A 72,089-nucleotide genomic window follows, 5' to 3' on the forward strand; every position below is an offset into this window, starting at 1 on the left:
CCGCTGTTTCCCATTGTTCTAAATGGGAAGGAGCGGTGAAGGAGCTGTATACATACCACTCCTCTCACCGCTCCAAAGATGCTGTTTGCATGAGATTGTTTTCTCTTCTGCCAGCGCATCGCCTCAGTGTGAAAGCCCTCGGGCTTTCACATTGAGAAGGCTGGGCAGGAGTTTTTCAGGTGGTATTTTTAGCGCTGTACTGCCTGAAAAGCTCCTCAGTGTGAAAGGGGTCTTAGTTGCAGTAGTGGAGTATGGGCTGAGGTAACCTTTTATAACAAGACTCTCCACTGAAGGTTTTCGAAAAGGTAATTTGCACCCCAAGAAGCCGATGCTAATGAGAGTTGCAAAACCAAAGACCTACATCTACAATGTGCTTCATTCTATCATACCTATGCCTCCAATTCAGCCCCCCCCCCCCCATCTATCATACCATATTTCTTTTTGTAACTCGATTCTGTATAAAACATTTAACAGTGTAATTTCATGAGTTAATTTACAAGGCCGTGATTAGGGGCGGAGCAGGGTATGGTTTGGGTGGGGCAACAGGTGGCGAGTAACTCTTAAAGCGGAGGTTCACCCTAAAAACAAATATATAGCATTCAATCCAGCATACTGCCGACATGTACAGTATGCTGTTTTTTTGTTTTTTTTTTCGTTTACATACCGTAGTATAGGTATTCCCCCCCGGCATCCGGGTAGTGAATCCCGCAGGGGTGGGCGTTCCTATTCAGAGACTAAGTGATTGACGTATGACAAAAGCTTCCCCCCCGGCGCTTAATGCGCGTCACCAGTTTCCGAAAGAAGCCGAATCGGCTCTATACGGTGCCTGCGCACCGACGTTCGGCTTTTTTCGGAAACTGGTGACGCGCCTTTTGCGCCGGGAGGGAAGCTTTTGTCATATGTCAATCACTTAGTCTCTGAATAGGAGCGCCCACTCCCGCAGGATTCACAACCCGGAAGCCGGGGAGGGGTTACCTATACTACGGCATGTAAACCGAGAAAAAAAAACAGCATACTGTACATGTCGGCAGTATGCTGGATTGAATGGTATATACTTGTTTTTAGGGCGAACCTCCGCTTTAAGGCCTGGCTAGTAGCTCAGGACTTTAAGTTTTAAGCCCTGATATGCATGATAAATGGGTTCAGAATGGCCACCAACATTTTGACAAAAATACTTAACTGGACCTTGGCCCATATTCTCAGTGAAGTTACAATGGAGTAACTCAGCATACTCCATCGTAACTCCCTTTTTTGGCCCGTGTATCTATGCTCCTGATTCTTAGAATCATTTTGCATAGATACACTTAAGATCCGCCATCTGTAAGTCACTTACACTGGCGGATCTTAAATGCAATGACGCCGGCCGCCGCTAGATGGCATTTACGTGAAGGAGTCATTTGCGTATGCAAATGATCCTTCTACGCCGATTCCCGAACGAGTTTGCGTTGCGTAACCGTCGCTAACGTCGTTTGCGTAAGAGGAAACTTACTCCTGCTATATGAGGGGTACGTTTCCGCAAGTCTCGCGTAGGCCATGTTACGGATGGCGTCGGGTCCCCGTCGTGTTTTTTTGTCGGGTACGTCGTTTACGTAAGTCGTTCTTGAATACAACTTTACGTCAATGACGCACACGTCGGCGTCATTGACGTTTTCCGCCGAGAACTGGAGCATGAGCACCTGCTCCAGTAAGTTGGGACAGCGGAGTGTAAGTGCCTTAAGCGCAGCAGGCGGATATTTAGAGAGAATATGGGCCCTTGACTTTACAGAAAACAATTGATTATCACGCTAGCTGACCACCATTGCACACAGCAGCTACACAGGCATGGTTTAAGAACAATGTATTCATCACTACAAAAGTACACAAACCACAAAACAATGTTTTATTTTGAAAAAAGATTAACACTTTTAGTTGAAGTTAAACTTCTACATTGTTTATCCATCCATTATACATTTTACCAAAGTGTTCTTCACATTGCAAAGTGCTTTTCTTGGTGCATAATGTACAACGTATATAATCATGGAAATCAAATACCTCGCTTTGCTTTTTCATCATGGCTGATGAGGAATATGATTAATATTGGAAACTTTAGGCACCTGTCCAACTTTTATGACATTTGGAATTACAATGAAGCTGGTTTATGGCAGGGAACATCTTTCCCAATTGGTCTACAAGTGAGGTAGTCTTTAGATACAGTAAGAGTAATAGTTAAAGATTAAAATTTCTGTAAAATAACAGATGCAGAGTATATGACATAAAACGATACTTACATTGCATAGAGGTGTTAGGGCGAGATAAGGGGTTTCTTGATTTAAAGCAGTAATGCAGATTCTTACAGTGGTCTTTTGACAAAGTGGTAACCAAGAACAGTTTACTACTGGCAACATAAACTACATCTAACAGTTACAAATCACACGGCCTTCCTTGGCAACATTTCTGATTTCAACCCTTAAAAAGATAAGTAGCCTGGATCTCACTCACATCAGCAGCATTGATTGTAAGCTCTTAAGCCAAGACTAGGTTGGTTTATGTCATAGCCATAACTGATGCCTATGGTGGACATTCTCATAAATGAGAATCCCTTTAGACTGAAGACCTAGGGAGAAATGCTTCAATTTTTACCAGTTTACCTTGCAACTAGCGTATTGGCATCATGTTTCCGTAAATTAGAGTTATACTTTCCAATTAGAACTGAAACCACGTGGGCACATATCACCACCTTTGCATGAGATATGTTGTCATTTATGCTATGTATGTCTTTTATACAAAGTTCTATAGAAACCCTGGTGTGAACATACATAAGAAAAAGGCACAGAATTCAATCCGTGTCATTAATCATTTTAGAAAAACCGTGTAAACATAGAAACAGATTTCTATTTAAACATTCAAAATGACTTATTAAAGAGAAGATTTATGGAACAATCTGCAGAGGTTTCTCAGCGTAGAACAAGCCCCAGCGCTGATCTCCTAAACTACAGCGATGAAGTTTTTCCTTCCAACCATCAATGATGTAGTTGTAATCCTCTTCAGAAAAACTCTGTAAAAGAATAAAAGAGAAATAAAAATATTCAGGCGCTTTGGATTGTCTGCGAAATAGCGAATACATTTATTTCTAGGGTTTTAGTCCATTTTATAATACCTCTATGAATTCCTGCTTGATTTCCTGAGTCCTTGTAAGTTCTTTATTCAGAACTTGTACAAACTGTTCAGTCCGGTCCTGAGCTTGAACATTTACAAATCCAACCTTCTCTAGGAACTGTAGGGAGAAAAAGAATTTCAAATGTAAAGATCTTGATTTATCTGTGCCATACTGTTACTTTAAAGCAAACCCCTTAATTAGCGACCTGGCGCGGAACAGCTGGGATATCCTGTCATCTCCGTGCGCAACCAGACCCCCCCACGCCGGCCGGTAATTGAGGCTGGGCTTTGCGCCCTTCTGCAGTCTTATGCTTCCTTCTGGAATCTGGAGCCCTCTTGTGGTGGCTGTTGGTATGACAAGACAACCAGCAATGCTAATGGAGCTTCCCCTGCCTCTTTTCACTGCCCACCCATCTCCTTCCCTTTACTTAGAACCCCCAAACATTATATATATTTTTTATTCTAACACCCTAGAGAATAAAATGGCGGTTGTTGCAATACTTTTTGTCACACCGGTCTTACAAGCACACTTTTTTTATTGAAAAATAAGACAACAGTAACGCTAGCCCATTTTTTTTTTTTTTTGTGAAAGATAATGTTATGCTGAGTAAATTGATACCTAACATGTCACGCTTCAAAATTGTGTCCGCTCGTGGAATGGCGACAAACTTTTACCCTTTAAAATCTCCATAAAATTCTACAGGTTGCATGTTTTGAGTTACAGAGAAGGTCTAGGGCTAGAATTATTGCTCTCGCTCTACCAATCGTGACGATACCTCACATGTGTGGTTTGAACACTGCTTTCATATGCGGGCGCTACTCATGTATGCGTTCGCTTCTGCACGCGATCTCGGTGGGACGGGGTGCGTTCCTGGCTCCTAACTTTTTTAGCTGGCTCCTAGATTCCAAGCAAATTTGTCAAGTTCTGCTTTAGAGCATTACCAACTTGCCAAAAGCAGAACTGTTATCATGAAAAATCATCTGTTATCATGCTGTTTTTATGTTTTGCGCTATAAACAAATAATCGCAATAAGCGAATATTGATTGGTTTGCGCAAAAGTTATAGCATCTACAAAATAGGGGATAGATCTATGCCACTTTTATTATTTATTTTGTTTACTAGTAATGTCATCGAACACTTTTGACACCACTGACATTTATACAGCGATCAGAGCTAAAAATAGCCACCGATTATTGTATAAATGTCACTGGCAGAGAAGGGGTTAACACTAGGGGGTGATCAAGGGGTTAAATGTGTTCCTTCAAGTGTGTTTCTAACTGTGGGGGGATGGGACTGACTGAGGGAGGAGACCGATCGCTGTTCCTAAGCATTAGGAACAACAGATCTGTCTCCTTACTCCTGACATAACGGAGATCTGTCTGTTTACATTGACAGACGTCTGTTCTGTCTCTGTCAAGAGCGATCGCGGGTGCCCGGCGGACATCGTGGCCACCGGGCAGGCACGCGCAGTAGCTCCTAAAGCCTTGTACACATGATCGGATTTTCCGGACAAATCGTAGGACTTTTGTCCGAAGGGCGTTTGCTGTGAACTTGTATTGCATACAAACGGCAAAGGAACTGTCGGCCAACAAACACAAAACTACATGATTTTTCAGCTCTTTAGAGCAACTTCTGCTAATGTTGTGTTATGGTGAGCAATGCTTTTGAGCATGCGTGTTTGTACTTTGGCGTTTTGTTCGAAGGACTTGTGTACACATGATCGGAAAATCCAACAACACACAATTGTTGTCAGAAAATTTTAAAGCATGCTATCCAACATTTGTCTGTGGAAAATCCGACAATTGTCCGATGGAGCATACAAATGGTTGGATTTTCTAACAACGGCCTGCCGTCACACTTTTCCCATCGGAAAATCCAAGCGTGTGCACGAAGCTTAAGTCACACGGCAGACGCGCCTGCCCCCTATGTCCCTTAAAGCGCCCGTTGTACAGCTGCAGTGTTTTGCGCAGGGGAGCCAACCAGCTGTCGTCAAATGAAGCAAGTGGTTAAGTCTTTGTTACCCCAACATTTCATATTCCTGATATGTCCCTGCTGTACCATGTACTTATCTGAGAAAGTATCCTGTTCTCTTTGTATTGGTTCCTTTGTGTGAAATCCCTGGTGTTCCTGCCAGTCCCTCTGCTTTCCAAATTAAAAACTGACCACACTAAGCAGGAGAACACATCGTGGTCGGTTCTCTAGCTGTGCTGGGAACTCAGCTTGCTCTCCTCCAATGATCAGACTTGGAGAATACAGTGATTATTGCTAGCAACTACAGTGCTTTGAAAAAGTATTCATACCCCTTGACATTTTCCACATTTTGTCATGTGACAACCAAAAACGTAATTTATTTTATTGGGATTGTATGTGATAGACCCACACAAAGTGGCACATAATTGTGAAGTGGAAGGAAAATAATAAAGGGTTTGCATTTTTTTTTACAAATAAATAAGTGAAAAGTATGGCAAGCATTGGTATTCAGCCCCCCTGAGTGTATACTTTGTAGAACCTCCTTTCACTGCAATTAGAGCTGCAAGTCTTTTTGGGGATGTCTCTACCAGCTTTGCACATCTAGAGAGTGATATTTTTGCCCATTCTTCTTTGCAAAATAGTTCAAGCTCTGTCAGACTGGATGGAGAGTGTCTGAACAGCAATTTCCAAGTCTTGCCACAGATTCAATTGGATTTAGGTCTGGACTTTGACTGGCCCATTCTAACACATGAATATGCTTTGATATAAACCATTCCATTGTAGCTCTGGCTGTATGTTTGGGGTCGTTGTCCTGCTGGAAGGTGAACCTCCGCCCCAGTCTCAAGTCTTTTGCAGACTCTGACAGGTTTTCTTCTAAGATTGCCCTGTACAGTATTTGGCTCCATCCATCTTCCTATCAACTCTGACCAGCTTTCCTGTCCCTGCTGAAGAAAAGTATACCCACAACATGATTCAGACACCACCATGTTTCACAGTGGGGATGGGTGTTCAGGGTGAAGTGCAGTGTTAGTTTTCCGCCACACATAGCGTTTTGCTTTTAGGCCAAAAAAGTCAAAAACTTGACCAGAGCACCTTCTTCATGTTTGCTGTTTCCCCCACATGGCTTCTCGCAAACTGCAAACAGGACTTCTTATGGCTTTCTTCTTGCCACTCTTCCATAAAGGGCAGATTTGTGGAGTGCACAACTAATATTTGTCCTGTGGACAGATTCTCCCACCTGATTTGTGGATCTCTGCAGCTCCTCCAGAGTTACCATCGGCCTCTTGGCTGCTTCTCTGATTAATGCTCTCCTAGCCCGGCCTGTCAGTTTAGGAGGACGGCCATATCTTGGTAAGTTTGCAGTTGTGCCATACTCTTTCATTTTGGGATGATGAACAGTGTTCCCTGAGATGTTCAAAGCTTGGGATATTTTTTTATAACCTAACCCTGCTTTAAACTTCTCCATAACTTTATCCCTGACCTCTCTGGTGTGTTCCTTGGCCTTCGTGATGCTATTTGTTCTATAGGGTTCTCTAACAAACCTCTGAGGGCTTCACAGAACAGCTGTATTTATACTGAGCATAAATTGGTTTCAATAGATTTTAGTTAGGGGTATCAGAGTAAAGGAGGTCAAATACAAATGCACGCCACACTTTTCACATATTTATTTGTAAAAAAAAAATTGAAAACCATTTATCATTTTCCTTCCACTTCACAATTATGTACCACTTTGTGTTGGTCTATCACATAAAATCCCAATAAAAATACAAGTTGGTTGTAACATGACAAAATTTGGAAAATTTCAAGGGGTATGAATACTTTTTCGAGGCACTTGTATAGCTGCTGGCAATAATGGCATGCTGAAAATCTGACATGCCGGTTGTACCCAACTCGATAGATGGATCCAAATGGGTACATTCAGCCTGCCCATAGATGATTGAAATAGATTTGAAATATGACTTAAAGAGAGATTCCACCTGCGATTTTTTTTTTTAAAGTCAGCAGCTAGAAACACTGTAGCTACTGACTTTTAATAAGGACACGTACCTGTCCTAGGCGCCCGTGATAATGCCCCCCCCCCCCCCCCGATGCCGATCCAGATCATTGCAGGTCCCGCGCCGCCATCCTCAGTAAGGGAATGGAAACTGCCGTTTCCTATTGCACATCCACTTTGTGAATGGGCAGCTGCTCTCTGGGAGGAAGAAGACCCACCGCGGATAAGGAAGAGGCAGATTAGGAACATCCGCATAGCAACAGGTATTTCGGGGGGGGGGGGGTTTCCTGCAATTTTTTTTTCAGGGTGGAACTCCACTTTAAGAAGCCTTGGCGTTAATGAGGCAACAAACTACAATACCTGTCCATACTCTTCAGGTGTGTACAGAACATATCCTCTCTGCTTCACATACTCCTGAAATACAGGGGACCAGGGCTGTTCTCCACAACAATAATCTGTGATCAGGAGTTTTCCTCCAGGTTTTAGCCAGGACTGGAAGAGAAAGGACAGAATAACTGATTAAAGTGTAAGTCTTAAAGCGAAAAAAAACACACAAAAAACACACAAAGCATTTTCTTATACCTTTTTTACATGCTGTAAGCACAGAAAAATGACAGCTCACGAGCCAGAAGTATATTGTGCTCTTACCTTCCTCTTTAAAGACTTTGAAGAGACACCACGTGGTGTCAGCCCTGCCTACTTAATTTCTGATAAATTTAACCACTTGCTCGCCATATAGCAAAATGACGGTGGCAAAGTGGTTCTTTTTTCCTGATCGGACGTCATAGGACATGATCAGGATAAAACTAGCCGCCGCACGCCTGTGGGGGGCGCGCAGCGTGGTGATTGTTGGTGCAGCGTGTCAGTCTGACACAACACAACGCAACTTCAAACTAGGTAAGGAGTCTCTGACGGAGGCTCTTTACCACGTGATCAGCCGTGTTCAATCACAGCTGATCACAGTGTAAACAGGAAAAGATGTTTATCGGCTTTTCCTCACTCACTTTTGGACGTGAGTATAGAAGAGCCAATCGGCTGCTCCTCTGACAGAGGGGGGGGGGGGTCTGTGCTGATTATCAGCGCAGCCCCCCGAGGATGCCCACACTGGACCACCAGGGATGCCCACCACTATGCCACCCATGGCCTCCAGGGATGCCAATCAGTGCCCACAATGGATGCCAATCAGTGCCAAATACACGCCTGTATAACCTTTTCTTAACAGAGAGGTCCATCCCCTTTGGTAAGCACAATTGTGTCTGTGGTGGGAGGATTCTGTCTCACGCTTATCATTAGAGGATTTATATTCTTTTTTCCTTCACGAGGGATCTTCTTTGCTCATTATTGGGACTTTTTGAAGGCTCCTTATTTGCTGAACAGACATTTATTCTTTTTATTTCTGTTTTTGCACTGCACTTACCCATTGTTTTGCATATTGATTTTTAGGCTAGTGCCAAATAATGCCTGTCAATCAGTGATGCCCATCAGTACCATTCATCACTGTACATCAGTGCCACCTATCAGTGCCCATCCATGCCGCCTATCAGTGCCCATCCGTGCTGCCTATCAGTGCCCATCCGTGCCACCTTTCAGTGCCCATCAGTGCCACCTTTCAGTGCCCATCAGTGCCACCTTTCAGTGCCCATCAGTGCTGCATATCAGTGCCACCTATCAATGCCCATCAGTGAAGGAGAAAACGTAGTTATTTACAACGTTTTGTAACAGAAACAACAAAAAAACTGTCTTTTTTTTATTTGTTTAGCAGAAAATAAAAATCCCAGAGGTGATCGAATACCACCAAAAGAAAGCTCTATTTGTGGGAACAAAATGATAAAAAATTAGTTTGGGTACAGTGTAGCATGACCGCGCAATTGTCATTCAAAGTGCGACAGCGCTGAAAGCTTAAAATTGGTCCGGGCAGGAAGGTGTATAAGTGCCCGGTATTGAGGTGGATAAGAAAAGAAGACAAATGCTGCAATCTCCAGAGAGAAAATCACCATTGTATCTTTAGGCACTATCTAAGGCCTCGTACACACGACCGGACATGTCCGCTGAAACTGGTCCACGGACCAGTTTCAGCGGACAGATCCGATCGTGTGTACAGGCTAGCGGACAGATTTCCAGTGGACAAATGTTTCTTAGCATGCCAAGATACATGTCCGCTGGAAAGCTGTCCGTCAGACATGTCTGCTGGTTAGTACGTCTAACCAGCAGACCGAAATCCCGCGCATGCGTCGAATTGATTTGACGCATGCGTGGAAGCATTGAACTTGCGCGATAGAGAATGTCGGTGTCGTCTACGTCACCGCGTTCTCTGTCCGCGGGGATTTCGGTTTGATGGTGTGTACAGCCATCAGACCGAAATCTCCCAGCGGACATGTCCGGTGGTGTGTACGAGGCCTAATAGTCCAAACATTGAAGAGTGCCTGCTTAGGGCAACCACTATAGTTTTGTTCCGATTATTCCTTCGGAGTTTCATGAATTAGCCTGTAATTGCGGAATATACAGTAGAATCAGTAAACTGACTTACATAGAATCTTTTGAAGAGGGCTTTCTTGTCATTGATATGCAGGATGGTGTCTCTGCTGTACACCACATCGAATGTTCCATCTGGAAAGATCCGACGTGTGGCATCTCCAATTTCAAACTGTACCTATTGATGGAAAAACAAATGACATTTAATTAACCAACAAAAAAAGACAGCAAAATCATGTGAGGAATAATCAGTTTATGAAAAATGTACCAAATAAAGCCTCTAAACAGATCCAGATACATCACTCACCAGAGGAATCTTCTCGTTTATGGCTCTCTCCATGGCAATTTCTACCATGTTGGACGACAGGTCCATCCCTAGGACTTCCACCCCATACGTCTTTGTAGAGAGAAAGAAAAAATTAAAAACCCAGCCAAAGAATAATACAGATTAGCTTTATGTTATTTTATTTCAAATTATTAAAATCTACAGAATAAGGAAATGTTACTTTTATACTCTTCAACCCTTGTACTGCCACCAACCTAGAAACTACGTCGGTGGCTTTAAATCTGCGATTTAAAAAAACAAAACTCGATTCACGATTCTGATGGACACCGCGCCGACAGGAGTTTTTAGGCGAGGCCGCAACTTCGGCCTAGTCCGTCGCGATCCTGGGAAAAGGCCGCGGACTAGGCAGAAGCCACGGCCTTGCCTAAAAAATCCTGCCCACAGCTCGCAGTGATCCTGGTTAAAGGCCGCGGCTTCGGCCTAGTCCGCGGCATTGGCCTAGTTCACGGAACGCTGGTTCTATGGGAAAAAAAAAACGAAAAAAAAAAACTATTTGGTCAAAATCTGAATCGATTTGCCCTTGAAACTCGTTTCAGATTTTTAAATCGATTTTTTCCCCAGCCCTACTTTGGGGGTGTTTTACACACACCCGGCGGCTGCAGTGTGGGTAAATCTGACAAGCCGTTTGCCCGCCATCAGATCTGTAGGTCGTCCCCCCACCCCGCCATGATTCTAATGCCTCGTACACACGACCATTTTTCTCGGCAGGAAAAAAAAAAAAAAAGTTTTTCCTGACGTGATTCCTCTTCAGCCTGACTTGGATACACACTTTCATGCAAAAAAACGTCCAACAAAAGCGCTGTGACGTACAACACGTACGATGGCACTATAAAGGGGAAGTTCCTTTCAAATGGCGCCACCCTTTGGGCTGCATACTTGATTCTGAGCATGCACGTTTTTTTTCCCCCCCGGAAAAGCATACACACGTTTTTCGAGATGAGAAAAAAGAGAGCTGGTTTTAATTTTTTTGCAGACAGTTTTTATGTTGAGAAAACTGCTGGGGGGCATACACACGACCGGTTTTCACGACCAATATAAAAAATGGCAGTTTTCTCGTTGTGAAAAGCGGTCGTGTGTACGAGGCATCAGGCTGCATGGCACCATGCAGAGCAGAGGGAAATCAGCAAACGTTCATTCGCTGATCACTCCTTCCTGATACTGACCCAAGACGATAGGAGAAATGTCTTCCCCTGGTTCTGGTGTCTCTGTCCCAAGTATGTCTGGCGAATAGAAACATGTGCCATTAAAAGTAACCTGTCAACAAAGAATGCATCATACAGTGCCTTGAAAAAGTATTCACACCCCTTGAAATTTTCCACATGTTGTCATGTTACAACCAAAAACGTACCGTATATACTCGAGTATAAGCCAAGATTTTCAGCCCTTTTTTTGGGGCTAAAAAAGGCCCCCCTCGGCTTATAGTCGTGTACCTGGAAATATTGAGAGGCTGCGGGCGTCCATCATTTAAAACTCGCGGTCTCCTCTTGTCCCTTCTGTGATAGGCGTTTCTCAGCAGACAGAGTTCCACCTATCACAAACGTTTTCTCATCCTCACCCATCCCAGCAGACACTGTGGTCAGTGTTCCGCGATTGGCAGAACAGTGTCTGCTGGGAAACTGAGTCCGAGGACGAGAGAACGGAACTGTGTCAGCTAAGAAACGCCTATCACAGAAGGGACCAGGTGGAGACCACGAGTTTTAAACATTGAATGGACGCCCGCAGCCTCTCAATTTCAGGTACAGTGACGACGGGCACAGTGACTACGGGCACAGTCACAATTGGCACAGTGAGGTTGCAATGGGCATAGTGAGGCGTGCAAATGGGCTGTTGACCCTCTTTTCCTCTTACAGTGGCTGCTGCATTCTCACCCTCGGCTTATACTTGAGTCAATACGTTTTCCCAGTTTTTTTGTGGTAAAATTAGGTACCTCGGCTTATACTTGGGTCGGCTTATACTCGAGTATATACGGTAAATGTGAGAACTGTTAAATCGTCCAGAAATTGGATCGCAGAAGTGTGAACACCCATGCAATCCAATTCCAGTGCAGACCAAAAAAAGGGTTCTGCACAATTTTGGTGCGAATGTGATGCAGTTTTACCTATACAGTTTGTATGGCTGAATTTGCATCGCACAACGCATGTGATCTGCACAGCAATGTGGTGCGAATGACATGGGATGTCTGTGATCGCACCAGTGTGAACCCAGCCTAAAGAAGGGTTAGGCTTTAAAAAATATTGCAAGCTTTGAACGTCTCACAGAGAACTGTTCAATTCATTATCTGAAAATTGAAAGAGTATGGCACAACTGCAAACCTACCGTCCACCTAAACTGACAGGCCGGGCAAGGGGAGCATTTATCAGAGAAGTGGCCAAGAGGCCCATGGTAAGTCTGGAGGAGCTGCAAAAATCCACAGCTCAGGTGGGAGAATCTGTCCACAGGACAACTATTAATCGTGCACTCCACAAATCTGCCCTTTATGGAAGAGTGGCAAGAAGAAAGCCATTGTTGAAAGAAAGTCATAAGATATCCCATTTGCAGTTTGCAAGAAGCAATGTGGGGGACACAGCAAACATGTGGAAGAAGGTGCTCTGGTCAGAGGAGACAAATATTTTACTTTTTGGCCTAAAAGCAAAACACTACGTGTGGCGGAAAACTAACACTGCACATCACCCTGAACACACCATCCCCACCGTGAAACCTGGTGGTGGCAGCATCATATTGTGGGGATGCGTTTCTTCAGAAGGGACAGGGAAGCTGGTCAGAGTTGATGGGAAGATGGATGGAGCAAAATACAGGGCAATCTTAGAAGAAACCTGTTAGAATCTGCAAAAGACTTGAGACTGGGGAGGAGGTTCACCTACCAGCAGGACAACAACCCCAAACATACAGCCAGAGCTACAATGGAATGGTTTAGCTCAAAGCATACTCATGTGTTAGAATGGCACAGTCAAAGTCCAGACCTAAATCCAATTGAGAATCTGTGGCAAAACTTGAAAATTGCTCTTCACAGATGCTCTCCATCCAATCTGATAGAGCTTGCGCTATTTTGAACAGAAGAATGGGCAAAAATTTCACTCTCTAGATGTGCAAAGCTGGTAGAGACATCCCCAAAAAGACTTGTAGCTCTAATTGCAGCAAAATATGGTTCTACAAAGTATTGACTCAGAAGGGCTAAATATAAATGCACGCCACACTTTTTACATATTTATTTGTGAAAAGTTTTGAAAAACATTTATAATTTTCCTTCCACTTCACAATTATGTGCCACTTTGTGTTGGTCTATCACAGGCATATGTAATTAGTGGACCTCCAGCTGTTGCAGAAGTCCCATGAGGCATAGCAAGACTCTGAAAGCCACAAGCATGACACCCAGAGGCAGAGGCATGATTGGACTTGTAGTTTTGCAACAGCTGGAGGTCCGCTAATTGCATATGCCTGGTCTATCACATAAAATGGGTGTGAATACTTTTTCAAGGCACTGTATGTGAAAAAAGCACCAAAAGCAGGTAAGCTGTGTGCCCTGTATGAATGTCAAGAATAAAAATCTACCTTGGCCATGTAGAAGTCTCCTCCACCGATGCCACAACCAACATCAACGACCTGCTGCCCAGGAACAGGGTTCAGCATGGAAATAAATTCCTACAAGAAAAGGGAATTAAAAGTATGTGCCATGGATAAAACATTTTGGTGCATTTGAAACCTAATCCAAAAATCTGCAGCACTCCACACTTGTGTTATGAGGAATAGTCTAAACTGTATCAGCTTTGGGAATCCACAATCAAAATATGGCGAGAGGACAGCTGGTGCACCAGGCATTTAAAGGCACAATTGTAGGACTTAGACTGACCATATACAGATCAAATTTTGCTGCGTCCTGCTGAATTAGCCAAAATGCATTCCCTTGGCGGCCTTGTCAGCACTCAACAAAAGAATACAATAGTCGGCACTGCAGATGCATCCATCCATGCTATTTAGCAGAAGGGGGAATCAGGGGCTGAATGGGAGAAATCTTACCCGTGTATGATTCAACATTAGGGGGCAGATCCACAAAGAGAGTATGCCGGCGTATCTAGTGATACGCCGGCGTACTTTCAAATTTCCCGCGTCGTATCTTTGTTTTGAATCCTCAAAACAAGATACAACGGCATCTGGGTTAGATCCGACAGGCGTACGTCTTCGGATCTTAGATGCAATTCTTCTGCGTCCGCTGGGTGGCGTTCCCGTCGTATTCCGCGTCGAGTATGCAAATTAGCTATTTCCGACAGTCCACGAACGTACGAGCGGCCGTCGCATTCTTTTACGTCGTTTCCGTTCTGCTTTTTTCGGCGTATAGTTAAAGCTGCTATTTGGTGGCGTACGCAATGTTAAGTATGGCCGTCGTTCCCGCATCCGTGAATGGGGCTGGACGTAATTTACGTCCACGTCAAAACAATGATGTCCTTGCGACGTCATTTAGCGCAATGCACGGCGGGAAATTTAGGGACGGCGCATGCGCAGTTCGTTCGGCGCGGGGACGCGCTTCATTTAAATGAAACACGCCCCCTACTTGCCGATTTGAATTACGCGCTGTTACGCCGCGAGAGATACACTACGCCGCCGTAACTTACGGCGCAAATTCTTTGTGGATTCAAAGATTAAAAAAGTAAGTTACAGCGGCGTAGCGTATCTCACATACGCTGCGCCCATGCAATTGTACGAGGATCTGCCCCTAGGACTTTAACTTTGGTCAGTTTTATTAGATGTTAAATTAAAATCAGCAGCCACACAGCCTGTATAAAATATAGGTTACATGAAAAACTAGGCAGTGGGTAAATTTGGACAAAGACGGATTGAAATTCAGATTCATCAGGAACCGGCTGAATTTTGTTCTACCTCTGGGCAGGCTGGTTGTACTGAAGTTGATCTATCAATCAACTTCATCACAACCAGCCTGTGTTTTTTTCATTCAGCTATAGCCTCCGGCAGTGATCATTGTTTCCTGACGGCAGAGAAACTTCCCGCTGTTAGAATACAATAGCATTCCAACAACACTGTGGAAATTATGAAATTTTGAGGAAAGAAAATTGCATAATGTATGGCCTGCCCTAATCAGTCTGCTCATGGGCATAATTAAACAATGGGTTCCTGGGTCCATACAGGGGGTCTGGAGACTCAGCATGGAGCACAGGATTCAGCATAGCCTGTATCAAGATATAGGCCCCATGTACACGGGATGCTGCTAAACCTACTTTCAGAGGCAGTTGGACGCTTTTTTCAACTGCCCCTGAACTCATTCAATGTTATCCTATGTGAACATGTACACAGTCTCATTTATTGACGTTTTTAGGCAGTTGCGTTTAACAGCGTTTCTTTGAAAGCAAAAAAATGGGTTCAAACGCTGAAGATTCCCACGTTTCAGACTCCAAACACGGCAAAATGCCGTAACCCGCGTTTAGTTTATAAGCGTTTTTCATTTTTGCCCATTTAACCACTTAAGACCCAGACCTTTAGGCAGCTAAAGCACCCGGCCAGTTTTTGCGATTCGGCACTGCGTCGCTTTAACTGACAATTGCGCGGTCATGTGACGTGGCTCCCAAACAAAATTGGCGTCCTTTTTTCCCCACAAATAGAGCTTTCTTTTGGTGGTATTTGATCACCTATGCGGTTTTTATTTTTTGTGCTATAAACAAAAATAGAGCGACAATTTTGAAAAAAATTCAATATTTTTTACATTTTGCTATAATAAATATCCCCCAAAAATATATAAAAAAAACATATTTTTTCCTCAGTTTAGGCCGATACGTATTCTTCTACCTATTTTTGGTAAAAAAAAAAAATCGCAATAAGCATTTATCGGTTGGTTTGCGCAAAATTTATAGCGTTTACAAAATAGGGGATAGTTTTATTGCATTTTTATAATTTTTTTTTTTTAACTACTAATGGCGGCGATCAGCGATTTGTTTCGTCACTGCGACATTATGACGGACACTTCGGACAATTTTGACACATTTTTGGGACCATTGTCATTTTCACAGCAAAAAATGCATTAAAAAATGCATTGTTTACTGTGAAAATGACAATTGCAGTTTGGGAGTTAACCACAAGGGGGCGCTGATAGGGTTATGTGTGACCTCATGTGTGTTTACAACTGTGGGGGGGTGTGGCTGTAGGTGTGACGTCATCGATTGTGATTCCTTATATAAGGGAACACACGATCGATCACGGCGCCACAGTGAAGAACGGGGAAGCTGTGTTTACACACAGCTCTCCCCGTTCTTCAGCTCCTGGGACCGATCGCGGGACTCCAGCGTCGATCGGGTCCGCGAGACCCGCGGTCACGTAGCTTCGGACCGGGTCGCGTGCACGCGCCGCACGTGTGACCCCACGGCTGGGCTTAAAGGGCAACGTACATATACGTTGATGTGCCCAGCCGTGCCATTCTGCCGACGTAAGTCGGCGTAAAGGGGTCCATAAGTGGTTAAAAAAAAAAAATATATATATATATATATATATATATATATATATATATATATTATTTTTTTTAACTTCTAAACGCAGCAAAACGGACGTTTTAAACGTGGGTTACTATCTGTCAAGTTTAATCATTTAGGAGCAGTTGTAAAACATTGGGCCAGATTCACAGAAGAAATACGCCGGCGTATCTACTGATACGCCGGCGTATTTTCAAATTTGCCGCGTCGTATCTTTAGTTTGAATCCTCAAACCAAGATACAACAGCTTTTGGCATTGATCCGACAGACGTACAGCTTCGTACGCCTTCGGACCGTAGGTGTAATACTCCGGCGCCCGCTGGGTGGAGTTTGCGCCGTGTTCCGCGTTGGGTATGTTAATTAGTTGTTTACGGCGATCCACGAACGTACGCGCGTCCGTCGCATTCTCTTACGTCGTCGCTAGTCGGCTTTTCCCGTCGTAAAGTTACACCTTGTATTTAGGTGGTATAAAAATAGACTAGCCATGTTAAATAAAGTATGGCCGTCGTTCCCGCGTCGAATTTCAAATTCGTCCGGGAATACGAAAGGACACAACGCACGTCGCCATTCAAAAAACACGTCGGGGTGCCGTAATTTCGCGCAAAGCACGGCGGGAAATTTCAAAACGGAGCATGCGCAGAACGTTCGGCGCGGGAACGCGCCTAATTTAAATGATACACACCCCATTTGAATTAGGTGGGCTTGCGCCGGACGGATTTACGCTACGCCGCCGCAAGTTTACAGGCAAGTGCTTTGTGAATCAAGCACTTGCCCGTAAAACGTGCGGCGGTGTAACGTAAATGCGATACGTTACGCCGCCGCAATTCTACATGAATTTGGCCCAATGCTTGTACATGGAGCCTTAGACAGACTTCAGGTCTCTGATATATGAACTCCAGGTACAATATAACAGACCTGTGCTTAGAGGGGAAAATAAATAACAGTGAGAGTATACACAGATTGCTCTGTGCCAGACACAGATAGTTGTAGGGTATCACTTGAGGGAGACTGGATGGAGCTTAGAAGAACTGAGACTGATAATTCTATGTTGGCCGTGTGCAGCTATCGGGACACTGGAATCTTTGGGATGTGGTGCTACCTTGACATGAGCGTAATTAAAGCGGTGGTTCACCCTCAGTGACACGATTTTACCATCGAGACAGGCATTGTAGCGTGAGCTACAGTATGCCTGTCCCGATTTTTTTACCCCCGTACTCACTGTGTACTCGTACATTATAGATTTCGGCTCCCGCGGGGAATGGGCGTGCCTATGGAGAGGGAGGATGATTGACGGCCGGCCCTGGCACGTCACTCTCCCCGAAGACAGCCGGAGTAGGTCTCGGCTCTTCACGGCGCCTGCGCACAGGCTATGCGCAGGCGCCGTGAAGAGCCAAGCATATTTCGGCTATTTCCGGAGAAGAGTGACGCGCCAGAGCCGGCCGTCAATCATCCTCCGTCTCCATAGGCACGCCCATTCCCCGAGGGGAGTCGGTATCTTCGATGTACGAGTACACGGTGAGTACGGGGATAAAAAAAATCGGGACAGGCATACTGTAGCTCGCGCTACAATGCCTGATTTTATGGTAGAAGAAAAAAAAAAAATTTTGGGGGTTTATAGGGTGAACCCCCGCTTTAATCCTGGCAACCCTGGATTCCAATTTTGTTGGAACTTGGACCCATGCTTTTTGTATTTGTTAACTTCATTTTTGTTCCTTTTATCCTACTGCATGCTAAAACAGGATTCACACTATAAGTTGTTTTTCATTCAATCCAGCGGGCTAAAGGAAAAAAAAATGTTCAGATTGCCATACTAACACAAGCGATGTTAGTGCGGCAATTTCCCCGCGGAACTATTGTGTTCTAGCAGGGGGACTGCCCCCCGCCAGAACACACTGATCAGCACTTGCAGCCATTGGCCGTCAGATGCTGCTTTTCCAGCATGCCCGTTCGACAGAACTTGGTTATGAGACCGGCTTCCGTCATACATGGGGAGCTAACACAGGCCAATAGTCAGCCGGTTCCTGCTAATCCGAACGGTTTTGATTGATTTTCAGTCCGTGTGTACCCAGCTCAAAACCCCTGTACATCAGAGCCTGTGTGATCCACCTCTATGGGCTCTCTAGCTATGCTCTTAGTTCATCAGAGGCATTATTTCATGAAACCTACCTTGAGTGCCGGTTCACACAGGGGCAACCCGACTTACAGCGCGACTTTGCAAGGCGACTTCAGCGTGACTTGAAGCAACTTACAACGCGACCTAAAGTTGCCTCCAGGACAGGCGACTTTGCCAGTGGCCAATCACAGAATAATCAGCTCTGTGGGAGGGAGGGGTTTGCCTGGGTAAAATATTTTATTTTCCTGTAAAGTTACTTCAGGTCAGATTGTGATCTGACTTTGGAGGCGACTTCCATTGAAATCAATGGGTACAAGTTACCTAGAAGTCGCCTTGAAGTAGTACAAGAACCTTTTCTGAAGTCGGAGCGACTTCAGTAGTGTACATTAAGACGGCTCTCATTGACCAACATGGGATTACTGATGTCGGGCGACTTGAGGTCTGACAAGCCGGATCCCAAGTCGCTGTAGTGTGAACCGACACTTAAGTGGTGGTCTGTATTTTGTAATAAACACACATTTCAGTGTTTATGATATAACAAAATCTATTCCAAATGCCTTTAAAATGTAGCCAGGCCTCACCTTAGTGGTTTCCAGCCCTCCAGTGCTCACAAAGCCTTCTCCAAATATCTTTTCATATCTAAGGATTCCTTTTCGAGAATACTGCTGGTTATCCAGGAATTGCTGAAATGTCACATAACCCTGGTGACCATTAGGTTCACGAGGGACCTTCTGCAGTAGCCAGCACACCTGGTTCTGGTTCTTCTTTATCTGTGAACAGAGTGGGGTATATATAAAACATAGGTGCAGCACTTGGCAAAAGAAAAAGACATTAAAAGTGTAGGAAAATGATATAGGTGGTGTGTGTATAGAGGAGTGTTCTTCAATAAACATGCCATACAGTTTAAACAAAATAAAGCATAACGATAAGTTACAAATGTGGACAAGAAAAGGACTCCAACAATAGACACGGTATTGGCAGACAAGTCCTTACATGTCCTGCAGTACACAATGGGAATTATTTATAAAAAATAGTACAATGAACATGAAGGTGTTGTTCACTGCGCCCAATCAGACTTTGGCTTTCAGTTATCTGTATTCTAATGCCGCGTACACACGATCATTTTCCGGGTTCTAAAAAATTACGTTTTCAGGCGCTAGAAAAAACAACGTTTTTTTCAACTTGATCATTAAAACGGCCTTGCCTGCACACGATCGTGAAAAAAAAAATGCTCTAACAAAGCGCGGTGACGTACAACGACAGCACTATAAAGGGGAAGTTCCATGCGGATGGCACCACCCTTGGGGCTGCTTTAGCTGATTTCCTGTCAGTAAAAGACCATTTGCGCCTTTTCAGTCTGTTACAGCGTGATGCATGTGCTTACTCCATTACGAACGCTAGTTTTACCAGAACGAGCGCTCCCGTCTCATAACTTGCTTCTGAGCATACGCAAATTTTTCACGTCGTTAAAGCCCACACACGACTATTTTTTACAACCCGAAAAACTACAACGTTAAAAACGTCGTTAAAAAATAGAGCATGTTCAAAAAAAAATGTGCCCATCTTTTAGAACCCGAAAAATGCTCTGAAGCCCCCACACGATCGTTTTTAATGACATTAAAAAAAAAATGAAATTTTTTAGAACCCGAAAAATGATCGTGTGTACGCGGCATAAGAAAGAAAATGAAAGCAAATAAATGCTACATCTACTCTACAGCACTGTTTGTTTCTGGAATGAGGAAATGGAACATAAATGAGGTTAGTTAACCCCCTTCATGACCAGGTCATTTTTTGCTATTTAGCACTGCGCTATTTTAAAGCGGAGTTCCAGACGTTTTTTATGTTTATTAAAAGTCAGCCGCTACAAAAAGTGTAGCTGCTGGCTTTTATTAAACATACACTTACCTGTTCCACAGTCCAGCGCCGCGCCGCCCGGAGCTTCGCTCCTCTCCCCCCCTTCTCCGCCGGCGCCTCCATTGTAACTGTGGGCACCCGGCCGTGACAGCGTTCGGCTTCACTGCCGGGCACTCACTGCACATGCGTGAACGGCGCAGCGCTTCCTGAGTGTACATGCGATCGCCTGGGACCTGTCATGTGTCCCAGGTGATCGCCTACAGAGAGGGGCCGCCATAGGCGATATGACGTATCGCCTAAGCGGTCCCTAAGCGGAAGGAGGAAGTGAGACAGGAAGTCCCACTCCTACTGAAGCCCCATCCCCCCCTCCAAAAAAAAAATTACATGCCGAATGTGGCATGTAAGGGGGTGAGGAGTGGATTAGGCGGAAGTTCCACTTTTGGGTGGAACTCCGCTTTAACTAGTAATTTTAGGGTCATGCAACTCTGTACCCAAGCAAAAATGTATATAATTTTTCTTCACACAAATAAAGCGTTCTTTTGGTGGTATTTGATCACCACTGTTTTTTTTTTTTTTTATTATTATTATTATTATTATATCAGCAAAAAAAGACTGAAAATTTAAAAAAATAAATAAATTTTACTTTCTGCTATAAAACACATCCAATAAAATAAAAAATGTATCCATAAATCTTGGCCAAAATGTATTCTGCTACATGTTTTTGGTGAAAAATCCCAATAAGTGTATATTGATTGGTTTGCGTGTCTACAAACTATGGAATAAATATAAATAAATATATATATATATATATATATATATACATACACACACTGTGGGGCATGTGTGTGTGTGTGTATATATATATATATATATATATATATATATATATATATACATACACACACTGTGGGGCAGATCCACAAAGCGAGTACGCCGGCGTACTTTCAAATTTCCCGCGTTGTATCTTTGTTTTGAATCCTCAAAACAAGATACGACGGCATCTGGGTTAGATCCGACAGGCGTACGTCTTCGTACGCCTTTGGATCTAAGATGCAATTCTTCGGCGTCCGCTGGGTGGCGTTCCCGTCGTAATCCACGTCGAGTATGCAAATGAGCTATTTCCGACGATCCACGAACGTACGAGCGGCCGTCGCATTCTTTTACGTCGTCTCTAGTGGGCTTTTTCCGGCGTATAGTTAAAGCTGCTGTTTGGTGTCGTACTCAATGTTAAGTATGGCCGTCGTTCCCGCGTATCATTTTTTTTTTCATTTGCATAAGTCGTCCGTGAATCGGGCTGGACGTAATTTACGTCCACGTCAAAACAATGACGTCCTTGCGACGTCATTTAGCACAATGCACGGCGGGAAATTTAGGGACGGCGCATGCGCAGTTCGTTCAGCGCGGGGACGCGCTTCATTTAAATGAAACACGCCCCCCTACTCGCCGATTTAAATTAGGCGCTGTTACGCCGCGAGAGATACACTACGCCGCCGTAATTTACGGCGCAAATTCTTCCAGGATTCAAACCAAAAAAAGTAAGTTATGGCGGCGTAGCGTATCTCAGATACGCTGCGTCGGGGCAGATCTTTGTGAATCTGCCCCTGTGTGTATATATATATATATATATATATATATATATATATATATATATATTTATTTATTTATTTTATACTAGTAATGGCAGTCACAAGCGACTTACAATGCGACTGCAATAGTGCAATCTGGCAATCTGGGGGGGGGGGTGGAAATGACAGTGACACCAATACAGTGATTAGAGCTAATATTAAACACTCTCACTGTACTAATGACACCGGCTGGGAATGGGTTAACATCTAGGGTGATCAAGGGGTTAAATAAGTGCCTAACAATGTGTAATGTTTGCTGATTTTTTACTAAGTGTCTTCATGTAACTATGAAACAGAGAGATTGTTCCCTCTGTACAGAGATCTGTGTTAACTGTCAACACAGTGATTGCACACAGCCAATCAGCAGGCCATGAATCATTGACCGGGACTTGCTGACAGACTCCCGCTGTGCACAATTAGCATGCATGCCCTAAACCCGGATCATCGTACGGGTACGTTGCTTTGCCTGCCAGGGACAGGCAGTCTCTGCAAGAGGTTGAAGAAAAGGATAGCAGGAGAGGGCAGAAAACTGGACAATTGACACATTGAGGTTTATTTACTAAAGCTGGAGCATGCAAACTCAGGCTCATTTCTGTATAGAAGCCAATCAGCTTCCAGGTTTTATTGCCAAAGCTTAACCTCCCTGGCGGTATGATTATGTCAGATTTTAGGTGCTGAAAGCGGTACCATTATATTGCATGGAAATTTGGCGTTTTATATTGTAGGCCTCACCTTGACACGATCGCAGGTATGTCTGCGGACATCGAGTCCACGGGACCCGTGGTCGGAGTCACAAAAATTGCGGCACATGTGCGCCACCCACACTGCCGCTTCTTAAAGGGGACGTATATATACGTCCTTGTGCCTGCCCGTGCCACTCTGCCGACATATAGCTGCGTGCGGCGGGCAGCATGTGGTTAAAAGTGCAAAATAAGAGTACAGGTTCACTTTAAGAGAGTCCTTGAAATACTGAAGCAGTGCGACTTTTCTTGTATCATATCATCATCAACATAAAGGGGTAGATTCAGAAAGATGTTACGCTGGCGTATCTATTGATACACCGCATAACTTCTAGGATGCTCCGGCGTATCTTTTTTCTGTATTCAGAAAACAAGATACGCCGGAATTTGGCTAAGATCCGACTGGCGTAAGTCTCTTACGCCGTCGTATCTTAGTTGCATATTTATGCTGGCCGCTAGGTGGCGCTTCCGTCGATGGAATATGCAAATTAGGTAGATACGCCGATTCAGAAACGTACGTCCGCCTGGCGCATTTTTTTTACGTTGTTTACGTTAGGCTTTTTCCGGCGTAAAGTTACCCCTGCTATATGAGGCGTATCCTGCGTTAAGTATGGACGTCGGGCCAGCGTCGAATTTTCTGTCGATTACCTCATTTGCGTAAGTCGTTCGCGAATAGGGCTGTGCGTAATTTACGTTCACGTCGAAAGCATTGGCTTTTTGCGGGTTCATTTGGAGCATAAGCACTGGGATACGTTCACGGACGGCGCATGCGCCGTTAGTCAAAAACGTAATTTACATAAAACACGCCCACCTCTTCACAATTTGAATTAGGCGCGCTTACGCCGGCAGATTTACGCTACGCTGCCGTAACTTAGGGCGCAGGTTCTTGGTGAATACAGAACCCGCCTCACTAAGTTACGGCGGCGTACTCCCGCACAAAGTTACGGTGGGCTATCTGAATCTAGCCCAAAATGTGTAATAATCACAAGAATTTATTGTTATGCAACACATAGAAAGCACCAATAATTGTCATACAAATGAAAGATTCAGGCAAAAAGGGGGATAGGCTGGTGTTCTGGAGAGCTTAGTGTTAATGACAGGTGTGGTGGAATAAAGCGTGTAAAACATCCACTCACCTTAATATATGTCTGCACAGACTTTGACATCACAATTTCAAAGCCGCGGTCTCCAGACTGTGTGGTGACAGATGTCATTAGATAGTTATACTGAGCAGGGGTACGATAAACCGTAGGGTTAAATGTTCGTTCAGCGTCCCCTATAAATGAAACATGTGATACTAGACTTCACACACAGCTCCAAAATAAATATTACAGAATATGTAAAGCGGACATTTCACATTCCTGATACAGTGGAACCTTGGAGTACGAGCAGAATCCCTTCCAGAATGCTTGTAATCCAAAGCCCTCGCATATGGGAGACTGCACACCGCAGAGGCTTGAATCCTGCTGATTGTGTGAGACAACACTCGCAAACTGCGGCAGGATTTTTTTTAAACAATAGTACCACATACTTGTATGTATCCTGTCCTCTTTGTATATCTTCCTTTGTGTGAAATCCCTGGTGTTCCTGCCAGTCCCTTTGCTGTCCTACTGATCACTCTAGGCATCACAGCCTGCTATCCTACAACGATCAGACTTTTCCTAACACCACCCAACAAACCCCCCCCCCCCCCCCCCCCGCACACAGCCATTCACTGGGAAGATCATTGTACTGCTGTTTCTCCTTCCCCAGCTTTCTATGTTCCTTATGCCGATGGAAACAGAGGAAATTTGATCAATTATAAACATTATGTATACACAACTGTTTTACCTTTCATTTATATTTTAAACTCAATGGGTTGTTTTACAAAGGTGAGGGTTTACATTCACTAATGTAAACTATAACTATACAATGAACCTAAAGGGGTTGTAAAGGTACAATTATTTTTTTCCTAAATAGTAGGGTTGTTCCGATACCGATACTAGTGCCGGTTTTGTACTCGCGCAAATGCTCCACCCGATACTTTTTTTTCCAGAGAGTGGCTGGAGAGGGGGCAGAGAGCGGAGCAGAGCAGTCCTCAAAGAGTAATCCAAGCCCCCCCCCCCCCCCCCGCTGTCTAGTTGATTAGCGCGGGGAATATTACAGCTTTCATTTGAATAGCTGTGTGTTCCCCGCCGCGCCTCTTGTTATATATATATCCCCTCCCCCTTGTCCGGGCACTTTGATAGACAGATCACCCATCCAATCCTGGGGTATTTGGCTTTCTCTTTGGGGACAAGGCTGCATTTGGGGACATGGCTGCATTTGTGGGGACATGGCTGCATTTGGGGACATGGCTGCATTTGTGGGGACATGGCTGCCTTTGTGGACATGGCTGCATTTGTGGGGACATGGCTGCCTTTGGGGACATGGCTGCATTTGGGGACAAGGCTGCATTTGTGGAGACATGGCTGCATTTGTGGGGACATGGCTGCCTTTGGGGACATGGCTGCATTTGGGGACATGGCTGCATTTGTGGGGACATGGCTGCCTTTGGGGACATGGCTGCATTTGTGGAGACATGGCTGCATTTGGGGACATGGCTGCATTTGGGGATATGGCTGCATTTGTGGGGACATGGCTGCCTTTGGGGACATGGCTGCATTTGTGGACAAGGCTGCATTTGGGGACGAGGCTGCATTTGTGGACAAGGCTGCATTTGGGGACGAGGCTGCATTTGTGGACAAGGCTGCATTTGGGGACAAGGCTGCATTTGTGGACAAGGCTGCATTTGTGGAGAAGGCTGCATTTGGGGACAAGGCTGCATTTGGGACAAGGCTGCATTTGTGGACAAGGCTGCATTTGTGGAGAAGGCTGCATTTGGGGACGAGGCTGCATTTGTGGACATGGCTGCATTGGGGACGAGGCTGCATTTGTGGACAAGGCTGCATTTGGGGACGAGGCTGCATTTGTGGACAAGGCTGCATTTGTGGACAAGGCTGCATTTGGGGACATGGCTGCATTTGGGGACACATGGCTGCATTTGGGGACACATGGCTGCATTTGGGGACACATTTAAAAAAAAGTATCGGTAATCGGTATCGGCGAGTACATGAAAAAAAGTACCGGTACTTGTACTCGGGCCTAAAAAAGTGGTATCGGGACAACCCTACTAAAAAGCTTCCTTTACCTTAGTGCAGTCCTCCTTCACTTACCTCATCCTTCCATTTTGCTTTTAAATGTCCTTATTTCTTCTGAGAAATCTTCACTTCCTGTTCTTCTGTCTGTAACTACACACAGTAATGCAAGGCTTTCTCTCTAGTGTGGAGTGTCATGCTCGCTCCCTCCCTTGGACTACAGGAGAGTCAGGACGCTCTCTATGTTGCAGATAGAGAAAGGGGTTGTGTGTTAGTCAGCTTCCTGACTCTCCTGTAGTCCAAGGGAGGGGGCGAGCAGGACACTCCACACCAGGGAGAAAGCCTTGCATTACTGTGTGGAGTTACAGACAGAAGAACCGGAAGTGAGCATTTCTCAGAAGAAATAAGGACATTTAAAAGCAAAATGGAAGGATGAGGTAAGTGAAGGAGGACTGACAAGGTAAAGGAAGCTATTTAGGAAAAAAATTGTACCTTTACAACCCCTTTAAAACCCTTTTAAACCACACTGCAGTTTGTAAAAAGAGGGAGAGAATTCAACACATGGATCATGGACATGTAATGTAAACTATAACTATACAATGAACCTAAAGGGGTTGTAAAGGTACAATTATTTTTTTCCTAAATAGTAGGGTTGTTCCGATACCGATACTAGTGCCGGTTTTGTACTCGCGCAAATGCTCCACCCGATACTTTTTTTTCCAGAGAGTGGCTGGAGAGGGGGCAGAGAGCGGAGCAGAGCAGTCCTCAAAGAGTAATCCAAGCCCCCCCCCCCCCCGCTGTCTAGTTGATTAGCGCGGGGAATATTACAGCTTTCATTTGAATAGCTGTGTGTTCCCCGCCGCGCCTCTTGTTATATATATATCCCCTCCCCCTTGTCCGGGCACTTTGATAGACAGATCACCCATCCAATCCTGGGGTATTTGGCTTTCTCTTTGGGGACAAGGCTGCATTTGGGGACATGGCTGCATTTGTGGGGACATGGCTGCATTTGGGGACATGGCTGCATTTGTGGGGACATGGCTGCCTTTGTGGACATGGCTGCATTTGTGGGGACATGGCTGCCTTTGGGGACATGGCTGCATTTGGGGACAAGGCTGCATTTGTGGAGACATGGCTGCATTTGTGGAGACATGGCTGCATTTGTGGGGACATGGCTGCCTTTGGGGACATGGCTGCATTTGGGGACATGGCTGCATTTGTGGGGACATGGCTGCCTTTGGGGACATGGCTGCATTTGTGGAGACATGGCTGCATTTGGGGACATGGCTGCATTTGGGGATATGGCTGCATTTGTGGGGACATGGCTGCCTTTGGGGACATGGCTGCATTTGTGGACAAGGCTGCATTTGGGGACGAGGCTGCATTTGTGGACAAGGCTGCATTTGGGGACGAGGCTGCATTTGTGGACAAGGCTGCATTTGGGGACAAGGCTGCATTTGTGGACAAGGCTGCATTTGTGGAGAAGGCTGCATTTGGGGACAAGGCTGCATTTGGGACAAGGCTGCATTTGTGGACAAGGCTGCATTTGTGGAGAAGGCTGCATTTGGGGACGAGGCTGCATTTGTGGACATGGCTGCATTTGGGGACGAGGCTGCATTTGTGGACATGGCTGCATTTGGGGACGAGGCTGCATTTGTGGACAAGGCTGCATTTGTGGACAAGGCTGCATTTGGGGACATGGCTGCATTTGGGGACACATGGCTGCATTTGGGGACACATGGCTGCATTTGGGGACACATTTAAAAAAAAGTATCGGTAATCGGTATCGGCGAGTACATGAAAAAAAGTACCGGTACTTGTACTCGGGCCTAAAAAAGTGGTATCGGGACAACCCTACTAAAAAGCTTCCTTTACCTTAGTGCAGTCCTCCTTCACTTACCTCATCCTTCCATTTTGCTTTTAAATGTCCTTATTTCTTCTGAGAAATCTTCACTTCCTGTTCTTCTGTCTGTAACTACACACAGTAATGCAAGGCTTTCTCTCTAGTGTGGAGTGTCATGCTCGCTCCCTCCCTTGGACTACAGGAGAGTCAGGACGCTCTCTATGTTGCAGATAGAGAAAGGGGTTGTGTGTTAGTCAGCTTCCTGACTCTCCTGTAGTCCAAGGGAGGGGGCGAGCAGGACACTCCACACCAGGGAGAAAGCCTTGCATTACTGTGTGGAGTTACAGACAGAAGAACCGGAAGTGAGCATTTCTCAGAAGAAATAAGGACATTTAAAAGCAAAATGGAAGGATGAGGTAAGTGAAGGAGGACTGACAAGGTAAAGGAAGCTATTTAGGAAAAAAATTGTACCTTTACAACCCCTTTAAAACCCTTTTAAACCACACTGCAGTTTGTAAAAAGAGGGAGAGAATTCAACACATGGATCATGGACATGGCAGCAGGGAGCAGGCTTGTCGAGAATCTTGTCAAGCTTTCTTTGCATTAGCACTGTCAAGACAAAATCTTGTCGTTCTCAAACGCGGTGACGTACAACACGTACGACGGCACTATAAAGGGGAAGTTCGATTCCACTGGCACAACCCTTGGGGCTGCTTTTGCTAATCTCATGTTACTGCGTGTTAAGTAAAAGTTTGGTAAGAGACAATTCGCGCTTTTCAGTCTGTGGAGATAGCACATCTTTCAGTCTGTGGAGATAGCACCGTCTCATACTTTATTCTGAGCATGCACAGGTTTCTAAGCATACACACGAACGTGTTTCTCGTCGTAAACCAGCCCGACGAGGAACACGACGAGGAAATTGAGACTCCCGACGAGAAAAAAAGAGAACTTGTTCTCTTTTTTTCTCGTAGAGATCCACAACAGTTTTCTCGATGAAAAACATACACACGACCATTTTCCTCGGCAAAAATGCTCTGCCACCAAGTTTCTTGATGGATTTTGTCGAGGAAAACGGTCGTGTGTACGAGGCCTTACTCCAGTAACTTTTCACTTATCCGGACATGTTTTGGAGACAGTGCAAGAGGAGGATTTGTGCATACAGGATCAAATGGCTTTTTTACACAATGCAGAGAATTAACCCCTTAGGTGAGTATAACAAGCATGCTTTAAGTTTACTGCATATACAGACATATTTAATTGTTGTGGGTTTAGTAACACTTTAAGTTACACTGTTATATTAACCACTTCCCGACGGCCGTACGACTATATACGGCTGCAGGGTGGTTCTACTTCTCTGGGGCGCCGTGTTTTTACGGCCGCCCCTTTCCGCGTTCCCCGCGCGCGCTCCCGAGCGTGCAGCGGGGAACTTCTGTTGGACACAGCCAATCACAGATCGCCGTGAACGGCCAATCGGAGTGGCCGTTTGCTAGGCAATCTGTGCGGCCAATGAGAGATGATCTCATATGTTTACATATGAGATCATTTCTCATTGCCGGCTCTCACAATGACAGCGTCCTGTCAGGGAGAGAGGAGACCGATCTGTGTCCCTTGTACATAGAGACACAGATCGGTCACCTCCCCCAGTCACCCCCCTTCCCCCACAGTTAGAACACTATATAGGGAATACATTTAACCCCTTCCTCACCCCCTAGTGTTAACCCCTTCCCTGCCAGTCACATTTATACAGTAATTAGTGCATATTTATAGCACTGATCGCAGTATAAATGTGAATGGTTCCAAAAATGTGTCAAAAGTGTCCGATGTGTCCGCCATAATGTCGCAGTCGCAATAAAAATCGCAGATAATAAAAAATAATAAAAAATAATAATTCTGTCCCTTATTTTGTAGGCGCTATAACTTTTGCGCAAACCAGTCGCTTATTGCGATTTTTTTTATTTTTTACTAAAAATATGTAGAATACGTATCGGCCTAGACTGAGGATAAAAAATAAATAAAAATTGAGCTATTTATTATAGCAACAAGTAAAAAATATTTTTTTTTTTTTCAAAATTGTCGCTCTATTTTTGTTTATAGCGCAAAAAATAAAAACCGCAGAGGTGATCAAATACCACCAAAAGAAAGCTCTATTTGTGGGAAAAAAAGGACGTCAATTTTGTTTGGTAGCCACGTCGCACGACCGCGCAATTGTCAGTTAAAGCGACGCAGTGCCGAATCGCAAAAAGTCCTCTGGGCAGGAAGGGGGTTTAAGTGCCCAGTAAGGAAGTGGTTAAAAAACACAATTCAATTGGCTGAACTACAATATTGTTTGTCTTATATTTTATAACATTTGGCTCACTGCTGGAGTTCTTTATATTAACTTTTGTTCAGCAATGCGATTAATCAGGACTGTAATAACTGTCAACGCAACTAAAAGCGTATAAATCTGTAATACTGACCTGACTGATAGAAACAGGACTCCCTAAAGAAGAGATAACCGCCAGGCTTCAGCCATCCCAACATCTTCTGTATCAGTGCCATTAGCTCAGTATCATTCAGATACATGAAGAGCCAATTGGAGAAGACAAAATCATAACTAAAATGATAAAGAACACATTTCACTGTGGTACTCTGTAATTAAACATCTTAGAAATAAAATAAATTTGATGTCTTAATTCAACTATTCAATTTTTTTTTCACAGTAAATGATATGCAAGTCGATGGGCACCCCAGAGCCCCGGCGTACCTGTTATCAGGCAATTCTAATTGTGCGACATCAGCCTGCAGGAAGGTGATGTTTCCACGGTAACCGTTGTCCGCTCGGTTTTTATCGAGAAAGTTCTGCATAAAATCCACAGCAGTGACTTGGTTAGCCAGCTTTGCTAGATGGCCGGTAAAACGTCTGAAAAAAAATATTTCAAATTAGCCGAGTTATTCTGGAAAGTCAGAAACAACAACTGCTATTACAGTGAGGGGAGAAAAGGTGGCATTTGACCCCTGCTGATTTTGTACGTTTGCCCACTGACAAAGAAATGATCAGTCTATCATTTAAATGGTAGGTTTATATTAACAGTGAGAGACAGAATAGCAACATAAATATCCAGAAAAACACATTTGGGAAAAAGTTATACATTGATTTGCATTTTAATGAGTGAAATAAGTATTTGATCCCCTATCGATCAGAAAGACTTCTGGCTCCCAGGTGTCTTTTATACAGGTAAGAAACTAAGATTAGGAGCACTCTCTTAACAGACTAATAGGTAGATTCACAAAGAGTTAGGCCGACTTATCAGTAGATAAGCCGACCTAACTCTGAATCTACGCCGCCGTATGTTTAAGCGTATGCTCAAACAGAGATACGCTTAAACAAAGCTAAGATAGGACGGCTTGCGCCGTTCTATCTTAGCTTGCAATTTTTCGTATGGCCGCTAGGTGGCGCTTCCATTGCGGCCGGCGTAGATTATGTAAATTAGCTTTTACGCCAATTCCCGACCGTACACCAGCCCACCGCAGTCTAATTACGTTGTTTCCGTAAGGCCTTATGAGGTGGAATAACAATGTTAAAGTATGGCCGCTGTTCCCGCCGCGAGGTTCGAATTTTTTACGTCGTTTGCGTAAGTCGTCCACGAATCGGGAGTTACGTCGTTTACGTCCACGCCAAAATCAATAGGCCCGTACGGCGTATTTAGCCGCAATGCGCCCTGGGAAATGTAGTCGCCCGGCGCATGCGCAGTGTAAAAAAACGTCAAAAAACGTGAGGTCAAGCCTCATTTCAATACAACACGCCCCCCTCCAACCAATTTGAATTAGGTGCCCTTACGCCCGCTCGTTTGAGGCTACGCCGCCGTAGATTAGCAGGTAAGAAGATTGAAAATCAATACTAGCCTAGCTAATTTACGGCGGCGTAGCCTAAACAGGCTACGCTACGCCGTCCTAAAGATATTCCTGTGTTCCTGAATCTACCTATAAATGACTAAGCACTGAACCAGTGTGAAACGCGTATGCTGCTCCTTTTCCCGATTTTTTGGCTGTATTCTGTGATGCATTTCTATTGATTTTACCAATAAAGACAACTCAAGAAGTTCTTTTGGAGTGCGGCTGTCCATCCCTTTTATTTCCACAATTTGCCTAGTGCATTGCCAGCACCCATGGTTTCCTGAGAAGTTCCTAATTGCTTATTAGACCCACCTGGAGCGGTGACTCCCTTCCCCTCTTAACAGGAGTGCTCCTAATCTCAGCTTGTTACCTGTATAAAAGACACCTGTCCACAGAAGCATCAATCAGATTCCAATCTCTCCACCATGGCCAAGACCGAAGAGCTGTCCAAGGATGTCAGGGACAAGATTGTAGACCTACACAAGGCTGGAATGGGCTACAAGACCATCGCCAAGCAGCTTGGCGAGGGGGTGACAGTTGGTGCAATTATTTGCAAATGGAGGAAACACAAAATAACTGTCAATCTCCCTCAGTCTGGGGCTCCATGCAAGATCTCATCTTGTAGAGTTTCAATGATCATGAGAACGGTGAGGAATCAGCCAAGAACTACATGGGAGAATCCTGTCAATGATCTCAAGGCAGCTGGGACCATAGTCACTAAGAAAACAATTGGTAACACATTGGCCCGGATTCAGAAAGACTTACGCCAAAGTATCTACTGATACGCTGCGTAAGTGCACGGATGCGCCGTCTTTCCTATGCACCTAAGGCCCCGTACACATGGTCGGTTCGGTCTGATGAGAATTCTCATCGGACCGAAGTTCATTTTCATCGGACCAAACCGACCGTGTGTATAGGCTATCGGTCTGGTTTCCTTCAGTCCAAAATTTCTAAGCATGCTTCAAAACCTAACCGATGGACCGCTGCCCGATCGGACCAAACTGATGGTTAGTACAGAAAAGCATCGGTTCAAAACCCGCGCATGCTCAGAATCAAGTCGACGCATGCTTGGAAGCATTGAACTTCGTTTTTCTCTGAACGTCGTGTGTTTTACATCACCGCGTTCTGACCCGATGGGTTTTTGAACTGATGGTGTGTACGCACATCAGGCCGTACGGCCACTTCAGAGGTGAACCGATGAAAACGGTCCGACGGGCCAGTCTCATCGGTTTGGTCCGACCCTGTGTACAAGGCCTTATTCTGCAAGTAAGATACGCCTGAATTTTGGCTTCCTACGCCGTTGTATCTTGGGCGCATATTTACGCTGGCGGCAAGGGGCGCTTCTATTGATTTACACGTCGAATATGTAAATGACCTAGATATAATTTTGCCCCTGTACAAATCATTAGTAAGACCTCATCTGGAATATGCAGTTCAGTTTTGGGCACCAGTTCTCAAGAAGGATATTGGGGAACTGGAGAATGTGCAGAGAAGGGCAACCAAACTGATAAGAGGCATGGAGGAGCTCAGCTATGAGGAAAGATTAGAGGAACTGAATTTATTCACTCTTGAGAAGAGGAGAATAAGGGGGGATATGATCAACATGTACAAATATATAAGAGGTCCATACAGTGAACTTGGTGTTGAGTTATTCACTTTACGGTCAACACTGAGGACAAGGGGGCACTCTTTACGTCTAGAGGAAAAGAGATTTCACCTCCAAATACGGAAAGGTTTTTTCACAGTAAGAGCTGTGAAAATGTGGAACAGACTCCCTCCAGAGGTGGTTCTGGCCAGCTCAGTAGATTGCTTTAAGAAAGGCCTGGATACTTTCCTAAATGTACAGAATATAACTGAGTACTAAGATTTGTAGGTAAAGTTGATCCAGGGTAAATCCGATTGCCTCTCGGGGGATCAGGAAGGAATTTTTTCCCCTGCTGTAGCAAATTGGATCATGCTCTGCTGGGGTTTTTTTTGCCTTCCTCTGGATCAACTGTGGGTATGGAGTTGGGTGTATAGGATTTTACTGTGTTTTTTATTTTTTATTTTTATTTTTTGTGGTTGAACTGGATGGACTTGTGTCTTTTTTCAACCTGACTAACTATGTAACTATGTATATGCCGATTCACGAACGTACTTGCGCCCGTCGCTGTAATCTACGCCGTTTACGTAAGGCGTACGTCCGGCGTAAAGTTATTCCACCATATAGGAGGCGCACGCCATGCAAAGGTATGGACGACGGAACAGCCGTCGTATTTTACGTCGTTTACGTAAGTCGTACGTGAATGGGGCTGGGCGTAGGTTACGTTCATTGTTCATAGGCATTGAGCCGTCATATCTTAGGGAGTATATGCGACGTGATTCTGAGCATGCGCACGCATTTGCGTGGGGTCACGCTTCATTTTAATAGATCACGCCCACTTACTTCCTACTTTGAATTAGGCGGGCTTACGCCGGCCAATTTACGTTACGCCGGCGCAGCAAAGGGAGCAAGTGCTTTGTGAATACTGTTCTTGCCTCTCTATGTTACGTCGGCTTGGCGCATATGAGATGCGCTACGCCGCTCTAAAGAAACGCCGCTCTACGTGAATCCGGGCCATTGTTTTTTTTTTTGCGAAAGGCAAATCCACTTTGCACTACAAGTGCACTTGGAAGTGCAGTCGGTGTAAATCTGAGGGGAAGATCTGAAATGAGGCGAAGCTCTGCTGATTTTATCATCCAATCATGTGCAAGCTAAAATGCTGTTTTTTATTTTCCTTGCATGTCCCCCTCGGATCTACAGCGACTGCACTTCCAAGTGCACTTTGCACTTGTAGTGCAAAGTTGATTTGCCTTTAGTAAATAACCCCCATTATGTAGTGAAGGACTGAAATTCTGCAGCGCCCGCAAGGTCCCCCTGCTCAAGAAAGCAGATGTACATGTTCATTAGCAAACTTCACATGTCCCCAGATCTCTCCATAAAGAGGACTTGTCATCCCTTATTTCTATTACAAGGAATATTTACATTGCTCATAATAGAAGTAAAAGTGATCCAAAAAAATTAAAAGGGACAGTGAAAAAAAAAAGAGATAAAAAGCTTTTAAGCGCCCCCATCCCTCCGTGGCATATGTACTTGGCACACGCATATGTAAATGATGTTCACACCACACATGTGAGGTATCGCTGCGAACATTAGAGCAAGAGCAATATTTCCTCTGTAACTCTAAACAGGTAAACTGTAAAAAAGTGTCGCCTATGGAGATTTTCAATTATCCATGTTGCCATTCCACAATTTTAAAGCGTGACATATTAGGTAACTATTTACTCGGCGTAACATCACCTTTTATATGTTCGGCCCCTTTCACACGGCCGGACCGTTCTGGTCCGCTTGTCAGTTTTGTCGGCGGACCTGAACGGCCGCTCCATGCAAGCCTATGGAGCGTCGGATGTCAGCGGTGACATATCCGCTGACATCCGACCCAATCTGCTATAATCAGACGTGTGGCGATACGTTGCCATTCATCCATGGCGTATCGGATCTGGTGAGATCTGATGAAAACGGACATGCTGTCCGTTTTCATCAGATCTCTCCATAGGAGACAGCGGCACTCGACAAGCCCCTCCCCGCTCAGTGAGCAGCGAGGGACCTGTCATCCGCCAGCTCAGCGGAGAGATCTCCCACTGAGCGTAGCGACGGAGTCCGCCTCGTCTGAATGAGGCCTACCCCATCATTAACCACTTCCCGACCGCCGCATGTAAATGTACGTCCACAGAATGGCACGTACAGGCAAATGGGCGTACATGTACGTCATTGCCTTCTAGCGGGTGGGGGGTCCGATCGTGACCCCCCCCCCCCGCTACATGCGGCGGTCGGATTCCCGCGGGGAGCGATCCGGGACGACGGCGCGGCTATTCGTTTATAGCCACTCCGTCGCGATCGCCCTCCGGAGCTGAAGAACGGGGAGAGCCGTATGTAAACACGGCTTCCCCGTGCTTCACTATGGCGCTGCATCGATTGAGTGATCCCTTATATAGGGAGACTCGATCGATGACCTCAGTCCTACAGCCACACCCCCCTAGAGTTGTAAACACACACTAAGTGAACACTAACTCCTACAGCGCCCCCTGTGGTTAACTCCCAAACAGCAACTGTCATTTTCACAATAAAGAATGCAATTTAAATGCATTTTTTGCTGTGAAAATGACAATGGTCCCAAAAATGTGTCAAAATTGTCCGAAGTGTCCGCCATAATGTCGCAGTCACGAAAAAAATCGCTGATCGCCGCCATTAGTAGTAAAAAAAAAAAATTAATAAAAATGCAATAAAACTATCCCCTATTTTGTAAACGCTATAAATTTTGCGCAAACCAATCGATAAACGCCTATTGTGATTTTTTTTACCAAAAATAGGTAGAAGAATACGTATCGGCCTAAACTGAGGAAAAAAAATGTTTTTATATATGTTTTTGGGGGATATTTATTATAGCAAAAAGTAAAAAATATTGATTTTTTTTCAAAATTGTCGCTCTATTTTTGTTTATAGCGCAAAAAATAAAAACCGCAGAGGTGATTAAATACCACCAAAAGAAAGCTCTATTTGTGGGGAAAAAAGGACACCAATTTTGTTTGGGAGCCACGTCGCACGACCGCGCAATTGTCTGTTAAAGCGACGCAGTGCCGAATCGCAAAACCTGGCCTGGGCATTTAGCTGCCTAAAGGTCCGGGGCTTAAGTGGTTAAACTATATTTTCTCCAGAAAACATTACGTTTGAAAAACCGCTGCGATAATGCTGTGTGATATAAAAAAAATTGCATTGATCACCATTTTATTCTGTAGGGTCTCTGCTATGTTTGGGTGTTCTAACAAATTTTCAAGCAAAAAATACAAATTTTTACAAAAAGTGCCAGAAAAGGCTTGGCCTTTAAGTGGATATTGTTCATGTTGATCTCCAAACATAGAAAACGTTCAAATGTATGACAGAGTAGCAGGGCATCACGAGGAGCAGAAACGAGTCTGTCTGTTGCGTGGAGAAGGAACCGGTTTTTGCAAAACATCTAAAAGTGCACAAAACCTGTAAGACTGCAAAGATTTGGGATTTGTCTGCTAGGAAGAACATTTAATCCGGTTTACTGAACTCTTTCAAGGAATCCTTACCCAATGCCAGCTCCAAGTTCTAACACATTTAATCCTTTTAAGGAAGGCAACAATGATATGATCTCCGGCTTCTCCTCCTTGGATAGGATTGTAGCACTTGAATCCAGCATCATCTCTTCCACCGTTGCATCGCGCGAGTGCTCCTCCCAAAACTGAGTCATCGTTTGTCTCACTTCTAAGAAGAGAATTGGAAAGGTTTAGTCAACTGTCCAACCCAACAGCGCAAATTTAATGTAGATCAAGGATCTGACAACCTGTAAATACAGTGGTCTTCAAAAGCAGACCCTAACATACTATTTCTTAACCACTTCCCGCCCGGTCAATAGTAAATTGACGTCCGGGAAGTGGTTCTGTAATCCTGACCAGACGTCTATTGACGTCCTGCAGGATTACATGCCGGCGAGCAGCACGGCGATTGGTGATGCGGGGTGTCAGTCTGACACCCTGCATCTCCGATCTCGGTAACGAGCCTCCGGCGGGGGCTCTTTACCACGTGATCAGCCGTGTCCAATCATGGCTGATCACGATGTAAACAGGAAGAGACGTTGATCGGCGCTTCCTCACTCGCGTCTGACAGACGCGAGTAGAGGAGAGCTGATCGGTGGCTCTCCTGACAGGGGGGTTCGCGCTGATTGTTTATCAGCGCAGCCCCCCTTTGGATGCCCACACTGGACCACCAGGGAGGACCCCCCGGTGCCCAATAGAAATAATAGGCAAAAAAAACAAGAACAATAAAAAAAAAAATCGAGCACAATTTTCTCGTCGAGATTCTCGTCGGCCTGTTTCCAGACAAGAAACCCGAGTGTGTATACTTACCTGTCGCCGTGGAAACACGCGTTTGCTCGAAATGACTTTGACCCATGAGCGGTAGCTTCCATGGCATCCCTAGTCCCATCACAGGTGACATCAGAAGTCCCATCACAGGTGACATCCCTAGTCCTATCACAGGTGACATTCCTAGTCCATCACAGGTGACATCCCTAGTCCATCACAGGTGACATCCCTAGTCTCATCACAGGTGACATCCCTAGTCCCATCACAGGTGACATCCCTAGTCCATCACAGGTGACATCCCTAGTCCCATCACAGGTGACATCCCTAGTCTCATCACAGGTGACATCCCTAGTCCCATCACAGGTGACATCCCTAGTCCATCACAGGTGACATCCCTAGTCCCATCACAGGTGACATCCCTAGTCCCATCACAGGTGACATCCCTAGTCCCATCACAGGTGACATTCCTAGTCCCATCACAGGTGACATCATAAGTCCCATCACAGGTGACATCCCTAGTCCCATCACAGGTGACATCCCTAGTCCCATCACAGGTGACATCATAAGTCCCATCACAGGTGACATTCCTAGTCCCATCACAGGTGACATTCCTAGTCCCATCACAGGTGACATCCCTAGTCCCATCACAGGTGACATCCCTAGTCCCATCACAGGTGACATCCCTAGTCCCATCACAGGTGACATCATAAGTCCCATCACAGGTGACATTCCTAGTCCCATCACAGGTGACATCATAAGTCCCATCACAGGTGACATCCCTAGTCCCATCACAGGTGACATCCCTAGTCCCATCACAGGTGACATTCCTAGTCCCATCACAGGTGACATCCCTAGTCCCATCACAGGTGACATCCCTAGTCCCATCACAGGTGACATCCCTAGTCCCATCACAGGTGACATTCCTAGTCCCATAACAGGTGACATCCCTAGTCCCATCACAGGTGACATCACTAGTCCCATCACAGGTCACAGCATAAGTCCCATCACAGGTGACATTCCTAGTCCCATCACAGGTGACATCCCTAGTCCCATCACAGGTGACATCACTAGTCCCATCACAGGTGACAGCATAAGTCCCATCACAGGTGACATCCCTAGTCCATCACAGGTGACATCCCTAGTCCATCACAGGTGACATCCCTAGTCCCATCACAGGTGACATCCCTAGTCCCATCACAGGTGACATCCCTAGTCCATCACAGGTGACATTCCTAGTCCCATCACAGGTGACATCCCAAGTCCCATCACAGGTGACATCCCTAGTCCCATCACAGGTGACATCCCTAGTCCCATCACAGGTGACATCATAAGTCCCATCACAGGTGACATCCCTAGTCCCATCACAGGTGACATCCCTAGTCCATCACAGGTGACATCCCTAGTCCCATCACAGGTGACATCCCTAGTCCATCACAGGTGACATTCCTAGTCCCATCACAGGTGACATCCCAAGTCCCATCACAGGTGACATCCCAAGTCCCATCACAGATGACATCCCTAGTCCCATCACAGGTGACATCATAAGTCCCATCACAGGTGACATCCCTAGTCCCATCACAGGTGACATCCCTAGTCCCATCACAGGTGACATCCCTAGTCCCATCACAGGTGACATCCCAAGTCCCATCACAGGTGACATCCCTAGTCCCATCACAGGTGACATCATAAGTCCCATCACAGGTGACATCCCTAGTCCCATCACAGGTGACATCCCTAGTCCCATCACAGGTGACATCCCTAGTCCCATCACAGGTGACATCCCTAGTCCCATCACAGGTGACATCCCTAGTCCCATCACAGGTGACATCCCTAGTCCCATCACAGGTGACATCCCTAGTCCCATCACAGGTGACATCATAAGTCCCATCACAGGTGACATCATAAGTCCCATCACAGGTGACATCCCTAGTCCCATCACAGGTGACATCATAAGTCCCATCACAGGTGACATCCCTAGTCCCATCACAGGTGACATCCCTAGTCCCATCACAGGTGACATCCCTAGTCCCATCACAGGTGACATCCCTAGTCCCATCACAGGTGACATCCCTAGTCCCATCACAGGTGACATCCCTAGTCCCATCACAGGTGACATCCCTAGTCCCATCACAGGTGACATCATAAGTCCCATCACAGGTGACATCATAAGTCCCATCACAGGTGACATCCCTAGTCCCATCACAGGTGACATCCCTAGTCCCATCACAGGTGACATCCCTAGTCCCATCACAGGTGACATCCCTAGTCCCATCACAGGTGACATCCCTAGTCCCATCACAGGTGACATCCCTAGTCCCATCACAGGTGACATCCCAAGTCCCATCACAGGTGACATCCCTAGTCCCATCACAGGTGACATCATAAGTCCCATCACAGGTGACATCCCTAGTCCCATCACAGGTGACATCCCTAGTCCCATCACAGGTGACATCCCTAGTCCCATCACAGGTGACATCCCTAGTCCATTACAGGTGACATCCCTAGTCCCATCACAGGTGACATCCCTAGTCCCATCACAGGTGACATCCCTAGTCCCATCACAGGTGACATCCCTAGTCCCATCACAGGTGACATCCCTAGTCCCATCACAGGTGACATCCCTAGTCCTATCACAGGTGACATCCCTAGTCCCATCACAGGTGACATCCCTAGTCCCATCACAGGTGACATCCCTAGTCCCATCACAGGTGACATCCCTAGTCCCATCACAGGTGACATCCCTAGTCCCATCACAGGTGACATCCCTAGTCCCATCACAGGTGACATCCCTAGTCCCATCACAGGTGACATCCCTAGTCCCATGATATACCTGTCACCCCCCTCCCCCCCAATACTGCGATCACTCACCATTCGCCATGGTTGTTGCTGCTGCAGTTTGCGACGTCAAACGTGAGAATCTTTCAAGTCAATCTCCTGTACACACTATATATAATAAACGCTCTCTCTCTATGTATATATATTACACTATATTATAAACTCTCTCTCTATATATATATCTCTATGTATATAAATAACACTATATAAAAGAATTCGCTAGGAGACCACTAAACACACGTCCCGGTGTCTATCCTATGACAGTGTGAATGGCCACCCTGGTACGACTGAAGCTCCTGCTGTATCTATTGTATCTCCTGCCCCGAGGCCTCATGGATCATATACCGGAGGAGAAGACACCCTCCGATCCCATCTATATATACGGGGAACGTGGACCACCTCTCTGCACACACAGCCGGCACACCGAGACGTCATGGGCATCGGACACGCTGATTAGCGGGCTCCGCCCCTCAAATTAATGATTGGAGGATAGGAGCTCAGAAGGCGGTAAGAAGCCAATGAGACAATAGCTGGGCGGAGTTATGCAGAGTGATTCGCTGGAGGGGTCATTCAGTTTAGCGGTGAGGGGGCGTGTACTGGATGTAGAAGTAGCAATGTGCCCGAGCGAGGGGCCCCGGTGTCAGAGAAATGCTGGAGTCCTACAGACACGTGATCACTCGGCTACATTACTATGTGTCACCATCTCTCTGCTTGTTTATTAAAGGACACGAATCTCCTCAGAGGAGCAGTGTCTCCATGTGAAAATCCCCAGAGCTGGATATCATTTATGTCCTGTACAATAAAAAGATAACTTTGTATCTCACATAATATTTGCACACAAAGGCATATTTTCAGAAAAAAACTCAAAATGAATTTTATTAAGTGCAAACACCGTAAAAAATACAAATTTTTGTAGCAAATAAAAGATGGGGTTGCATTGAGTAGATAGACACCAATACATTCAGATACAGTTACGCCGGCGTATCAGTAGATACGCCGTCGTAACTCTGAATCTACGCCATCGTAAATTTAAGCGTATTCTGGAAACCAGATACGCTTAAATTAGGCTAAGATACGAGCGGCGTAAGTCTCCTACGCCGTTGTATCTTAGGGTGCATATTTACGCTGGCCGCTAGGTGGCGCTTCCGTTTATTTTGGCGTAGAATATGCAAATGAGCAAGATACGCCGATTCACGAAGGTACGTGCCCCCATCGCAATTAGTTACGTAAGAGATACGCCGGCGTAAATATAAAGCTGCTCTCTAGGTGGCGCAGCCCATGCAAGGTATGGACGTCGGAACAGGTCTATCTTTTTACGTCGTTTGCGTAAGTCGTGTGCGAATAGGGCTGTGCGTAAGTTACGTCACGTCGTAGGCAGTGTTCGACGTATCTTAGGCATTCTATCCGACGCATGCGCACTGGGATTCTTTCTTGAAAGGCGCATTTGAATAAAACACGCCCCCCTGTTGCACATTTGAATTAGGCGCGCTTAGGCCGGCCCATTTACGCTACGCCGCCGTAACTTAAGAGGCAAGTGCTTTGTGAATACAGCACTTGCCTCTCTGACTTACGGCGGCGTAGCGTATATGCGATACGCTATGCCACCTCAAAGTTATGCCAGTCTTACTGAATCTGGCTACAAGCATGCCAACATAAAACTGCCCACAACCGTGATATCGCAGAACATAACAGTGCCCAAAAAACTCCATAGGCAACAATTCACTAGCCTTTACAGCTCATCAGTTTAGAGATATCTGGGAACACTGGTGCTAGAAATATTCTTCTCACTGCAGCGATTCCTCACGTGTGGTGCGATCGCGATTTACACCCACATGCGCACCCTGGGCACACATTTGCATTTGTGGGTGTGTGAGGGGCAATGGACATTACGGCCCGGATTCACGTAGATTGGCGCATCTTTGTGCCGGCGTAGCGCATATGAGAGGCAAGAGCAGTATTCACAAAGCTCTCGCTCCCTACGTTGCGCCAGCGTAGCGTAAATTGGCTGGCGTAAGCCCATCTAATTCAAAGTAGGAAGGTAGTGGGCGTGATACATTTAAATTAACCGTGACCCCATGTAAATGAAGGGCCGAACGAACGGCGCATGCTCGCGCATGCTCAGAATCACGTCGCATATACTCCCTAAGATACGACAGCTCAAGGCCTAAGACGTGAACGTAACCTACGCCCAGCCCCATTCACGTACGACTTACGTAAACAACGTAAAATACGACGGCTGTTCCCTGGTCCATACCCTAACATGACTTACCCCTGCTTTATGAGGCTTAACTTTACGCCGGACGTACGCCTTACGTAAACGGCTTAGATTACAGCGACGGGCGCAAGTACGTTCGTGAATCGGCGTATCTCGGTCATTTGCATATTCGACGCGTAAATCAATGGAAGCGCCCCTTGCGGCCAGCGTAAATATGCGCCCAGGCTCCGACGGCGTAGGAAACTTACGTCGGTCGGATGAAGCCACGCTTTAAGAATCAGGTGCATAGATACGACGGCGCATCTGTGCACTTACGCGACGTATATAAAGATATGTCGGCGTAAGTGCTTTCTGAATCCGGGCCTACATTTATACATTTTTTTGTTGTTTTTTTATCAATAATTTTTTTTTTATGTATTTAATTTTTTTTATAGACAGAATAACAGGAAGTGAGGATTTCTCAGAAGAAATAAGGACTGTCATGCCTTCATTCATAAGGCTCATCGTCTTCATAGTTTTGACTTTAGTTTGAATTAAATCAATGCTGCCATCTAGTGGACTTTCTGTTTAATTGCACCTGTTCTATGTTAATATAGTCAGCTAGAATAGTTCATTAATTTGGTCCATGCAAGCTTCCGTATTTCTATCCCATGAGGCTTTGCAGCACCTCCACAGCCTTCTTTTCCATTTTTCCTTCCAAGCAAGCACATGTCTGCTGAGTTCTTTCTCACGTCAGCCATATCGATGCATCTACGGTACGTGCAACTTTGTCTCTCTAGATAGATAGATAGGGAGGCTCTAATTGTATTATTGTTTATTAATTGTAATCTGTTTGTATCTATTACAGTTTTACTCTGTCTTGTGCTAATAAAAGTTCATAAGGATTCTGCGCCTACTGGAATGCATTAGTATGAGAAGAGTTATCAGTGTGCCCGAATACACATCAGTCACGTGTAGTGAGGGGCATAACAGTAAAACGTAGGCTTCTAAACATGGCTAGCATACAGAACTTCCAGCAAAACAAAGGTTTCTAAGCACGGCCAGCATACAGAACGCCATAGAAACCAAGGCTTCTAAGCACAGCTTCCACATAGAACCCCAAAGAGACATCAGAGTTAGCAGCTCCCATATACAGCTAGACATCATGTCGCAGACAAAGTCAGAGCACCTCGTGACAAGGTCAGAAGTTTACTCCACGAGCTCAAGGAGGTCAGTGAAAAGTGAAACAATCGCCATTGCCCGCGCAAAGGCAGAATCTGCCAAGGTGAAAGCTGACTTTGCAGCAAAAGAGGCCGAAGTAAAGGCTAGGTTTGCTGAAAAAGAGATGCAAATCAAATTAGATAAGTTACGCATGGAAACTGAATCTGAGAAGTTACGCATGGAAACTGCATTAGAGAAGTTACGCATGGAAACTGCATTAGAGAAACTAGCTGCAGAGAAGGAGTCAGCGGCTGCTGCAGCCGAGGCAGACATCCTAGAAGAACTTGCAAAGCCCACCAGTGAGCGGCACAGCAACGTGCTAGGGGAAGAATCCGTTCCTCATGACAGTACAGAGCGTACCTCAGAATATGTGCGGCGACACGCCAAACCAGACAACTGCCCGCTTACAGCGCCAAGAGCGGAATCAACTCCCGCCATTCACACGCCTTATATCAAGCAAGAAAGTAAACCTGCACTTAGTCAGTTTTCAGCACATTCTGCATCCAGGCTATCAAAGCACTACGCCACAGTTGACCAAGTCGAAAATGAAGAACAACAAGTTAAAAGACCCAGCGACAGCATCTCTGATGACCGCATCTACTCCACAAGTTCCTGGCACAACAAAGCGCCCCCTGGCTACTCACACAACGATCAAGGTATGTCAGATTTCTTCAAGCTCTTAGCACGACGTGAACTGTTAGCAAAAGGACTTGCAAAGTTTAACGATCGCCCTGAAAGTTATAGAGCATGGCGTTCGTCCTTCAGAAATGCAATTAGGGATCTTGGTTTTAAAGCAAGTGAGGAAGCCGATCTCTTAGTCCAATCACTGGGGAATGAGTCATCAGAGCATGCAAGGAGAATCAGAGACATTAACATCAATTACCCAACCAAAGGGCTGAGCATGATATGGGAGAGGATTGATGAATGTTACGGTTCCCCAGAAGTTCTAGAAAACTCTCTTTTTAAAAGAATAGAGGACTTTCCCAAGATTTCTAACAAAGGCTACCAGAAGCTGAGAGAATTGAGTGACCTAGTGACAGAACTCCAAATAGCCAAATCAGAAGGAGACTTGCCAGGCCTTGCCTTTCTGGACACAGCCCGTGGTGTTAACCCTATAGTGCAGAAGCTACCTTACAGCCTTCAAGAAACCTGGATTACACGAGGCTCCAACTACAAGCAAAGGCACAACGTTCCCTTCCCACCATTCTCTTATTTTGTGGACTTTATTCGCCATCAAGCAAAGGTTAAAAATGATCCTAGTTTTGACATCTCATCATCTGACTCTGCTCTCCCTAGGCCAAGTAAGCCTGCTCTAACCCGCAACTTCAAAGTCACACCTGTTGCAGTACGCAAAACAAGTGTATCTCCAGCTGAGAATCCAAGCAGAGAGTGCCCTCTTCACAAGAAGCCTCATTCATTGTCAAAGTGCAGAGGTTTTAGAGAAAAGACTCTCCAAGATCGCAGAACCTTCCTCAAAGAAAACAGAATTTGTTACAGGTGCTGCGCATCAACTTCACACATCGGTAAAGACTGTAAGGTGAGCATCAACTGCTCTGAGTGTAACAGCACAGAACACAACACAGCTCTACATCCAGGGCCAGCGCCATGGACTCTTACCCCCTCACTCCAGGTGGAAGAGCACGGCGAGGAGCAACAAGACACAGTACCTCCTGTAGTTACACCCCAGTGCACCCAAGTATGTGGAGAAGGTTCGTCTAACAAATCCTGCTCCAAGATTTGTCTTGTTACAGTTTACCCCACAGGCCACAGAGAAAAAGCAGTGAAGCTATACGTGATCCTGGACGATCAAAGCAACAGATCACTCGCCAGCTCAACCTTCTTTGACACCTTCAAAATCAAGGAAGCAAACTCTTCATACTTACTCAAGACTTGTACAGGGGTAAGTGAAGAAACTGGGAGAAGAGCCATCGGTTACCAAATCGAATCCTTTGATGGTCAGACAACCCTGCCTCTGCCAACTCTAATCGAGTGCAATCAGTTCCCAACTGAAAGAGAGGAGATCCCTACACCAGAGGTGGCACTTCATCACAGACATCTGAAGGGCATAGCACACCTCATCCCTGAACTGGATCCCCAGGCTGAGATAGCACTTCTCCTTGGGAGGGACATCATCAGAGTTCACAAGGTGAGAAAACAAATCAATGGTCCCCACAACTCCCCCTATGCCCAGAAGCTAGATCTCGGATGGGTCATCATAGGCAACGTATGCCTAGGGAGTGTTCACAAACCAACCAGCGTGAACTCTCTCTTTACAAAGACACTAGAGGGTGGGCGTCCATCCTTATTTCAGCCTTGTACCAACAGATTCCTCGTAAGAGAGAAGCCTGCCAGTGTAATTCATTCCAACCCTTACACCGCTAATCTTCTTTGTGATGAAGACAGAGATCGTTTAGGATGCTCAGTTTTCCAAGGGACTAAAGAAACTCACCAACTTGCCCCATCAATTGAAGATCATATCTTCTTGGAAATAATGAGACAGGGATTCCACAAAAACAATGAAAACAGCTGGGTAGCACCCCTGCCTTTCAAAGCACAGAGACCCTGCCTTGCTAACAACAGAGAACAAGCTTTAAAGCGCTTTTCTTCCCTTAAACGCAATCTTCAAAGAAAGCCAGAAATGAAAGGGCATTTCTTCTCATTCATGAGTAAGATGTTTGAGGATGACCATGCTAAGATAGCCCCACCTTTAAAAGACAAAGAAGAGTGCTGGTACCTACCAATCTTCGGTGTCTACCACCCCAAGAAGCCAGGTAAAATCCGGGTAGTGTTTGACTCCAGCTCTCAGCACGAAGGGGTCTCACTAAATGATGTCCTCCTAAAGGGACCAGATCTCAACAACACACTTCTTGGTGTTCTCATCAGGTTCCGCAAGGAAGCAGTTGCCATAGTTGCAGACATACAGCAAATGTTTCACAGCTTCCAAGTCAAGGAAGAACACAGGAACTTCTTGAGATTCCTATGGTTCAAAGACAATGACCCTACTAAAGACATTACAGAATACCGCATGAAAGTGCACGTTTTTGGTAACAGTCCATCCCCTGCTGTTGCCATCTACGGACTTAAGCTATCCGCTCAAGAAGGTGAGAAAGACGTTACACAGTTTATTGAAAGAGACTTTTATGTAGATGATGGTCTGAAATCACTTTCTTCACCTGAAGCTGCTATAAGTCTACTCAAGAGGACTCAAAGCACACTTGCCTCTTCAAATCTTAGACTGCATAAGATAGCATCAAACAGCAAGGTCGTCATGGAGGCCTTCCCTTCTCAAGATTATGCCAGTGACTTCAAAGATCTGGACTTAGCTACAGACTCCCTTCCTATGCAACGCAGCCTAGGACTCAACTGGGACCTCAAGACTGACACCCTTACCTTTCAGGTCGACCAAGAGCCAAAACCCTTCACTCGGCGAGGTGTCCTATCCACCATCAACAGCCTGTATGATCCACTCGGGTTCGCAGCACCGGTGACCGTCCAAGGTAAGATTATGCTTAGAGAGCTTACTGCAGACACATGTGATTGGGATTCTCCACTACCTCCTGAGAAAGAGACATTATGGGTAACATGGAGAGACTCTTTAAAGACTTTATCTAACCTACACATACATAGACCATACACCCACTTTCCTCCTGAAAGGGTTCAGTCTAGAAAGTTATGTGTATTCTGCGATGCTTCAGTCAAAGCAATAGGAGCAGTAACCTACCTCAAGTCAGTAGACATCGAGGGCCAAATTCATATTGGGTTCGTTATGGGCAAGGCCAAGCTAGCACCATGTCCTGAAACCACCATTCCAAGATTGGAACTGTGTGCTGCTGTATTAGCAGTAGAACTAGCAGAACTTATTACATCTGAGATGGATATAGAACTCGAGGATACAGAGTTTTACACAGACAGCAAGGTAGTGTTGGGCTACATTTACAACGAAAGTAGGAGATTCTATGTCTATGTGCACAACAGAGTCCTAAGGATCAGGAAGTCTACACAGCCCACCCAGTGGCGTTATGTCTCAACTGATCATAACCCAGCAGATCATGCCACAAGGTCTGTGCCAGCATCCCGTCTCAAAGACACTACATGGCTCACAGGACCACCCTTCCTGTACAAGTCAGTGCCTACCACTCCACAAAGGGAGACTTATGAACTGTTAGAACCTGAATCTGACTCAGACATCCGTCCTCAGGTTTCCACACTACATACAACAATTTCTAACCAACTGTTGAGATCCAAGCGCTTCGATAAGTTCTCCACTTGGAAATCCTTACAAAGAGCTACAGCTTTCTTGGTTCACATAGCCAGATCCTTTAAAGACACCCCTACAAGACCAAGTTGTTGCAAAGGTTGGCATTATTGCCACAAACCATATACAGTAGATGAGCTCACAGAAGCAAAAAATGTAATCATCCGCTGTATCCAACAAGAGACTTATGCACTAACACTAGAATGTCTTCAATATAACAAGAGCATTCCAAAGAACTGTCCTCTAAGGAAACTCAACCCCTTTATAGACAATGAAGGACTGTTAAGAGTTGGAGGGCGCATTTCAAATGCAGGACTTGATACTGGTGAAAGCAATCCTGTCATAATACCAAATAACCATGTTGCTTCTTTACTTGTGGAACACTACCACACACAGACAAAACATCAAGGACGTTTGTTCACGGAAGGAGCTTTGCGTGTGGCTGGACTCTGGATAGTGGGAGCCAAGAGACTTGTGAGTAAAACCATTTTCAAATGTATCACCTGTCGTAAGCTTCGTGGTATTTTCCAAACCCAGAAAATGGCCAACCTTCCTGCAGACCGTCTCAGTACAGAACCCCCTTTCACAAACGTCGGTCTTGATGTGTTTGGGCCTTGGGCTGTCATCACACGTCAAACCAGAGGAGGCAGTGCCAACAGCAAACGCTGGGCTGTCATGTTTACTTGCATGTGCATCAGAGCTGTACACATAGAAGTAATTGAGTCCTTAGACACATCCAGCTTCATCAATGCCCTGAGACGTTTCATCTCTATTAGAGGCCCTGTCAAGCACATACGCTCTGATAGAGGAACCAACTTTGTTGGAGCTTGCAAAGAATTGAATATCACTTCAAACCTTGACACAGAATATGTTGAGAGATACCTTTCAGAACAGGGTTGTACATGGACATTTAACCCCCCACACTCTTCTCACATGGGAGGTGCCTGGGAGCGTATGATTGGTATAGCTCGAAGAATCCTAGATTCAATGTTTCTACAATTGGGAACTTCAAAACTCACACATGAGACTCTGACAACCTTCATGGCTGAAGTATCAGCTATAATGAATGCCAGACCCTTGACATCTATACCCAACGATCCTGAAGATCCTTTCCTGCTTACACCTTCCACTTTGCTCACTCAGAAAGTCGAGGTGATCACAGCTCCTTCTGTCAATCTCGACCCAAAGGACTTATACAGATGTCAATGGAAAAGAGTACAAGTGTTAGCTGACACCTTTTGGAACAAATGGAAGAAACAATACTTGTCTAATCTACAGACCAGGAACAAATGGCAAGACAGCAAGCCCAACTTAGAGCCTGGTGCCATTGTTCTCATGAAAGACTCTCAATCAAGGAGAAACGAGTGGCCTTTGGGTCTGATAACCCAAGTGTTTCCCAGTGAAGATGGACACGTCAGGAAAGTTGAACTCAAAGTCATTAGGCAAGGCCAGCCTAAACTTTTCCTCAGACCTGTTTCCGAACTTGTTTTGTTACTCTCCTCCGGAGTGCCATGATGTGTGGTATCCGTGGGAAACCAGGCGAGGAGTGTCATGCCTTCATTCATAAGGCTCATCGTCTTCATAGTTTTGACTTTAGTTTGAATTAAATCAATGCTGCCATCTAGTGGACTTTCTGTTTAATTGCACCTGTTCTATGTTAATATAGTCAGCTAGAATAGTTCATTAATTTGGTCCATGCAAGCTTCCGTATTTCTATCCCATGAGGCTTTGCAGCACCTCCACAGCCTTCTTTTCCATTTTTCCTTCCAAGCAAGCACATGTCTGCTGAGTTCTTTCTCACGTCAGCCATATCGATGCATCTACGGTACGTGCAACTTTGTCTCTCTAGATAGATAGATAGGGAGGCTCTAATTGTATTATTGTTTATTAATTGTAATCTGTTTGTATCTATTACAGTTTTACTCTGTCTTGTGCTAATAAAAGTTCATAAGGATTCTGCGCCTACTGGAATGCATTAGTATGAGAAGAGTTATCAGTGTGCCCGAATACACATCAGTCACGTGTAGTGAGGGGCATAACAAGGACATTTAAAAGCAAAATGGAAGGATGAGGTAAGTGAAGGAGGATTGCACTAAGGTAAAGGAAGCTATTTAGGGGGAAAAAAAATTCCTTTACAACCCCTTTAACCACTATACTACCAGCCGACGTCAATTGACCGCGGCAAGGTAGCTCAGTTATTCTGACAGGACGTCATATGACGTCCTCGTCTTTTAAAGCCACGTCCTGTCAGGGAGAGGAGACCGATGCTGTGTCCCTTGTACATAAGGACACAGATCGGTTACCTCCCCAGTCAGTCCCCTCCCCTTACAGTTAGAATCACTCACTAGGCTACACATTTAACCCCTTTCTCGCCCCCTAGTGTTAACCTCTTCCCTGCCAGTCACATTTATACAGTTATCAGTGCATGTTTATAGCACTGTTCACTGTATAAATGTGAATGGTCCCAAAAATGTGTCAAATGGGATATTTATTATAGCAAAAAGTAAAAAATATTGTGTTTTTTTCAAAATTGATGCTATTTTTTTGTTTATAGCGCAAACAAAAAAAAAAAACGCACAGGCAATCAAATACCACCAAAAGAAAACTCTATTTGTGGGAAAAAAAAGGACGTCAATTTTGTTTGGGAGCCACGCCGCACGACCGCGCAATTGTCAGTTAAAGCGACGCAGTGCCGGAAGCTGAAATTTCGCCTGGGCAGGAAGGTGGTATATGTGCATGGTAAGCAAGTGGTTAATGTGATTTTTCTTGAGTCACTCCTTTTTTTGCCGTTGGCGGTGTGTTTTGGGTCAATATGCACCTACACACATAAATGACACCCCTTTCTACACACATAAAAGACACCCCTTTCTACACACATAAAAGACACCCCCTTCTACACACATAAATGACACCCCTTTCTACACACATAAATGACACCCCTTTCTACACACATAAAAGACACCCCCTTCTACACACATAAATGACACCCTTTCTACACACATAAATGACACCCCCTTCTACAGACATAAATGACACCCCCTTCTACACACATAAATGACACCCTTTCTACACACATGAATGACACCCCCTTCTACACACATAAATGACACCCCCTTCTACACACATAAATGACACCCCCTTCTACACACATAAAGGACACCCCTTTCTACACACATAAATGGCACCCCCTTCTACACACATAAATGACACCCCTTTCTACACACATACATGACACCCTTTCTACACACATGAATGACACCCCCTTCTACACACATAAATGACACCCCCTTCTACACACATACATGACACCCTTTCTACACACATGAATGACACCCCCTTCTACACACATAAATGACACCCCCTTCTACACACATAGATGACACCCCCTTCTACACACATAAACGGCACCCCCTTCTACACACATAAATGACACCCTTTCTACACACATGAATGACACCCCCTTCTACACACATAAATGACACCCCCTTCTACACACATAAACGGCACCCCCTTCTACACACATAAATGACACCCTTTCTACACACATGAATGACACCCCCTTCTACACACATAAATGACACCCCCTTCTACACACATAGATGACACCCCCTTCTACACACATAAATGGCACCCCCTTCTACACACATAAATGACACCCTTTCTACACACATGAATGACACCCCCTTCTACACACATAAACGACACCCCCTTCTACACACATAAATGACACCCCTTTCTACACACATAAACGACACCCCCTTCTACACACATAAATGACACCCCTTTCTACACACATAAACGACACCCCCTTCTACACACATAAATGACACCCCCTTCTACACACATAAATGACACCCCCTTCTACACACATAAATGCACTCCCTTCTACACACATAGATGACACCCCCTTCTACACACATAAATGACACCCCCTTCTACACACATAAATGACACCCCTTTCTACACACATAAACGACACCCCCTTCTACACACATAAATGCACTCCCTTCTACACACATAAATGACACCCCCTTCTACACACATAAATGACAACCCCTTCTACACACATAAATGCACTCCCTTCTGCACACATAGATGACACCCCTTTCTACACACATAAACGACACCCCCTTCTACACACATAAATGACACCCTTTCTACACACATGAATGACACCCCCTTCTACACACATAAATGACACCCCCTTCTACACACATAAACGACACCCCCTTCTACACACATAAATGACACCCCTTTCTACACACATAAACGACACCCCCTTCTACACACATAAATGACACCCCCTTCTACACACATAAATGACACCCCCTTCTACACACATAAATGCACTCCCTTCTACACACATAGATGACACCCCCTTCTACACACATAAATGACACCCCCTTCTACACACATAAATGACACCCCCTTCTACACACATAAACGACACCCCCTTCTACACACATAAATGACACCCCCTTCTACACACATAAATGACACCCCCTTCTACACACATAAATGCACTCCCTTCTGCACACATAGATGACACCCCTTTCTACACACATAAACGACACCCCCTTCTACACACATAAACGACACCCCCTTCTACACACATAAATGACACCCCCTTCTACACACATAAATGACACCCCTTTCTACACACATAAACGACACCCCCTTCTACACACATAAATGACACCCCTTTCTACACACATAAATGACACTCCCTTCTACACACATAAATGACACCCCCTTCAACACACATAAACGACACCCCCTTCTACACACATAAATGACACCCCTTCTACACACATAAACGACACCCCCTTCTACACACATAAACGACACCCCCTTCTACACACATAAATGACACCCCCTTCTACACACATAAACGACACCCCCTTCTACACACATAAAGGACGAACATGCCAAATTGCTCCCCCCCTTCCCTCAAGATGTATGAGCGTTATGTGTCAGTGAAAATCCCACCCCTCTCCCCAAAAAAAAAATCGCTCACTCCCTAAGTATAAATTCCCCATCCTCCCAGTGCAAATCTGCCCCCCCCTGCTGAAACCTTCCATCCCAGCCCAAATCTTTACCCCACCATCCTCTCCGGCTCAAATCCTCTCTCTTCCCGGATGTTCCAGCATAAATCCCCCCCCCCAAAAAAAAAATCCCCCTCATAGCACAAATCTTCTACCCCTCAAATTTCCCCTCCAATCACAAATCCCCCCACTTCAAACCCTCCCCCCTTCAGCACAAAATACCCTCACCACAATCCAGCACCAATTTCCCCTCCTAGCACAAATACCCCCCAATCATCCCCTCTATTGTTTTACTTTTATAGCACTACACCCGTCAAATCCCTCCTCTTAGTATAAATCATCCCCCCCCCCCCCCAATCATCCGTACTAGCACAATCCCCCCACCCCTCCCCGCATACAATATTTCCCCTTTATTGTTTTACTTTTATAGCACAAACCCCTCAAATCCCTCCACTTAGTATAAATCACCCCCCCCCCCCAACACAAATCCCCCCAAATAACCACTTCTAGCATAATTCTTACCCCTGCCACCACCTGAATTCTTCTAATCACAAATCCCCTCCCCCCTCGATCTCCTTGTGGTGCCCCCTTCTACCTCACATGATACCGCAGTGCCCAATGCAGCTGTCCCTCCTGCCCACCCCTTGTCCCGGCCCTGCTCATACAGCAAATGTCTCAATTCCCCCATCTGCACAGTTGATATGGATGGGGAAAATCCGCCCGCTGTTCTAATGTATTTCAACAGTGGGGAGCCTGCCCTGCTGTTACAATACAATGATCTGTGTTGCTGGAAGCTCCAATTGTTTGGGAAACCCAGACAGGCTGCACAAGTCGATCGATAGATTAACCTGTGCCCAACCAATCTGCTTATACATGGCTCAAAATTCGGCCAGTCCCTGCTGAACCAGCCAAACTTTGATGTATGGCATTGGCAACGTGCTGTGTAATTATTGCTGCGGCCATGGCATGTGTACAACTGTGAGGGACTGCATGCCAGTATTGGTGGGTGGGCGGTAAAACTGCGGTGCAAACGCCTGATCTTACTGCCTGCTGGCTGCACATGTGAACAAGGCTTAGAACAGGAAGTGTGTTACTTTATGGATTACCAGGTAAACAAAAGCCTGAAAAATAAAACGAATTCAGCCACCACTTCAAAGGCTTGATAAACTGCAATATATTATATTTGTGTTTTTGGGGTTTAACTTTGCCTGCTTGTGGCTTCTGTTTCACTAAATGTGGAAGACATACAAGCAGATCCTGGCTGGGCATGCTGGCACTTGCAGTCCCCCAGCAGTACACAGCTGCAGGTTGGCTGAGCTTGCTGATCTGACAGCAGAGTCATGCACAGGCAGGCCAGCCTAGTGGAAAATCACAGGGACTTCCTCCCCCTTCTTTCATTCTGTCAGCTTATTGAAGTGCAAACAGGCAAACGATTGCATCAGAAATGCCTGTTCATGGTGACATGACCAGAAAAAAAAAAGATGTTTTATCTATTGCAGAATATAATCCCACACAATGATGCTGTACAGAATCTCCCTGAATCTCTCTATGTCATGCCGCGTACACACGACTATTTTTAATGGTCTAGAAAAAACGATGTTTTTTTTCGACGTGATTCTTGTCAAACCTGCCTTACATACACACGATTGTAAAAAAAAATGCTTGAGCAAAGCGCGGTGACGTACAACAGGTACGACGGCACTATAAAGGGGAAGTACCATTCGGATGGCGCCACCCTTTGGGCTGCTTTTGCTGATTTTGTGTTAGTAAAAGTTTGGTGAGAGACAATTTGCGCTTTTCAGTTTTCGTGCTTTTCAGTCTGTTACAGCGTGACGAATGTGCTATCTCCATTACAAACGCTAGTTTTACCAGAACGAGAGAACGAGTGCTCCCGTCTTATAACTTGCTTCTGAGCATGCGCGTTTTTTTTCACGCCGTTAAAGCCTACAAACGACCGTTTTTCACGATGTGAAAAACGACAATGTGTAAAACGGTTCTTTTGAGTGGCCATCTGCAAGGCAAGCATGCCAGGAATCCCGTCAGGAAAATCCAACGTTTTTTTTTTCCTGACGGGATTCCCGGCTGTGTGTTAAAGCGGAGTTCCACCCAAATTTGGAACTTCCGCTTATCCCACTCCTCACCCCCTTACATGCCACATTTGGCATGTAATTTTTTTTGGGGGGGAGTGGGGGCTTCAGGAGGAGTGGGACTTTCTGTCCCACTTCCTCCTTCCGGGCAGACGAATCGCCTATGCGATTAAGCTTAATCACCTACAGGAAGGGGCTGCTGTAGGCGATCACCCAGGACACGTGACAGGTCCACGGCGATCGCCTGTCCAATCAGACGGCGCCTCGCCGCTCGCGCATGCGCAGTGCCGCTCGTGCATGCGCAGTGCCGCTCGCGAATGCGCAGTGGGTGCCCGGCTGTGAAGCCGAAAGCTGTCACGGCCGGGTGCCCACACTGAGCATGAAGACGCCGGCCGGCGAGGGTGGGCGAGGAGCGGAGCCCCGTCCGGCGCGTCGCTGGGGCCGTGGAGCAGGTAAGTGTCGGTTTATTAAAAGCCAGCAGCTACACTTTTTGTAGCTGCTGACTTTTAATAAACTTACAAAATGGGTGGAAAACCCCTTTAAAGGGTCACTAAAGGAATTTTTTTTTTTTTTTTTGCTGAAATGACTGTTTACAGGGTATAGAGACATAAAAGTTAACTGATTCCTTTTAAAAATGATTAAAAATAGATAAAAATCAATCATATAATGTGCCTGTAGTTTCACTTTCGTTTTTAAACTGGTTTCAAGTAAAGAGACCCACAGAACAAAAACAAACAAATCCAGGGCAGTGTTTTGTTTTTAAAATGAATCTGATTGGTTCTGAGGAGTTTTAGACACACAGCTTGGACCACAGTGAAAAGCTCCCATGAGTTTTTTCATAAGGAGCCAGACAAGCAGGAAGTGTGGAGATCAGAGCAGAATTACAGCAACTTCAAAGCAAAAACGAACAATGAGGACATGAAACCAGTACTGCAGTAAGGTAAAGGAAGCTATTTAGTTAAAAAAATATTTTCCTTCAGTGATCCTTTAACCACTTAAGCCCCGGACCATTTTGTTGCTAAATGCCCAGGCCAGGTTTTGTGATTCGGCACTGCGTCGCTTTAACAGACAATTGCGCGGTCGTGCGACGTGGCTCCCAAACAAAATTGGCGTCCTTTTTCCCCACAAATAGAGCTTTCTTTTGGTGGTATTTGATCACCTCTGTGGTTTTTATTTTTTTGCGCTATAAGCAAAAATAGAGCGACAATTTTGAAAAAACTTCTATTTTTTTTACTTTTTGCTATAATAAATATCCCCCAAAAACATATATAAAATTATTTTTTTCCTCAGTTTAGGCCGATACGTATTCTTCTACCTATTTTTGGTAAAAAAAATCGCAATAAGTGTTTATCGATTGGTTTGCGCAAAATTTATAGCGTTTACAAAATAGGGGATAGTTTTATTGCATTTTTATTCATTATTTTTTTTTTACTACTAATGGCGGCGATCAGCGTTTTTTTTCATGACTGCGACATTATGGCGGACTCTTCGGACAATTTTGACACATTTTTGGGACCATTGTCATTTTCACAGCAAAAAATGCATTTAAATTGCATTGTTTATTGTGAAAATTACAGTTGCAGTTTGGGAGTTAACCACAGGGGGCGCTGTAACATTTAGGGTTCACCTAGTGTGTGTTTACAACTGTAGGGGGGTGTGGCTGTAGGACTGACGTCATCGATCGAGTCTCCCTATAAAAGGGATCACTCGATCGATGCAGCCGCCACAGTGAAGCACGGGGAAGCCGTGTTTACATACGGCTCTCGCCGTTCTTCAGCTCCGGGGAGCGATCGCGATGGCTATAAACGAATAGCCGCGCCGTCGTCCCGGATCGCTCCCCGAGGTAAGCCCCATGCAGCGGGGGGGTCCCGATCGGACCCCCGACCTGCTAGAAGGCAGGGACGTATATATACACGCCCATCTGCCTGTAGGTGAGATTCTGTGGACGTAAATAGGCGTGCGGCGGGCGTTAAGTGGTTAAGGTTCCTCCACAGGTTGCTAGGGGTTGCTTGAGCAATGAGAAATGTCTGCTCCTTAGATAGCTTCCCACTGACACCATTGATCTTTTTAGCAATCTGTAAGCCCTGGTTCACATTGGTACAAGTTGACATGTCAAATCGCATGTTAAAGCGGAGTTCCACCCTAAAGTGGAACTTCCGCTCATCGGATTCCCCCCCCCCTCCGGTGCCACAATTGACACCTTTCGGGGGGAGGGGGGACAGGATACCTGTCAAAGACAGGTGTGCTTCTGCACTTTTGGGAGTCCGGCCACGGCCGTGACGCGGCCGTGATGTCACCGCGGGGCTCCCTCCTCCCCTGGCTGCTGGGCTAATAGGAGAGAGGAGCAGGGCCTCGCACATGCGCAGTAGTAGGGTTCCCAGCGTGAAGCCGAAAGGCTACACTGCCGGGTTCCCTTACCCGCAATGGCGACTGCAGCACCCGACAGCTGATGGGAAACATCAGCTGCGGTGCCGACATCGAGGGACAACAGGACAGGTAAGTCTCCATTTATTAAAAGCCAGCAGCTGCAGTATGTGTAGCTGCTGTCTTTTAATTTATTTATTTTTGCCCGGAACACCCCTTTAAATCGGCAGAATTTTCCGGCAATGGCACCATCCTAATCGATGCGAAGCCGCATCTGCGTCGGTGCACCGATTTAAAAAAAATAGTTTCTGTACTACTTTTTGCGATTTCGGGCTGTGATTTACATTGACATCTGTTTCTGCACACGTCTCTGAAATCGTGGCCAAAATCGCGACTGACAAGCGGGAGTGAAATTGTGTGAGTTCACATAGCTCCCAACTGTCCCTGATTTCGAGGGACTGTCACTGCAATGTCCCTCTGTCCCTCTTTCCCCCTCATTTGTCCCTCATTTTGGTCTGATGTATATAAAATGCACTTTTTAGCTTTCAAAAAGTGTTTCTCAGAGCTAAACCTTTCATTCAAATTCTAAATTGCTGCATTTGTACATTTTAAAAGCCAATTTAAAGGAATTGTAGTGGTAAAAAAAGCCCTTGTGAATTTAATTAACCTTTTTTTTTTTTATAAAGGGGCTGTAAAGGTTTTTTTTTTTTTTCTAAATAGGTTCCTTTAACCTCCTGGGACCCGCGCTATAGTCAAATGACGACTACAGCGCGGATCCCAAAATCCAACAGGACGTTAAAAGACGTCCGCCCCTTTGGGCGTTCCCCGCGCGCGCTCCAGAGCACGCAGCGGGGAAACTCTGTGTTGGCCGTGTCCCTTGGACACAGCCAATTACAGATCGCCGCGAACGGCCAATCAGAGTGGCCGTTTGCGATGCGATCTGTGCGGCCAATGAGAGATGATCTCATATGTAAACATATGAGATCATCTCTCATTGCCGTTTTACACAGAGACAGCGGTGCTGTCTCTGGAGAGGAGACCTATCTGTGTCCCTTTTACATAGGGACATAGATCGGTCACCCCCCCTCCATCTACAGTTAGAACACTCCAAGGCTACACATTTAACCCCTTCCCCGCCCCCTGGTGTTAACCCCTTCAATGCCAGTCACATTTATACTGTAATTAGTGCATATTTATAGCACTGATCACAGTATAAATGTGAATGGCGCCAAAAATGTGTCAAAAGTGTCCGATGTGTCCGCCATAACGTTGCAGTCCCAATAAAAATCGCAGATCACCGCCATTTCTAGTAAAAAAAAAATAATAAAAAATAATAATTCTGTCCCCTATTTTGTAGGCGCTATAACTTTTGCGCAAACCAGTCCCTTATTGCGATTTTTTTTTACCAAAAATATGTAGAAGAATACGTATCGGCCTAGACTGAGAAAAAAAAAATTGTTTTTTTTTTTTTAAATTGGGATATTTATTATAGCAACAAGTAAAAAATATTGTATTTTTTTCAAAATTGTCACACTTTTTTGTTTATAGCGCAAAAAATAAAAACCGCACAGGCGATCAAATACCACCAAAAGAAAGCTCTATTTGTGGGGAAAAAAGGACGTCAATTTTGTTTGGGAGCCACGTCGCACGACCGCGCAATTGTTAGTTAAAGCGACGCAGTGCCGGAAGCTGAAATTTCACCTGGGCAGGAGGGGGGTATATGTGCCCAGTAAGCAAGTGGTTAAGCTAGTGCATTGTTGGTTCACTTTCCTTTTCCTTCCATTTCCCTTCTAAATGTATTTTTTCTTTGTCTGAATTTCTCACTTCCTGTAAACTTGCCCCCAATTTCCGAGCCGTTCTGGCTGGGGGTTAGTCAGCCAGAACAGCTTACTGAGAAGAAACAGGAAGTGAGAAATTCAGACAAAGAAAACAAAGAAAAAAAACATTTAGAAGGGAAATCAAAAGAAAAATTAAGTGAACCAACAATGCACTAGCTTAAAGGAACCTATTTAGAAAATAAAAAACTGACCTTTACAATCCCTTAAATTCTCCTTTAACCACTTAACCCCCGGACCATATTGCTGGTCAAAGACCAGAGCGATTCGGCACTGCGTCGATTTAACTGACAATTGCGCGGTCGTGCGACGTGGCTCCCAAACAAAATTGGCGTCCATTTTTCGCCACAAATAAAGCTTTCTTTTGGTGCTATTTGATCACCTGTGCGGTTTTTAGTTTTTGCGCTATAAACAAAAAAAGAGCGACAATTTTGAAAAAAATTAATATTTTTTACTTTTTGCTATAATAAATATCCCCCAAAAATATATAAAAAATAATTTTTTTCCCTCAGTTTAGGCCGATACGTATTCTTCTACATTTTTTTCGTAATAAAAATCGCAATAAACGTTTATTGATTGGTTTGCGCAAAAGTTATAGCGTTTACAAAATAGGGGGTAGTTTTATGGCATTTTTATTAATAGTTTTTTTTTACTAGTAATGGCGGCGATCAGTGATTTTTTTTCGGTATTGCGACATTATGGCGGACACTTCGGACACTTTTGACATATTTTTGGGACCATTGGCATTTTTATAGCGATCAGTGCTATAAAAATGCATTGGATTACTATAAAAATGCCACTGGCAGGGAAGGGGTTAACACTAGGGGGCGGGAAGGGGTTAAGTATGTTCCCTGGGTGTGTTCTAACTGTAGGGGGGGTGACCTCACTAGGGGAAATGACTGATCGCTGTTCAAACATTGTATGAACAGACCGTCAGACATTTCTCCCCTGACAGGACCGGGAGCTGTGTGTTTACACACACAGCTCCCGGTCCTCGCTCTGTAACGAGCAATCGTGGGTGCCCGGCGGCGATCGCGCCCGCCCGGGCAAGCGCACAGGAGTCAGGGACGAGCGGGGGGGGGGCGCGCGCACACGCCCCTAGTGGCCACTTAGAGAGCCGAAATAGAGCTACAGGCTCTCGCGCAGGGGAGCTGACCTGCCGCCGTAGAACTGCGGCGGCTGGTCAGCAAGTAGTTATGGAGGCATGTCCTATGCCTACATACGTTTGCTAGTAGGTGTCCCACTCGCACTGCTTCATTCCCGCAGCCCAGTGTGACTCTGGGCTGAGGCCGGGTTCACATATATGCAGTTGCGATTTGCAGTCCGATGTCTGCTGCGTATCTGTTCACCAATTCACATTTTTACACACCTGAACCAGACCCATAAATGCACAGGACCCTTTTCAAAACTGCAGAGCGGCCGCCCCGCACATGTGTGAACCGGCTCCGTTGAAAGCCGGTCACACTCACATGTTATGTAAATTGGATGCGGTTAAAAACTCATCCAATTTGCATATGTGTGAACCCAGCCTAAGAGGGGTAAATCTTCCCAATGGCCCAGATTCAGTAAGCAATTGCGCCTGCGTAACCATAGTTACGCAGCGCAATTGCTGACTTGCGCCGGCGTAACGAGTTCTCCTGATTCAGAGAACTCGTTACGCCGACTGCAGCCTAAAATCTGCGTGGCATAAGGCTCTTATGCCACGCAGATTTTAGGCTGCATTCTTGCGTTGACCGCTAGGGGGCGCTCCCATTGTGGTCAGCGTATAGTATGCAAATTGCATACTTACGCCGATTCACAATGTTGCGCGAGCCCTGCGTACACAAGTTATGGAGTTTCCGTACGGCGTCTTTAGCGTAAGGCTGCCCCTTCTAATAGTAGGGGCAGCCAATGCTAAAGTATACCCTCCGTTCCCGCGTCGTGAAATTTTAATTTCACGCCGTTTGCGTAAGCGATACGTGAATGGCGCTGGACGCCATTCACGTTCACTTTGAAGCAAATGACGTCCTTGCGACGTCATTTGCCGCAATGCACGTCGGGAAAGTTTCCAGACGGCGCATGCGCTTTACGATCGGCGCGGGAACGCGCCTAATTTAAATGATTCCCGCCCCCGGCGGGCTTACGCCGGGCAATTTTGCCGGCGCGCCCTCGCAATTTACGGAGCTACTGCTCCGTGAATCGAGGGCAGCGCAAAATATTTGCGGGGCGCAGGGCAAAATCGTTGCCCTGCGCCTCCGCAAATAGAGCGCAGATCTCTTTGAATCCGGGCCAATGATCACAAGTGTAAGGAGCCTTCTTCCCAGTGCCTATCATACTAATGTATGTGAATATAGTACATTTTTGCAGGGGTTCCCTGAGACTGGAAAGTTATTCCAAAGTTTCCTGTGTGTTGATAGGTAGATAAAGGCTGCTTGCTCTTGGTGCTAAATCAGAGTGACAGGCCCTGGATTTCTAACTGCTGCACAGCTGTCCTGTACATTCCTGTGAATGTGATTGATTTTCTTGGAACTTTGCACATATGAGGGCCTCAAAGCAGCCAGTCATTATTTCACACGTGTTATTTATTCTGGACCTGTAGCCTGTAAGTGAGGACTGAATCCACATCAACGTGTTACAGAACAAAGTCCAACACTTTCTGCAACACCTAATTCTAGGAAAAACAATATGATAAAGTAGCTATTTATATGGGAAAGTGATACTGTAACTCCTTTTTCAGCTTTTCCATTCTTATGCCGTGTACAGTACACACGATCATTTTTCGGCATGAAAAAAGCGTAGTTTTTTACTAGTTACTGACCGCCCACCGTCATTCTACGTAGGCACTTTAAAGATGAATATCTCGGTAACGGCAGCAGCTGCTGCCACAACCGAGATATTCATCTCTTCAGTGGGTGGCCGTGTAAACGATAACGGCGGTCTCCGCGGCGGATTCACAGCGAGATCGCCGTTATCGGTGGCGGGAGAGGGCCCCCCCCTCCCGCCGTCACCCGTCCCCATAGCTCTGCTGGGCGGAAGTGACGTCAAAACGTCAGTCCCGCCCAGCCTCTTAAAGCAACATTTTTTTTTTTTTGTCATTTGAAAAAATGACAGTTTCAAAATTATTTTTTTTTTGCATTTAAGCCTAAATATGAGATCTGAGGTCTTTTTGACCCCAGATCTCATATTTAAGAGGACCTGTCATGCTTTTTTCTATTACAAGGGATGTTTACATTCCTTGTAATAGGAATAAAAGTGATAATTTTTTTTATTTTTTTTATTTCAGTGTTAAAAATTGTAAAATAAATAAAAATAAATACGAAAAGCGGCAAAAAAATGTTTTAAAGCGCCCCGTCCCGACGAGCTCGCACGCAGAAGCGAACGCATACGCGAGTAGCGCCCGCATATGAAATCTGTGTTCAAACCACACAAGTGAGGTATCGCCGCGATCGTTAGAGTGAGAGCAATAATTCTAGCCCTAGGCCTACTCTGTAACTCAAAAAATGCAACCTGTAGAATTTTTTAAACGTCGCCTATCGAGATTTTTAAGGGTAAAAGTTTGACGCCATGCCACGAGCGGGCGCAATTTGTAAGCGTGACATGTTGGGTATCATTTTACTCGGCGTAACATTATCTTTCACAATATGTAAAAAATAGGGCCAAATTTATTGTTGTCTTATTTTTTAATTTAAAAAAGTGATTTTTTTCCAAAAAAAGTGCGCTTGTAAGACCGCTGCGCAAATACGGTGTGACAAAAAGTATTGCAATGACTGCCATTTTATTCTCTAGGGTGTTAGAAAAAAATATATATAATGTTTGGGGGTTTTAAGTAATTTTATAGCAAAAAAAATGTTTTAGTTTCGTAAACACCGAATCTGAAAAACAGGCTTAACAGTGGTTAAAAAATGTCATTTTAAATGATCGTGTGTGGGCTTCATATCATTTTTCAGGTTCTGAAAAACTAAAAAAAAAAATCGAACATGCGCGGTGACGTACAACACGTATGACGGCACTCTAAAGGGGAAGTTCCATTCGCCTTTGGGCTGCTTTAGCTGATTCCGTGTTAGTAAAAGACGATTGGCGCTTTTCTGTCTGTTACAGCGTGATGAATGTGCTTACTCCATTATGAACGGTAGTTTTACCAAAACGAGCACCCCCATCTCATAACTTGCTTCTGAGCATGCGCGGGTTTTTAACGTTGTTTTAGCCCACACACGATCATTTTTTACAACCTGAAAAACGACATTGTTTAAAACGATGTTAAAAAATGCAGCATGTTCGAAAAAATATTTTTGTCGTTTTTCAGAACCTGATACCACACACGATCATTTTAAATGACATTTTTTAAAAACTACGTTTTTTTTATGCTGAAAAATGATCATGTGTACGCGGCATGAGGAGAGGAGGGAGCCGTTGCAGCAGCGCGAGTGGGCTGGATCACAGCATCGGTGCATCGCAATTCATACGTTCACGATGCTGCACTGATGGTGCGAGTCAGCTGAATCGATTTTTGATGACGTCATCCATCGCTTTGCTCCGTGCAGTGCTCTGCCTCTGCATGGCGGAAAAAGCCCCTCCCCTTCCCTGAAGAACAAAGTCAGCTGATGAGCTGACAGCCAGTACAGTGCAGGGATAGGAGCTGAAGGAGACCCGACATGAGCAGAGAAATCACTGGAGGCACCAGAAGGGCGAAAAACACACTGAGCAGCATGGAAGATGGGAATCGACTGATACTAATAGCAGGAGAGTGCCATTGTCACTGATCCCATCCACTACCATCACCCCTCTGCCTCATCCTACCATGCCTCTGATCCCACCATGCCTCTGATCCCACCATGCTGCTGATCCCATTATGCCTCTGATCCCACCATCCCGCTGCCTCTGATCTCCCATCCCTCTGATCCCACCATCCCGCTGCCTCTGATCCCTCCATCCCTCTGATCCCACATCCCTCTGCCTCTGCTTCCACCATGCCTCTGCCTTTGATACCACCATGCCTCTGCCTCTTATCCCACCATCCCAACATGCCTCTGCCACTGATCCCACCATGCCTCTACCTCTGATCCCACCATGCCTCTGCCTCTGATACCACCATGCCTCTGCCTCTGACCCCACCATGCCTCTGATCCCACCATCCCACCATGCCTCTGATCCCACCATGCCTCTGATCCCACCATGCCTCTGAACCCAACATCCCACCATACCACCATGCCTCTGATCCCACCATCCCACTATGCCTCTGATCCCACCATCTCTCTGCCTCTGATCCCACCATGCCTCTGATCCAATCCATGCTGCTGATTGCATTATGCCTCTGGTCCCACCATCCCGCTGCCTCTGATCCCACCATCCCTCTGATCCCACCATGCCTCTGCCTCTGATCCCACCATGCCTCTGATCCCACTATCTCACCATGCTTCTGATCCCACCATCCCACTATGCCTCTGATCCCACCATCCCTCTGCCTCTGATCCCACCATGCCTCTGTTCCCACCATCCCACTATGCCTCTGATCCCACCATCCCTCTGCTTCTGATCCCACCATCCCACCATGCCTCTGATCCCACCATCCCTCTGCCTCTGATCCCACCATACCTCTGATCCCACCATCCCTCTGATCCCACCATGCCTCTGATCCCACCATCCCACCATGCCTTTAATCCCACCATGCCTCTGATCCCGCCATCCCTCTGCCTCTGATCCCACCATGCCTCTGACTCTGATCCCACCATCCCACTATGCCTCTGATCCCACCATCCCTCTGCATCTGATCCCACCATCCCACCATGCCTCTGATCCCACCATCCCTCTGCCTCTGATCCCACATGCCTCTGATCCCGCCGTCCCTCTGCCTTTGATCCCACCATGCCTCTGATTCTGATCCCACTATGCCTCTGCCACTGGAGATAAATTTTGTTTTTCTGACTGCTTGAATTTTTGGATAAAACGTTTTTAACCATGCGTACTTGCGCAGTAAACAAGAGGTCCATGCTGCTCACAGGTAAGCCGGCTCCACCAGCATGATCTCCTCACTGCAGGGTGCTCGCCCAGTCGCAGTTGAAGAAATAGTGAAAGAAAAGTCTGGATGGCTGCACACCAAACTGAGATTAGTACTTGCACAATAATCAAGATGCATCGCGGAATCAAATCAAATCATGGACAAGATAATCGTAATCGAATCGAGAGACCAGTGAAGATGCGCACCCCTATGATTTGTGCCCATTCAGGCTCATCCATGCCTCATTTATACCCATCCATGCCTCATTCATGCCCATCCATGCCTCATTCATGCTCATCCATGTTCGTTCATGCACATCCATGCCTCATTCGTGCCCATCAATGCCTCATTCATGGCTCATCCATGCCTCATTCATGGCTCATCCATGCCTCATTCATGCCTCATCCATGCCCATACATGCCTCATTCATGCTCATCCATGCCTCAACAATGCCTTATATATGCTCATTCATGCCTCATTCATGGCTCATCAATGCCTCATTCATGCCTTATCCGCACCCATCAAGGCCTCATCTGTGCCCATTCATGCTCACCCATCCCCCATCCATGCCTCATCAATGTCACCTCAGTGCTCATCCTTGCCTACCCTTGCCACATTAGTGCTCATCTGTGCCTTATCCATGCCACATCAGTGCTCATCCGTGGCTCATCTGTGCTTCATCCATGCCACATCAGTACCACATCCGTGTCAGTTAAACAGGGGCAGAAAAATTGGGCCTTAGGCACTGGTGCTGGTGCCACAACACTGCAACCCCTCACAGATACTCTAGTTGGAGCGCAGGAATGAGCCCTGCTGCAAAGTATTGCATCAAAAATTGTAATTACATGCCCCTGTTAAACGGGGGCAGAAAATTGGGCCTTAGCCACTGGTGGCGGTGCCCAGAACCAAAATTGTTCTTACAAGCTATCAGCATGATCATTGAGGAGGAAGAGGATAGTCACTCAGCATAACAGGATAGTCACTCAGCATCAGCATAGGCAGTCTTGAAGGGATCTGACATTTAAAAAAAAAATCCGGTTACATCAGCATCAGGTGCTTGGTAGCTGTTGTTGATCCAAGCCTGATTAATTTTTGTGGACAGGCGCACCCTGTGATCGGTTACAAAGCCTCCAGCAGCACTGAATGTGCGTTCCGAAAGAACGATGGATGCAGGACAGGCCAGTACCTCAATTGCATACTGTGCAAGCTCTGGCCAGTGATCCATCCTCAAGACCCAGTAACCCAGAGAATTTTCGGTGGGAAAGGTCTCCAAGTCTGATCTTGCCCCAAGGTATTCCTTCACCATGTAAAACAGACACTGACGGTGGTTGCTGCAACCGATCATACCTTGGGGCTGCGGACTAAAAAATTGTCTGAACGCATCGGTCAGACGGCCACCTTCTCCACCGCTCCTTCTTTAACTAACCGAAACCTCAGTAACACGTTGTCCAGGACCAGGATTTTGTAACCTCCCAGTCTCAGAGAATGCGTTGCACAGACCTTTCTGCAAGGCCTCCAGAAGATGTTTCATCCTCTGCTCCCTCTGCGACGGCAAGATAAGGTCCACACAACCTTAGACTTGTAACGTGGATCAAGGAGGGTTGCCAGACAGTAATGATCCCTCTCCTTGATACCATGAATACGAGGATCCTTCCGCAGGCTTTGCAGGATCAGGGAGGCCATGCAGCATAGGTTTGCTGAGGCATTCGGTCCGGAGTTCTCTGAGTCACTGAGGACGACACAATCCCCAGCCACCTCCTCCCAGCCACGTACAAGTCCATGGATTTCTTGGGACTGTAATTGATCTCTTGAAGACTGCTGCTGATGCTGAGTGCTAGGCTCCACCTCCATGCTGACATAATTCTCCTCCTCCTCATCCTCTTCCTGTGTGATAGGTGGGCCAGCAGGAACACTGTCTGGATAAAGGGGGCCTTGAAAGGTAAGGAAGTCCTCCTCTTCCTCCCTCTGTTCTGCCTCAAGTGCCCTGTTCATTATTCCACACAGCGTGTGCTCCAACAGGTGGACAAGAGGTGATTTTGCACACGGAACACAGCACTCTGTGCATAGTGCACCCCTAAACCCTGCACTCTGTACGTAGTGCAACTCTGAACCCTGCACTCATTACATAGTGCAACCCTGAACCCTGCACTCTGTACATAGCGCAACCCTGAACCCTTTACTCTGAAGTAGCGCAACTCTAAGCCCTGCACTCTGTATGTAGCACAACCCTGAACCAGGCATTCTGTATGTAGCACAACCCTGAGCCCTGCACTCTCTACATAGCACAACCCTGAGCCCTGCACTCTGTACATAGCACAACCCTGAACCAGGCACTCTGTACGTAGCACAACCCTGAGCCATGCACTCTGTACATAGCACAACCCTGAACCCTGCACTATATATGTAGCACAATCCTGAACCCTGCACTTTGTACGTAGCTGAACCCTGCACTGATTACATAGCACAACCCTGAACCCTGCCCTCTGTACACAGCACACCCCTGAATTAAATGCATAGTTTTAGATATACAAATGGCCCCTTGAGGACAACCATATTGCTGATGTGGCCCCCCGATGAATTTGAGTTTGACACCCCTGGTCTAGGGCCTCATGCATACTGGGTGTTTAGCCCCTGTACCTGAGATTCTGGTGTTTTTCTGTGGGTGGAAAGCACAGATACACTGTCAAGCCTAGCTGCCAGTAGCCTGTAATAGTATATGAGAGCCTGGAATATGCAGCAGCTGGACACTGTACCATGTGGTACTAATATTTAGGGTCGTATGCATCCAGAAATGAATGCCTGGAAGGCAAGAAGTCTGTGTTCTGGGCATTCATCCCCAGGCTCATGCAGCCCTAAATGTTAGTACCACTTGGTACAGCCTTAGCTCTATCTAGCCGCTGCATTTTTTAGTTTCTTTGCATTTTGCAGGCTGCTGGCAGGGATTGGGCAGTGTACCCACATAAAAAATGCTGGAATCTCAGACACAGGGGCTAAATGTGCTCAGTGTGCAAGAGGCCTAAGAGCAGGGCCGGACTTACCATTGGCCTTGACTGGGCTCAAGCCCAGGGGCCCCACCCAATAGGGGGCCCCCTTAAAAAAAAAAAAAATTTTTTTTTTTTTTTTTTTTTTTTTAGGGGCCCGGAGGCCCCCAGGGCCCCGGACGGCAACCCCCCTTTTTTTTATTTATTTTTTGTAAAAAAATGTTTTTTTTTATATATTTTTTATTTTTATATATATATATATATATATATATATATATATATATTTTATTATTATTATTAAAGGGCCCAGGGGTCTCCAGGGCCCCCGGGTGGCAACCCACCTTTTTTATTTTTTTATAAAAAAAAATACATTTTTTTTATATATATATATATTTTTTTTTTTTATTAAAGGGCTCAGAGGTCCCCAGGGCCCCATGTGGCAACCCCCCCTTTTTTTATTTTTTTTATAAATGTTTATTTTTTTATTTTTGTTTATTTTTTTATTTTTTATTAAAAGGCCCAGAGGTTCCCAGGGGCCCAGAGGTCCCCAGGGCCCCCGGGTTTGGCAACCTCCCTTTTTTTATGTATTTTTTATAAATGTTTTTTTTTATTATTATTAAAGGGCCCAGAGGTTTATTTTTTCTTTTTATTAAAAGGCCCAGAGGTCCCCAGGGCCCCGGATGGCTACATATATTTATATATATTTGTTTTCTTCTTTATTTCTTCTTTTTTTTGTAAAGGCCCCCCCGCTTCTCAATTTGCGGCAGCCCCCACGCTTCTCAATTTCAGGCGGCAGCACCCCCACCCCCCCCTAGGTTCTCTGCTTCAGGGGGCCCATGCCTTAAGCTGTGCAAGGGGCCCCAAAATTCCTGATGGCGGCCCTGCGCATACCTCCCAACACGCACGGATTCTGTGGGACTTTCCCGCACAGACAGCTTCTTCCCGCAGTCCCGCAAAAGGGTTAATTTTCCCGCACTGCAAGAGGAGGCAGCACGGAAGCAGGAGGAACCGGAGCGGTGTGTGGAGGACTGTGGCTGCTGAAGGGAAGAAAGCCGACAGCCGGGCTAATGACAGTCTGTGGCCCCGGCTGTTGGCACAGGTGAGAGGCACTCTCCCCCTCAACAACTGCAAAATCCCCCCCGCTCAACAACTTTAATGCGCTCCCCCCCGCTCAACAACTTCAATTCGCCCCCCCCCCCCCGCTCAACAACTTCGATCCCCCCCAATTCTCGGCTCCAGGGGGCCCCTTCAACACTCAAGCCCAGGGGCCCCCACCACCCTAAGTCCTGCCCTGCCTAAGAGGGGTCTTCTCTTACATTGTAAAGATATCCTCTCTCTTTCTGTTGAGTCTACAGTGTAGGGTAAAGAGAAATAAAACTCTCTTTTAACTCTCCTCTACTCTATCCAAACTTTGTGTGCTTGGAATCCTGACATTCCACTTATTCTCTTATTTGGTACTGAACACCTTCTGCATGAAATAATACCAGCTATGCGGACTTTTCATATTTACTTCAATGACATGTGGATTCACTGGAACAGCTTTCCAGTCACATTTAGGTTTGATCATTCATTTGAAATTGGGCCCTTCAGGCAGTGCAAAAATAACATATAAATCCTGTGGTAAACAGTCAGGTGCCAATTATATCATGGTCTTTAAATATGTCTGTACACTTTCTTGATGAACATTTAAAATGTCAACATACATAACAATGATTTAACATTGAACTGTAAACAATTTTTCAGTATCTGTCACAAGACCATGATCTGAATAAACTTCAACAAAACAAACTCCAAATCAAAATCAACATGCAAAACAATAATCGCAAGGCCTCATGCACACTTGACCTTAAAATAACGTTATAAAAACACCGGCAGCTTTGCAGTAAGTTTTTCAACGTTTTTCAATAGCGTTTTTCCACGTTTTTTTTTCAATGGATCAAAAACGTTAACGCTGGTGAGTGAAGTTTTTGAGCGTTTATCGCCGTTTATCAGCATTTATCAGCATTAGGCCCCTTTCACATTGAGGCATTTTTCATGCGGTACAGCGCTAAAAATAGCGCTGCTATACCGCATGAAAAAACCTGCCCTGTAGTGTTCAATGTGAAAGCCCGAAGGCTTTCACATTGAAGTGGTGCGCTAGCAGGAGCGCTCCAAAAGTCCTGCTAGCCGCATCTTTACCGCGGTATAGGAGCGGTGTGTTCACCGCTCCTATACCGCGCCTTCCCATTGAAATCAATAGGGAAAGCGCGGTAATACTGCCGTATAAACCCTTTTTCGGCCGCTAGCGGGGGTCAAAACCTCACCGCTAGCGGTAAATACGACGGTATAGCCGCGCTACAAATAGCACGGCTATACCGTCACCGCGGCTGCACGCCTCAATGTGAAAGCAGCCTTAGAGCGTTTTAAGGCTCCATGCACACTGGACGCTAAAATAATGTAATTAAAAGCCAGTAGCTTTGCAGGGAGTCATTCAGTGTTTTTTAAACGTTTTTGCAATAGTGTTTATTAGCGTTTTTCAGTGTTAGCATTTTTTGTGGCTTTTTTTTTTCTTTATTTTTCTTTTTTTTTCAATGGATCAAAAATGCTAAAAAACGCTGGCCAGTTTTTAGTGTTTTCATTTATTTAGCATTTTTTGAGGTAAAAAAACTGCACTTTGAACACAATTTTCGGGCGTTCAGAAAAAAGACCATAAACTCCACTGCTCATTAAAGCTGGCGTTTTTGAACAGTAACAAAAAAAAACAGTGGGTTCTGAAAGACATTTTTCAGCTGTAAAAACGCTCTAATGCTGATAAACGCTTATAAACATTGCCACCCAGAGGGTTGCTGTTTTCTTGCATTAGAGCCCTGCGGCACCATAGGGAACCCATCCCCTTACACCCCTAACAGCCAGATAAAACATTCCTGTCTGTATCAACTCAGCATTTTTCACTGATTGATGTCAGCAAAATTTCAGCTTGAAACAAAAGAGTCTTGGAACACTTGGATTTCATCTACTGTTGCTTTTACAGGTCAGAACATTGGGACGGTTGAAATAACGTTGGTCAATGACCTTTAGATACAAGTTGGCATACAGTATTGCACAAAAGTTTTAGGTAGATGTGATGAAATGCTGTCAAATAAGAATCTTTTTTTAAATATATATTTTAATTGTTTATTTTTAGCAATTTACAAAATGCAAAGTGAGCAAACAGAGGAAAAATCTAAATCAAATCAATATTGGTGTGGCTACCATTTGGTTTCAAACTTGCACCAATTGTTAAACTTGCACACTTTGTACGCTTGCACAAAGTGAGAGATTTTGTAGGATTGGAGTCAGGTTTATGATTACCAATTATTATACCAAGCCGTTGCTAATGATCATCAATTTCATATGTAGGTGGAAACACAGTCAAACAGCTGTGTAGGAGGCTTAAAACTGGGTGAGGAAAAGCCAAACTCTGCTACTAAGGTGAGGTTGTAGAAGACAGTTTTATGTCACAGGTCATACACCCCATGACAAGACTGAGCACAGCAAGGTCTCTCCCAGGCAAAGACTTCAAAGCAGACTGGGGTTTCAGGTTTCATGATGTGCTGTTCAAGCTCTTTTGAAGAAGCACAAAGAAACGGGCAACGTTGAGGACTGTAGACGCAGTGGTCAGCCAAGGAAACCTAATGCAGCAGTTGAAAAACACATCATGCTTACCTCCCTTCAATATCAGATGTCCAGCAGTGGCATCAGCACAGAAATATTGGAAACTAGTGGGACCCAGGTACACCCATCTACTGTTTGGAGAAGTCTGGCCAGAAGTACGAAAGCATAGGAACTGGGGTACAAAAAATTAGCAGCAGATGTCCTGG

General features: G+C 45.5%; 1 protein-coding gene across 2 annotated transcripts; it reads right to left on the minus strand.

The window, feature by feature from the left end:
- Positions 1-1,856: 1,856 nt before the first annotated feature.
- On the minus strand, positions 1,857-40,739 carry LOC120917521 (phosphomethylethanolamine N-methyltransferase-like). 2 transcript variants are annotated; one of them, XM_040328872.1, is made up of 12 exons: positions 40,640-40,739; positions 36,686-36,860; positions 30,423-30,578; positions 30,136-30,272; positions 23,857-23,996; positions 19,083-19,271; positions 13,468-13,557; positions 9,880-9,969; positions 9,628-9,750; positions 7,461-7,592; positions 3,137-3,253; positions 1,857-3,034 (listed from the first exon to the last, which is right to left on the minus strand). In XM_040328872.1, exons 1-12 carry the CDS (start codon positions 40,665-40,667, stop codon positions 2,909-2,911), a joined length of 1,503 nt encoding a protein of 500 aa, XP_040184806.1. In that variant the 5' UTR covers positions 40,668-40,739; the 3' UTR covers positions 1,857-2,908. The 2 variants fall into 2 exon arrangements, with proteins under 2 accessions (XP_040184806.1, XP_040184807.1); XM_040328873.1 differs by having other exon boundaries at positions 40,328-40,722.
- Positions 40,740-72,089: the final 31,350 nt, after the last annotated feature.

Source organism: Rana temporaria, chromosome 11 (genome assembly GCF_905171775.1).
Source record: "Rana temporaria chromosome 11, aRanTem1.1, whole genome shotgun sequence".
NCBI classification, from domain to species: domain Eukaryota; kingdom Metazoa; phylum Chordata; class Amphibia; order Anura; family Ranidae; genus Rana; species Rana temporaria.

Coding starts and splice junctions, on each gene's coding strand:
- LOC120917521 (XM_040328872.1), bottom strand. CDS start 40,667: ATGGGATCGGAGGGTGTCTTCTCCTCCG. Junction 30,579..36,685: donor GAACTTGGAGCTGGCATTGG/GTAAGGATTCCT, acceptor ATTTTTTTTCAG/ACGTTTTACCGGCCATCTAG. Junction 3,254..7,460: donor CACCTGAAGAGTATGGACAG/GTATTGTAGTTT, acceptor TTCTCCCTACAG/TTCCTAGAGAAGGTTGGATT.